The following is a 72,089-nucleotide window of genomic DNA, read 5'->3' on the forward strand; positions in this document are numbered from 1 at the left end:
CGCAGAGACACCCCACACAGACACCCCACACAGACACCCTACACAGACAGACACCCGCACAGACACCCTACACAGACACCCGCACAGACACCCTACACAGACACCCTACACAGACACCCCACACAGACACCCTACACAGACACCCCACACAGACACCCCACACAGACACCCACACAGACACCCCATACAGACACCCCACACAGACACCCCACACAGACACCCCACACAGACACCCACACAGACACCCCACACAGACACCCCACACAGACACCCCACACAGACACCCACACAGACACCCCACAAAGACACCCCACAAAGACACCCTACACAGACACCCCACACAGACACCCTACACAGACACCACACACAGACATCCCACACAGACACCCCACACAGACACCCCACACAGACACCCCACACAGACACCCTACACAGACACCCTACACAGACACCACACACACATACACCCCACACAGACACCCCACACAGACAGACACCTACACAGACAGACACCCTACACAAACAAACACCCTACACAGACAGACACCTACACAGACACCCTACACAGACACCCCACACAGACACCCCACACAGACACCCTACACAGACACCGCACACAGACACCCCACACAGACACCCCACACAGACACCCCACACAGACACCCCACACAGACACCACACACAGACACCCCACACAGACACCCTACACAGACACCCCACACAGACAGACACCTACACAGACAGACACCCTACACAGACAAACACCCTACACAGACAGACACCTACACAGACACCCTACACAGACACCCTACACAGACACCCTACACAGACACCACACACAGACACCCTACACAGACACCCTACACAGACACCCCACACAGACACCCCACACAGACACCCCACACAGACACCCTACACAGACACCCTACACAGACACCCCACACAGACACCCCACACAGACACCCCACACAGACACCCCCCTACATAGACACCCTACATAGACACCCCACACAGACACCCCACACAGACACCCAGACAGACACCCCATACAGACACCCTACACAGACAAACACCCGCACAGACACCCCACACAGCCACCCCACACAGACACCCAGACAGACACCCACACAGACACCCACACAGACACCCCCCCTACACAGACAGACACCCCGCACAGACACCCCCCCTACATAGACACCCCACATAGACACCCCGCACAGACACCCCCCCTACATAGACACCCCCCACTCACGCTTGCGAGCTTCGGACACCTTCTCCGCCGCTCGCTTCTCGGCCTGCAGCAGCTGCTGGATGCCGTGGGACTGACTCGCCATTGCTGCTTCTTCCTGCTGCTCTGCCTCCACCACCCCAGAGACATCACGTGACGGGGGGAGGGCGAGTGGGGGAGGGGCCCCCTCGGGGAAAGCGGTGACGTCACGCGAAGCGTCGGCGGCCATGTTGGTAAGGGCTAATTTGAAACGCGTTTCAATCGAAACGTGAGAATGTTATTGTTTTTATTATTTTATTATTATTTCCCTTCTACGTGACTTTACCGAAAGAACCAAGAATATGAATCCCTGCAGTCACGAAAGCTTTAAATCGAAATTTAATTTGAAACCATTTTAGGGTTTCTTAAATGACCGTTGAACACGTTTAGATCACTATTAACATTTCACCGCCTTTGTTTTTGCATTTCTTCAAATAATATTTAGGCATTTACATTCACTCCATTATCTTGATTTCCTGTTTCTTAAATGGATATTTAAGATACACAAATCACTATTTACATTTTACCGTCCTGATTTTTGCATTTCTTTAAATAACTATTCGAGTATTTACATCCACTGCATTATCTTGATTTCGCGTTTCTACTGGTAGGAACGATGTTGTAAACTGAGTGTACCAGCCTGCAATAGATTAATGTGTCCGTCCGTCCGTCCCCTTTCAATACTTTAACGAAGTGAAATCTCGTGCTGTTGGGTGTAAAATCAGCAATAGACAGCGCAGAGACTTGTCCTACCAGCCCACCCTGCAGGGACCTGTTTAAATGGCTGCTTAACATATAACAACATATAACATATACAAATCACTGTTTGAAGCTTTCGTGACTGCAAGGATCCACACTCTTTGGTTCTATTCGGTAAAGTCACATATAGGTGACTTTACCGAATAGAACTCCAACGCTGTCCTCTGGACAGTACGGTCCCTTCACCTGATGAAGGCCACTTGTGTTGTGGCCGAAACGTCGTGATTTTTGCTGTTTTATTTTTTTACCTACGTGACTTTACCGTATAGAACCAAAGAGTATAGCTTTGTCAGAAGCGACCTGGCCACAAATGATAGCTCAACGAAACGGCTTATCATCATCATCATCATCACGTGGACATTATAGCAAGAAAATGCTCTAAACGCATGTTTCTAAACCAAGGCCGTAGCCATGGAGTCAACATTAAAAGGGACCAAATCTTTCTGGGGGGACCAAATCTTTCTGGGGGTCCCCATCCAGAAAAAAAAAATCTACATTTTAAAACGAATTTCCTGCCTAAAATATTTTTAAAAAATCACTAATACATAGGTTGGACTTTTTATATTTATTTTTTTAACAATAATGTCTAATAGTGTTATTGTATTACATTGCCCTGTTTTTTTTCTTTTTTATTTTTCTTGTTTCATTGTATTTAATGGCAGAGATTAGGGCTTAATAAAGTACAACCATAACCACAACCATATGAACAAGATTTGGAGTTTTCGTGACTGCAACGATCTCTTTTGCTTCTTTCGGTGAAGTCACGTGGGTAGAAAGTATAAAATAAATTAAATCACGACGTCTCGGACGCAACACAAGCGTCCGTCATCAGGCGGGACAATCACAGCAGCAAACAAATTGCTGAAGTAGGCAAAAGATCTGCTGATAACAAGAGGCTGTGTAGATGAGTGAGGGGGGGGAGGGAGGAGGAGCCAATGATAGAGAGGGTGGGGGGGGTAGCAGCCTGCAACAAGCTCGACATGCACGGCAAAAACTCATTCTCCTGCGGAGGGAGGAGCTGGTAGGAACGTTGGGTTGCTCGGTCAATGGCCAGGGTCTACAACGGCGGCACCACCACGTGGTGTATTCCGCACAATATGCCCGACTGTGAGGGCGGGCACAAGCCGGCGTGAGTAGGTTAAACGTTGAGTTTTATAAGGGCACCACGGGGTGACCAGCCCCTCCCCACCCTCCCCACCCACCCCTCCCCACCCAGCCCCTCCCCACTCAGCCCCACCCCTCCCATTTTTGGATGCACGACGGACGGACACAATAATCCCGTGCGCTGCTGGTGTAACCAGGAGGTTACTACACAGTATAACCTAAAACAGAAATCTATTTTATAGCAATATATTGAGGGGGGGGGGGACATCTTGAGCATATTTGAATATTGGGGGGGATGTGGGGATGTGTGTCCCACCCCCCCCCCCAATATATATTATAATTACGTCCTTGTTCTAAACTAAACGATATTTTTTTTTATTTCACCAGGTTAAGGTCACATTGAGCTGCTGTGTCGCTCTTATTTTAGAAGCGATCCCCCCTTATAGCAGCTCAACGAACTGGCTTATCATCATCATCACGTGAACATTCATAGCAGCCAAAAACTCTAAACGCGTGTTTCTGAAGACTCATACTCACAGAAACCCAAAGAGACCCATACTAAAACTAAACTATATTTTACTTTTTTTTATCAGGTTAAGGTCCCTCTTAGCTGCTGTGGATATCTTTTTAGGAAGCCCTGACCCAAGGCTGTAATTATAATAAATATTGGGGGGCACACATCTCCCCCGATATTCAAATATGCTCAAAATGCCCCCCCCCCCCAATATATCGCTATAAAATAGATTTCTGTTTATATGATTGTGGTTATGGTTGTACTTTATTAATCCCTAATCTCTTCCATTTCATACAATGAAACAAGAAAAGAAAGAACAGAGCAATGTAATACAATAACACTGTTAGACATTATTGTAAAAAAATAAATAAAAAGTCCATCGCATGTGTTAGTGAATATTTTTTTATATTTTAGGCCGGAAATTCGTTTTCAAATTTTGATTTTTTTTTCGGGGGGGGGGGGGGGAGACACCCAGACCCCCTGAAAGATTTGGTTCCCCCCCAATGTTGACTCCATGGTTACGGCCTTGCCCTGACCTGGCCATCACAAATGCTAGCAGCTCAACCAAGTGGATTATCAGCATCACGTGGACATTTAATAGCGGGGAGGGAGGGGCTACACTCCTACCCAAGATGGCGCCTCCGGTTATCCAAGAGTTGGCGAGGCTCTTCGCCAGTTGCGCTTCCTGATTGGTCGCCAACTCCTCAACCACGTGAGGGGCGAGACCGTTGCCCAATCAAACGCGCGAGCTCGTGCCGGGCACGTGATCACTGCTCCTTCCACCAGCTCCACCCGCCCCCCCCCCGAGGTGACGTCAGCCGAAGCGCGTGACTTGTGACGTCACGGGCGCGTAACCGCGTCACGTGAGCGCCAGCAACGCCCACCTTACCTAATAAAAATTTAAGTTTAGATTTAGTATGGGTCTCGATGAGTCCGTGGGTCTCTGTGGTTCTCTGCGAGTCTCTATGGGTCTTTGTGGGTCTCTGAGTATGGGTCTCTGAGTATGGGTCTCTATGGAATGTGTTTCTATGGGTGTCTGTGGGTCTCGATGAGTCTGTGGGTCTCTGTGGTTCTCTGCGAGTCTCTATGGGTCTTTGTGGCTCTCTGAGTATGGGTCTCTCTTGAGTATGGGTCTCTATGGAATGTGTTTCTATGGGTGTCTGTGGGTCTCTTAGGAGTCCTGTAAGGATCTGTGTAGGTCTCTATGAGTATGAGTCTCTGCGGGTTTGTGGGTCTCCGAGTGTGGTTGTGTACGTGTCTCTTAGTATGGGTCTCGAGCAGCCTTGGTGAGCATGGGTCTCTGTGCGTCGAGGGGTCTGTAGAAACCTGCGTTTCGATTGGGCTATTATTAATGTCAACGTCACGATGACGATAAGCCGGCCTTCGTTGAGCCATCATTTGTGATGGCCAGCTCGCTTCTGAAAAAAGAGCGACGCAGTGCAGTTGGGGGCCCTGCCTGGTCAAATGAAAACATAAAAAACACCCCCTTATATATAATGTCTTACGCGTCTCTGACTCTGTGCGTCTATAAAATTAGTACGCGTATCACGATGTGGTACACAGTGCGTGTTGCATGGCCACTATCGCACACTTCTACCGTTTTCTTGAATTCCCCATTCGTGAAGGGGACGCGATGCCGCATCGGTCCCGGCGGCGATGTTCTGATGATGCAGGCAGGCGATGGGTGAGTGAATGGGCGAGCAGTGTGTGAATCCATACTCTTTGGTTCTATTCGGTAAAGTCACGTAGGTAAAAATAAAATAACAAAAAATCACGACGTTTCGGCCACAACACAAGTGGCCTTCATCAGGTGAAGGGACTGGACTGTCCAGAGGACAGCGTTGGAGTGAAGACAGCCAAGCCCAGGTCGTGTCCTTTGCTTCCTCCCACACAGCTTAAAGGACGCGACCTGGGCTTGGCTGTCTTCACTCCAACGCTGTCCTCTGGACAGTCCGGGTCCCTTCACCTGATGAAGGCCACTTGTGTTGTGGCCGAAACGTCGTAATTTTTTTATTTTTTTTATTTTTACCTACGTGACTTTACCAAATAGAACCAAAGAGTAGGGATCCTTGCAGTCACGAAAGCTTCAAATCTAGAAGTGTGTGAATCGGCGAGCGAGTCGATGGTTCCACCAGTGGTGGCGTGGGAAGGGTGAGTGGGTGGGCGAGTGAATCGGTGAGTTGATGGTTCCACCAGACTGGGTGGAGTGGTTGGGTGAGTGAATTGGCGAGTTGATGGATGACGGTTGCGAGATGTCAACTACTTTCGCATGGTATGCAGGAGGTCGTGGATTCGATCCCGACCCTGACGATGTCCTGCTGCTCTATATGTGGAGTTTGCGTCTCTCTCTGCCCGTGGTCACGTGGATTTTTCTCCGGGTCCTCCGGGTTTTTTCCCCCTCCACATTTAGACTCGGAGCACAGTTAAGAGATTTCGTGAGATGGCGAGAGATATCGTGAGATGGTGAGGGATCCAAAGAGAGATATGATGGTAGTGAGAGACAGTTAGTCTAGGGGGGGCCAGTGTTGGTCTCTGGGTCCAGTGTTATAGTCAGTCTAGAGCCAGGGGTGGCCAAATTTTTCGCCTCGCGGGCCACAATGGGTTCTAAAATTTGACAGAGGGGCCGGGCCACTCCCGGTCAAAGTGCGCCATCTAATGGGGAAATGGGGGCATTACAGGAGAAAGGTAAAATTCAATTTAATAATAATATTTGGACAAGTTCGGCGGGCCGGATTAAAAAGCCCAACGGGCCGTACTTTGCCCATGTCTAGACTCTAGACGGCTGCGCGCTAGGAACCCTGGCAGGGCGGCTAAGAGACACGTTGCCTTATTTAATCTTAACGGAATTTATATATTTCGTTAAGACGTATTAACAAAAAAAATAATGAACAAGGGTACTATAGCAGCAATGGCTGGAGAGTGCGGCACCCTTGCAGAGGTAAATAAGTTTCCACCCAGGTAAAGGTTCCAGCTGCTCTCGGATTGGGGTGGGTGGACGGTGAGGGGGGAGGGCGGACACTGGGCCTGTAGACTGATACTGACCCCGTAGACCAACACTGACCCCGTAGACTGACACTGACCCCGTAGACTGACACTGACCCCGTAGACCAACACTGACCCCATAGACCGACACTGACCCCGTAGACCGACACTGACCCCGTAGACCGACACTGACCCCGTAGACCAACACTGACCCCGTAGACTGACACTGACCCCGTAGACTAACACTGACCCTGTAGACTGACACTGACCCCGTAGACTGACACTGACCCCGTAGACCGAGACTGACCCCATAGACCAACACTGACCCCGTAGGCCGACACTGGAGCAGTAGACTGACACTGACCCCGTAGACTGAGACTGACCCCATAGACCGACACTCACCCCGTAGACCGACACTGACCCCGTAGACCGACACTGACCCCGTAGACCGACACTGACCCCGTAGACCGACACTCACCCCGTAGACCGACACTGACCCCATAGACCGACACTGACCCCGTAGGCCGACACTGACCCCATAGACCAACACTGACCCCATAGACCAACACTGACCCCGTAGGCTGACACTGGAGCAGTAGACTGTCACTGACCCCGTAGACTGACACTGACCCCGTAGACTGACACTGACCCCGTAGACCGACACTGGAGCAGTAGACTGACACTGACCCCGTAGACCAACACTGATCCCGAAGACCGACACTGATCCAAAGGCTAACAGCCTTAACAGAATGTTGGGGTAAGTGCTGTTAGCGAGCACCTATGAAGGCCAGCACTGTGGCACGTGAGCCGGTGGGTGGCCAGCACCATGCCCGGCCACCTTTGTCTCCCCAGTGTTGATGTTTGGTACGCACCGCACCAGGGTTACTCATTTGAGGCTGAATCGACTTAGGCGGAGTCCCGGGACCGGTTTAGATAATCGTCTCTGATGTTGTAGTTCGTTGCGAGTGGGGAAAACGTGGTGTGTGTGTGTGTGTGTGTTGAACTTCTTTCACACCATACGTGCGGGGGGGGGGGGGGGGCAACACACTAACACACAACAAGCCATTCTAAAGAAATTAGTTCTCAATTGAGTATAGTGCCGTAGTGTATAGTAGTGTAGTGTATCGCGTAGTGTTAAGTCGTCGATTATTGTAGTAGTGTATAGTCATGTAGTGTATAGTCTATGGTATAGTGGTGTATAGTAGTGTAGTGTATCGCGTAGTGTCACGTCATGGAGTGTTGAGTATTGTAGTAGTGTATAGTCATGTAGTGTATAGTCTATGGTATAGTAGTGTATAGTAGTGTAGTGTATCGCGTAGTGTTAAGTCGTGGATCATTGTAGTAGTGTATAGTCATGTAGTGTATAGTCTATGGTATAGTAGTGTATAGTAGTGTAGTGTATCGCGTAGTGTCAAGTCGTGGAGTATTGTAGTAGTGTATAGTCATGTAGTGTATAGTCTATGGTATAGTAGTGTATAGTAGTGTAGTGTATCGCGTTGTGTCAAGTCGTGGAGTGTTGAGTATGTAGTAGTGTATAGTCATGTAGTGTATAGTCTATGGTATGGTAGTGTATAGTAGTGTAGTGTATCGCGTAGTGTCAAGTCGTGGAGTATTGTAGTAGTGTATAGTTATGTAGTGTATAGTCTATGGTAGAGTAGTGTATAGTAGTGTAGTGTATCGCGTAGTGTCAAGTCGTGGAGTATTGTAGTAGTGTATAGTCATGTAGTGTATAGTCTATGGTATAGTAGTGTATAGTAGTGTAGTGTATCGCGTAGTGTTAAGTCGTGGATTATTGTAGTAGTGTATAGTCATGTAGTGTATAGTCTATGGTATAGTAGTGTATAGTAGTGTAGTGTATCGCGTAGTGTCAAGTCATGGAGTATTGTAGTAGTGTATAGTCATGTAGTGTATAGTCTATGGTACAGTAGTGTATAGTAGTGTAGTGTATCGCGTAGTGCCAAGTCGTGGAGTGTTAAGTATTGTAGTAGTGTATAGTCATGTAGTGTATAGTCTATGGGACAGTAGTGTATAGTAGTGTAGTGTATCGCGTAGTGTCAAGTCATGGAGTATTGTAGTAGTGTATAGTCATGTAGTGTATAGTCTATGGTATAGTAGTGTATAGTAGTGTAGTGTATCGCGTAGTGTCAAGTCGTGGAGTATTGTAGTAGTGTATAGTCATGTAGTGTATAGTCTATGGTATAGTAGTGTATAGTAGTGTAGTGTATCGCGTAGTGTTAAGTCGTGGATTATTGTAGTAGTGTATAGTCATGTAGTGTATAGTCTATGGTATAGTAGTGTATAGTAGTGTAGTGTATCGCGTAGTGTCAAGTCATGGAGTATTGTAGTAGTGTATAGTCATGTAGTGTATAGTCTATGGTACAGTAGTGTATAGTAGTGTAGTGTATCGCGTAGTGCCAAGTCGTGGAGTGTTAAGTATTGTAGTAGTGTATAGTCATGTAGTGTATAGTCTATGGTACAGTAGTGTATAGTAGTGTAGTGTATCGCGTAGTGTCAAGTCATGGAGTATTGTAGTAGTGTATAGTCATGTAGTGTATAGTCTATGGTATAGTAGTGTATAGCGTGGTGTATTTTTCGCGTATAATAATGTGTTTAGTGTAGTGTATAGTGTCATGTACGGCAGTGTAATGTGTGGTGTTATGTATAGTAGTGTTGTGCACAGTAGTGTATAGTGTAATGTATAGTCGTGTCTTTAGTGTAGTGTATAGTAGTGTATGCTGAAGAGCGTTCCAGACGGCCGCGGAAGCAGCAGCAGCAGCCCGAAAACGCCGCACGGTGACCCCCGTCCGTCTTTCGCTCGACGGCCAGCCAGGAAAGCCACCGCCTCCGCCACTGCCTCCGCCGCCACCGCCGCCACTGCCTCCGCCACCGCCTCCGCCACCGCCTCCGCCGCCACCGCCGCGAGGGTGATGAGTGCCGTTGGCCGTGGCGACGGCAGGTTTCGCTACTGCCCCATGACGACGAGAGGAGCGGCGGGCGAGGTACCTCGCTGTTCACATTCGTTGCCGCTCCCCGCTCCACCCCACGCGACACACGCGCACGCACGCACGGCGAGACGCTGACACACACATACAAAGACCTCCCCCCACCCCCTATAGTGTTCACAGACCGTAGGGGCAAGTGCTGTTAAGCGAGCACCTATGAAGGCCGGAACGGCACACGAGGGGGTGGGGTGGCCAGCACCACGCCCGGCCGCCTTTGTCTCCCCCAGTGGCGATGTTTACACAACGCACCCGGTACCCACTTGAGGCCGAGTCGACCTAGGGGAGGCCCGGGACCGGATCAACTGACCGGTGTTGGTGGCCGTGAGCGGGAATCGAACTCGGGCCGCCGGGTTCGTAGCGCGGCGTAGCGCTACCCGCTACGACACCACCGCTCCCCCCTCTCAGGCACGCAGTCACACACACACGACACACGACACAGGCGGTGAGACACGCGGTGAGACACGCGGTGAGACACGCGGTGAGACACGCGGTGAGACACAGCGGAGGCGAGAGTCTGAGAGAGAGCAGCCCACGTGGTACAGCAACCAAGTGGTACAGTATTAAAAACCGGCAAGGTGCCCACGTGGGCGGTATACAAACGCACGCACGCACGCCGGGGAGTGCGCGTGGGGGTGAGTGGGGGGTGAGTGGGGGGTGGAGTGGGGGTGAGTGGGGGGTGAGTGGGGGGTGAGTGGGAGGTGGAGTGGGGGTGAGTGGGGGGTGAGTGGGGGTGAGTGGGGGGTGACAAGGAGGGATGTGCGCTACACGGGAGCGTGGGTGGCGCGCAGCTGGGACACTGGGCTAGCGTGGGCAACACTGGGGGGCGGGGAGGGATAAGGGGAGGGGGGGTGGACACAGATAGGGGGGGAGCGTGGGAAGGGGGAGGAGTCGGGGTTGGAGGTCGCGGGGGGGGGGGCGCGATGGGGGGTGAGGGGGGGGGGGCAAGCGTCTTCCCGACCGTCCACACTTGAGCCGCGTGACCCGGACCGCCACCCCCTCCCCCCCCCCTCCCTGGGGGGGGGGGGTGACCCCTCTCCCCTGCACCCCCCCCCCCCACTGTGTAACCCCCACCGCCCCAAGTGAGAGTGGCCCCCCGTCACCGTGTCTAAAAAAAAAGGAAATAAACGTACAGCATCTTCGTCGATAACAAAACTCTTAGCATCTATTGCTTGCTTGATAAAGGCCGCTGTGTGCAAGTCCTCATGGATGAAGGTGCGGGGGTGAGGGGGGGCATCATGCCCCTCTTGCCCCCCCCTCCCCCCCCCCCGCTTGTGCCGAGGCCCCCTCCGATCTGCCACTTGACCGGCGCCGCCGCGGTCAGTCTCTCCCGGCGGGGCCGTAGGCTGGGACGGAGCCGGCAGTGTCTCGGAGCCACGCGGAGTCTCTTCTTCTTCCTCCTCCTCCTCCTCCTCGTCCTCCTCGTCGTCGTCGTCATCCCTCTTCCACCGCCGGCGCCGTCGCTACCTCGTCACGATGAGCGCAATGTCGTCGGCGCTGGCGAGGAGGGCGCCGGCGGAGCTGGCGGCCGCGCCGGGCCCCAGCGCCGACGCCGAGCCCGGGGAGACGCGCATCTCGCGCAGCGCCAGCTCCAGCTTGTCCACGGCTTCGCGCAGCGCGAACTTGGCGCGCATCTGCTTGATGGCGCTCACGTACGCCTGGCACGACGCCAGCAGCTGCTGCCCGGCCTCCAGCACCGCCACGTGGGACACGACGGCCGCCGGCGCCGCCGGCGCCGGCGCCGCCGCCGCCGCCGTCGCCGCGGGGAGGGGGGAGGCCGAGGAGCCGCCGGCGCCGCCGTTGACGGCGACCCGCAGGGCCTCGGCTCGCTCCAGCACCGTGTCGCGCGTCACGCTCTGCCCGCTGGGCCGCGCCGGCCCCGCCGTCTTGCGCAGGGAGGAGCGCGCCGATGCGTGGGGGCCCAGCAGGTGGTGCTGCTGGGCGCCGACGGCTCCGCGCTCCGGCCCGGGGTTGGACGCCGTCCCCTTGGCCCCGCCCCTCGGCGGCGCCGAGACGCCGACGCCGACGCCGCCGCCGCCGCCGCCGGCGGCTGCCCCCTTGCGGCCGCCGTCCCCGTTGGCGGCCGGCCTGGCCCTGCCGCCGCTGCCGCCGCCGGCGCTCTCCGAAGGCCGCCCGTCGGCTGGCGCCGTTGCCGCGCCCGGCCGCGCCGAGCGGAGTTGCGCGGCCGCGCCGAGGCCCCCGCCGGCCCCCTTCTCCTTCCCGCCGCCCGGCGTTGCCAGAGCGGCCGGGCCCGGCGAGCCGTGCCTGTTCGCCAGCTCCCCCCGCCGCTGGCTCAGAGAGCCCGTAGCCAGGGGGGCGGCGGCGCCGGCGGTGGCGACGGCGCTCGCGGCGGAGGCACCGGAGGTCGCGGCGGCGGAGGCGGCGGAGGCGGCGGTCTCCGTGCCGGCGGCCGCCGGCGGCGGCGGCGACGTCGCGGCGGCGCCGGCCGGCGCCGCCCTCCCGGACGCCCTGCTGACGGCGGCCGCTCGCTCCCGCACGCTGGACGCCAGCGTGGCGGCGCGCTGCGCCACCCTCTGCCGGGGCCGCGGCGTCACCCCGGGGCCGTCGGCGTCCCCCATGCCCGCCGACCTCTGGAACGTCCGAGCGACGCTCGCCGGCGCCGCCGCGGAAGCCCTGGGCGGCGGGGTGGCCCGGCCATTGACGCAGCCGGCGACGCCGCCGCCGCCGCCGCCGCCGCCGCCGCAGTCGTCCCCGCGCCTGCGCGTCGGCAGGCACGGGGGCAGCGCCGAGCGCTTCCCGCCGGCGGAGGCGGCGGAGGGCGGCGCCCCGGCGCCGTCGCCGCCCCTGCGCTGGGCGTCCCCCGCCGAGCCGGCCGGCACGGCGGGACGCTGGCCGGCGCCGCGTTGGGAGGTCGCCCCCCCCTCCTCGTCGCTGCCGGCGGCGGTGGCGCCGCCGGCCGTCCTGTCCCCGGCGCGCTCCGGCTTGTCGGAGCGCCGCAGGAACCCGGCGAGCGCCGCCAGCCCGCCGTTGGCCAGCGCCGCGGCGCCGCCCGTCCCGTTCGCCGTCGCTCCCTGCTGCTGCTGCTGCTGCTGGTGGTGGTGGGCGCCGCCGTTTGCACCGGCGGCGGCGGCGGCGACGCTGCCGCCCCCCGGAGAGCCGGGGACCCTCCGACGCCGCGGCTCGGCCTCCCGGAACGAGCTGCTCCGCTTGGGAGGCGGCGGTGCCGCCACCGCCGCCGCCGCCGCCGCCGTTGTCGCCGGCGTCGTCCCGGCGGCCGGCGCGGCCGGCGGCGCCGGCGCCGGCGCGGTCGCCGGCGATACCGGCGCCGCGGTCGCCGCCGCGGACGCCGCCTGCTTCTTCTTCTTCCACATGAGCGAGCTGAAGAGGGAGCCCGGCTTGCGCTCACGGAAGAAGCCCTGGGGCTGGCGCTCGTCCAGCTCGGCCTGCGGGTCTGGGCGCCGGCGCGGACACACGCGGCGGCAGCACCGGCACCGTCATCAGCAGCACCGCCACCGTCGTCGACATTGCCGCCACCGTCGCCGCCGCCACCACCACCACGAGCACGGCTAACAACCAGTCCCACCAGTGTTGTCATCGTTACCACCATAGGAGGGAGGGAGAAGGGGGACAGGAGGGAGGGAGGGGAAGGGGGATGGGAGGGAGGGGAAGGGGGATGGGAGGGAGGGAAAGGGAGGTGGGGATCGGGGATGGGAGAGGGAGGGGAGGGGAGGGAGGGAGGGAGGGGAGGGGGTTGGATGGGCGGGGAGGGAGGGAAAGGGAGGTGGGGATCGGGGAGGGAGGGAGGGGAGGGAGGGAGGGAGGGGAGGGGGTTGGATGGGCGGGGAGGGAGGGAGGGAGGGGAGGGAGGACGTGATGTGAGTGATGTGAGTGATGTGAGTGAGGGTACCAGAATCGTGGCTGTGCGCCGTGCGGGGCAGGGTGTTTGCGCTGCCGTGCTGCTGCTGCTGCTGCTGGCCCCCGGGCGCCGTCGCGGCCCCGTCGCAGCCTCCCGCCCACTCTCGCCCCTCCGCGCCGGGGGCCCCCTCGGACCCCTCCTTGCTTTTGGGGGTCTTGGGGGGCAGCTCCGGCGCCCGGACGCCAGCGCCGGCACCCGGCGCCGCGGGTCCCCCGGCGGCGTTGGCCGTGATGACGGCGCCGCTGCCGCCGCCGCCAACCGAGAGCGGAGACGGAGCCACGGCCTTCTTCTCCAGCTCTCGCTCCACCTCTGGGGGGGGGGGGGGAGGGGTGGAAGGTGAGGGGGTTCTCGGTGATCCACGCTAGAACGAGTGTGTGTGTAGCTGTGTGTGTAGCTGGGGACGGGTGCGAGGGGCTGGTGACCCCTCCACCTTCAAAAAATGACCACGAAACTACGATTTAAATATATAACTAATAAGCTTGTGCCGGAGGCCCCGGGGGGACAGGCGTCTATGACGTCTCCTGGCCAAACCCCAATTGGCGGAGCCAGGAGATTGAATCTCTACCCTCGGGGCTCCTCCAGAAACAACGAAAAGCCACTTCGTGTGGCCACGTGGAATGTTCGAACGCTCACTGCGGAGGAGAGGCTGCCACTCCTCTGTCGGGAGCTGGACCGGTACCGCCTGGATCTCTGTGGCATTCAGGAGGTCCGGTGGACCGGTTCTGGCTCCTGCCACCATGAGGGGTGGACAGTCCTCTACTCGGGGCAGCAGACTGCCAAACAACAGGGTGTGGCTCTTTTGAACAAAAGAATGAAGAGGGCGTGGGAGCGTGGCGGTGAGGTGTGGGAAGCTGTAAGTACCAGGCTACTTTGGGCTCGCCTTCCCATCAACCGGAGGCGAGGAGTGGTGGTCGTGGTTAGTTACGCCCCCACCGAAGACGAACATCCATGGAGGGATGCAGGCAAAGCCGATGAGTCAGATGCCTTCCATGACCTCCTGTCACAGGTGCTGGCTAAAGTGGCCCCTTGGGATAGAGTCATCTTGTTGGGTGACTTCAATGCCCGAGTTGGTCATGATGCTGGCACCTGGTCTGGAGTGATTGGAGGGCATCGGCCAGATCAGCTCAATAACAACGGTAGGAGGCTGCTAGATTTTTGTGCAGCCCATGGGCTTGTAATTACCAACACGCTGTTCTGGCATTGGCGCATCCACACAACATCATGGATGCATGCCGGGTCCAAGCAAGAACATCTGCTGGACTACATAGTGACGGACCAGCAGATGCGAGCCCATGTCCTTGACACCAGGACCTACCGTGGAGCTGATCTGCCCTCTGACCATCGACTAGTCATCTGTAAGATGCGCTTGCCATTCTTCCACTCCGGTGGTGGGTGTACACCCAGGACCCCATTCCAACCTAAAGTGGCCTGGTCTCAGTTATCTGATGAAAGTTGCAAGCGAGAATTTCATCATCGTTTGCGACTGGGGTTGGCATTGTCTCCCACTCCTCCTGATGTCGAGAGTAAATGGGCGAGGTTCAGGACTGTCACTCATGCAGCTGCATTGGCTGCTTTGGGTACGCGGTCCAGACCTCCCCAGAGACCCTGGCTGACAGAGGAGGTGTTCAGTATAGTTGAGAAAAAGCGACAGGCCCACTGTCATCGGCTACAGAATCCCAAGTCAGAGAATGAGGAGGCTTACTTCAGCCTTCGCTCGGAGGTTTGGAGAGCCATGAGGCGCTGCAAGGATGGGTGGTGGTCGCGGGTTGCTGAGGAGATGGCGTCTGCCTCAGTGGCCCGCGATTACAAATCTCTGGTTAACTCCATCAAAAAAGTAACCTGCAGTGCCACACCTATTACCATAATTAGGGGAAAAAACGGTGATCCAATCTCTGACCCCCAGGAACAGGTTTGCAGATTTGCTGAGCATTTCTGTGAGGTCCTGGGGGAGGGAAACTCCCTTAGCCAGGAAAACATCGTGGCACAAAGTGGGGATGACCCTGCTGAGGCTGCGGTGCCTCAAATATTGGAAGAAGTCACCCCCTGTGAGTGGCTGGCTGAGGTGCCATCTGTTGAGGAAGTACTGAAGGCGATCCGGAGTCTGAGACCAGGAAAGGCACCGGGGCAGAGATGATCTCCCAAGCGAAATGCTGAGGGAGGGTGGCGTTTGTGCACAGACTGCCCTATAGGACATCATAACAACAGTCTGGACCACTGGACGGGTTCCGCAGGATTGGAAGGATGCCCTAGTGGTCCCCCTCTTTAAGAAGGGGGACCGCACAGACTGTAACAACTACAGGGGCATCTCACTCCTCAGTGTGTCGGGAAAGGTCCTGGCAAGGATTATTCAACATTGCCTTGCCAGGCACGCTGAGGAGAGGCTTGCGGAGCCCCAATGCGGTTTCAGGAAAGGGCGGTCCTGCACAGATGCCATATTTTCTGTTCGTCTGCTACAGCAGAGGTGTAGGGAATTCCAGCAAGACCTACATCTCTGCTTTATTGACTTGGTCAAGGCCTATGATACCATCAGTAGGCCTGGCCTCTGCGTTGTTCTTCGTGCTTTCGGAGTCCCTGACCCTCTGCTCACGATCATTAAGGACCTTCATGATGGTGAGTGGGCCCGGGTAAAACTACGTGGCCGGGAGTGAGAGCCATTCCCTGTACACCTTGGGGTGCGACAGGGATGTCCTCTGGCTCCCACATTTTTAACATCTATTTTGACCACGCAGTTCGTGAAGCCTTCAATAGCTGTACCGGGGGAATCTCCATATGGTACAGATATAATGGGAGGCTGATCGATGCCCGGGTGCGGTCAAGGGATGGCTCAACCACGTTATGTATGCCGATGATTTGGTAATAGCTGCTCATTCAGAGGAGGAGTTGAAGACGCTGCTGCTGAGACTGGAGCGTGCCACTAAGAGATGGGGCCTTACCATCAGCCCCACCAAAACTAAGCACCTGCCTGGGTATTTTGTACCATCGGACACTCTACCCCCACAACTCCCAATCGGTGATGGGGCAGTTGTGGAGAGAGTGGAGAGTTTCCCATACCTGGGCAGTGTGCTTATGACCAGTTCCAGTTTAACAGCAGAGGTCTCACTCCGAATCAGTCGAGCGGCAATATCTTTTCATCGGTTGCGTAACGCTGTGTGGAAGCTACCTGGTCTGTCACTCCGCACTAAGCTTCAGGTCTTCTCGGCCACGGTCATTCCCTCCCTTCTCTACGCTTGCGAAACGTGGACCCCCCTAATGGAACATCTTCACCAGTTAGAAACATTTAGGCTAGCCTCCCTACGATCCATCTTGGGTTTAACCAGGCTGGATTGTGTGAGGAGCTCACAAATCCCTTGAAAGATCTGGGCAAGGTTCCATCGGTGAGCTCCTCCGGCAGGCAAGGCTGCGTTGGCTGGGTCATGTAGCCCGCATGCCCAGCCACCGCATGCCGAAACAGCTTTTGTTCGGCCGGATCGAGGTGGTTAAACGGGCGCGGCACGGGCTAGAGAAGAGATGGAGTGATGTGGTACAGGAGGACGTGGAGCGAGTGGACTTGCCGATGACTGGTACCAGCGGTGTCAAGATCGGCCTCTTTGGAGGAGGCTCATGAAGGATGCTACTGGGCAGTTGGAGGCAGTCGCCCTCCAACAACAACTGAGGGTGGAGGAGCGACGCTCACAACGAGCAGAGCGCCGGGTGGCTAAAGCACAGCAGGTTGGCACAGTAGGGGGCACAGGTGGTGCATCAGCCAGTCATCTCAGTCATCTCAGTCAGTCGACCCATGGCTGGGTCTGCCCCGTGACCTCCTGCCAGCGGGCGTTCGACACTTCACGTGGCCTCAAGGTGCACATGGCCTGGCACAAGCGTCGTGGTGACGTCACCCCCACTTAGTGGCGAATGGCGGTTGTTGTTGTTGTGTGTGGCTGTGTGTGTATGTGTGGTGCCGGTTGGTAACGCTGTGGTGGATGCGAGCATTGCCAAGAGGGGGAAAATCCAACTCCATTCGGCTTTTCCCCTCATGGCTCTTGTAGTTACCATGGCAGCCAATGAGGGGCTCTGGACGGGTGCGGGGGCTGGTTAACCCCTCCACCTTCAATCCAAGTACCACTAAGCCACGTGTTAAAAATCTAACTAAGCTCGTGCCGGAGGCCCCGGGGGGTACAGGCGTCTATGACGTCTCCTGGCCAAACCCCATTTGGTGGAGCCAGGAGATTGAATCTTTACCCTCGGGGCTCCTCCAGAAACAATAAAAAGCCACTACGGATGGCCACGTGGAATGTTCGAACGCTCACTACGGATGAGAGGCTGCCACTCCTCTGTCTGGAGCTGGACCGGTACTGCCTGGATCTCTGCAGTATTCAGGAGGTCCGGTGGACCGGCTCTAGCTCCTGCCACCATGAGGGGGTGGCTGGTCCTCTACTCGCACAGACTGTAACAACTACAGGGGCATCTCCCTCCTCAGTGTGCCGGGAAAAGTCCTGGCAAGGATTATTCAACATGGCCCTTACCAAGTTTTCGTGACTGCAGGGATCCATACTCTTTGAGGAGAGGCTTGCGGAACCACAATGTGGTTTCAGGAAAGGTTGGTCCTGCACAGATGCCATATTTTATGTTCGTCTGCTACAGCAGAGGTGTAGGGAATTCCAACAGGACCTACATCTTTGCTTTATTGACCTGGTCAAGGGCGATGATCCCATTAGCAGGCTCGGCCTCTTCGTGCTTTCGGAGTCTCTGACTCTCTGCTCACAATCATTAAGGACCTTCATGATGGTGAGCAGGCCCGGGTAAAATTACGTGGCCGGGAATCGAAGCCATCCCCTGTTCACCTTGGGGTGCGACAGGGATATCCTCTGGCTATTTCGACCATGAAGCCTTTGATGGCTGTACCGGAGGAATTTCCATCTTGCACAGATACAATGGGAGGCTGATTGATGCCCGGGTGTGGTCAAGGGATAGCTCCCTATTGGTCAACCATGTTATGTATGCTGATGGTCTGGTGATTGCTGTTCACAAAGAGGAGGAGTTGGAGGTGCTCCTGCTGAACCTGGAGCTTGCCACTAAGAGGTGGGGCCTAACCATCAGCCCCACCAAAACTAAGCACCTGCCTGGGTATTTTGTACCGTTAGACACTCCACCTCCATTACTCCCAATTGGTGATGGGGCAATTGTGGAGATAGTGGAGAGTTTCCCATACCTGGGCAGTGGGCTCATGACCGGCTCCGGTTTGACAGCAGAGGTCTCACTCCGAATCAGTCGAGCGGCATGTTTTTATCGTCTGCGTAACGCTGTGTAGAAGCTAGCTGGTCTGTCACTCCATACGAAGCTTCCGGTCTTCTCGGCCACAGTAATGCCGATCCCTTTTCTACGCTTGCAAAACGTTGACCTCCCTCATGGAACATCTTCGCCGGTTAGAAACATTTAGGCTGGCCTGCCTACGATCCATCCTGGGTTTAACCAGGCTGGATTGTGTGAGGAGCTCACAAATCTTTGAAAGATCTGGGCAAGGTCCCATCTGTGAGCTCCTCCGGCAGGCAAGGCTGCATTGGCTGGGTCATGTAGCCCGCATGCCCAGCCACCGCATGCCTAAACAGCTTTTGTTCGGCCGGATAGAGGGGGCTAAACGGGTGCGGCACCGGCTAGAGAAGAGATGGAGTGATGTGGTACAGGAGGACGTGGAGCTGAGTGGACTTGCCGATGACTGGTACCAGCGGTGTCAAGATCGGCCTCTGTGGAGGAGGCTCGTGAAGGACGCTATTGGGCAGTTGGAGGCAGTCGCCTGCCAGCAACAACGGAGGGCGGAGGAGCGACGCTCAGAACAACGACCGGAGCACCGGGTGGCTAAAGCACAGCAAGTTGGCACAGTAGGGGGCACAGGTGGTGCATCAGCCAGTCATCTCAGTCAGTCGACCCGTGGAACCTGGCTCTGCCCCGTGACCTCCTGCCGGCGGGCGTTCGACACTTCACGTGGCTTCAACGTGCACATAGCCTGGCACAAGCGTCGTGGTGACGTCACCGCCACTTAGTGGCGAATGGCGGTTGTTGTTGTACGTGTGTGTATACATGTGTACGTGTTTGCACGTTTGTGTGTATGTGTGTGTGCGTGTGTACGTGTGTGTGCGCGTGTGTGCGCGTGTGTACGTGTGTGTGTGCGTGCGTGTGTGCGTGCGCGTGTGTGTGCGTGTGTACGTGTGTGCGTGCGTGTGTGTGTGCGTGTGTACGTGTGTGTGTGCGCGTGCGTGTGTGTGTCTGTACGTGTGTACGTGTGTGTGTGTGTGTGCGTGTGTGTGTGTGCGTGTACGTGTGTGTACTTCTGTGCACGTGTGTGTATGTGTGTGTGCGTGTGTGTGCGTGTGTGTGCGTGTGTGTACGTGTGTGTACGTGTGTGTACGTGTGTGTGTGTGCGTGCATGCGTGCGTGTGTGTACGTGTGTGTACGTGTGTGTGTGTGCGTGCGTGTGTGTACGTGTGTGTACGTGTGTGTACGTGTGTGTACGTGTGTGTGTGTGCGTGCGTGTGTGTACGTGTGTGTACGTGTGTGTACGTGTGTACGTGTGTGTGCATGTACGTGTGTGTACTTGTGTGCACGTGTGTGTACTTGTGTGCACGTGTGTGTATGTGTGTGTATGTGTGTGTGCGTGTACGTGTGTGTACGTGTGTGTACGTGTCTGTACGTGTGTGTACGTGTGTGTACGTGCGGTCACCGTCAGAGATGCTGGAGTCATGGAACATGGTGTCGAAGGCGCGGTGAGTCTCGGCAAACGAAGGCCGGTCCAGCGGATTCCACTGCCAACCTGCACAGTCAACCACCCACACAGTCCACCACCCACACAGTCAACCATCACGCAGTCAACCAACCGCACAGTCCACCACACGGTCAACCACCCACACAGTCCACCACACAGTCAACCACCCACACAGTCAACCACCCACAAAATCAACCACCACACAGTCAACCACTACAAAATCAACCACGCAATCACCCACCCACACAGTCAACCACCCGCAAAGTCAACCATCACGCAGTCAACCAACCGCACAGTCCACCGCCACAATCACCAAGCAATCCACCACCGCACACCCAGTCAACCACCAACACCACTCCCCACTCTCTGGCGAGAGAACCAGAATCGGGATTGCTTATTTATTTATTCACACCAGGAGATCAATCTGATGAGCTACAAAGCTCCCTATTCACGAATCTCCAGGAGGAGCCGTGTGCTCAAGCCGTGCTGGCTCCAAGCCCGTTGCCCCCGTCCACGTGCTCAGGATTTTCCACAAAGCCCCGGGCCAGGCCATGCGTTGTGGTGTCTAGGAGATGTTGACTACCTCGCCTGGTATACAGGAGGTCTGTGTCTCTCTCTCATCATCATCATGGTGGCTATGAGATGTTGACTACCTCGCCTGATATACAGGAGGTCTGTGTCTCTCTCTCATCATCATCATCATCACGGTGGCTATGAGATGTTGACTACCTCGCCTGGTCTACAGGAGGTCTGTGTCTCTCTCTCATCATCATTACGGTGGCTATGAGATGTTGACTACCTCGCCTGGTACACAGGAGGTCTGTGTCTCTCTCTCATCATCACGGTGGCTATGAGATGTTGACTACCTCGCCTGGTATACAGGAGGTCTGTGTCGCTCTCTCATCATCATCACGGTGGCTATGAGATGTTGACTACCTCGCCTGGTCTACAGGAGGTCTGTGTCTCTCTCTCTCATCATCATCATGGTGGCTATGAGATGTTGACTACCTCGCCCGGTATACAGGAGGTCTGTGTCTCTCTCTCATCATCATCATCATCATCACGGTGGCTATGAGATGTTGACTACCTCGCCTGATCTACAGGAGGTCTGTGTCTCTTTCTCATCATCATCATCATCATCACTGTGGCTAGGAGATGTTAACTACCTCGCCTGGTCTGCAGGAGGTCGTGGGTTCGATCCCGACCCTGACGACGCCTGCTGCTACTGCTGCTGTAGATTTGGAGTCTGCGTCTCTCTCTCTCTCTCCGTGGCTTTTTCCTCCGGGTCCTCCTCCGGCTTTGCCCTCCACATTTAGAATCGGCGTCACCACGCGTTTCGGATTCCAGTATTTGGCTGCCACTATACAATTCCACGTGATCGTCGCGGCGATCATCGCGGCGATCGTCGCGGCGATCATCGCGGCCATCATCGCGGCGATCATTGCGACGATCATCGCGACGATCATCGCGGCGATCATCGCGGCGATCATCACGGCGATCATCGTGACGATCATCGCGGCGATCATCACGACGATCATCGCGACACTCAGCCACTTCGTTGTGCTGTTGCCATTTGCGATGGTCCAGGGCGTCGCTTCCACGAAAAAGCGACACAGCTCAGTGGAGCCCTTACCTGGCAAAATAAAAAGGTCTGTTTTAGTGTGGGTCTCTGTGAGTATGGGTGTCTGTGGGTCTCTGTGAGTATGGGTGTCTGTGGGTCTCTGTGAGTATCGGTGTCTGTGGGTTTCTATGAGTGTGGGTCTCTGTGAGTATGGGTGTCTGTGGGTCTCTGTGAGTGTGGGTCTCTGTGGGTCTCTATGAGTATGAGTGTCTGTGGGTCTCTATGAGTATGGGTCTCTGTGGGTCTCTATGAGTATGGGTCTCTGTGGGTCTCTGTGCGTCTCTATGGGTCTCTATGAGTATGGGTCTCTATGAGTATGAGTCTCTGTGGGTCTCTCTGAGTATGGGACTCTGTGAGTCTCCATGAGTATGGGTCTCTGTTGGTCTCTATGAGTATTGGACTCTGTGGGTCTCTATGAGTATGGGTCTCTGTGGGTCTCTATGAGTATGGGTCTCTGTGGGTCTCTATAAGTATGGGTCTCTGTGGGTCTCTATGGGTCTCTATGAGTATGGGACTCTGTGGGTCTCTATGAGTATGGGTCTCTGTGGGTCTCTGTGGGTCTCTATAAGTATGGGTCTCTGTGGGTCTCTGTGGGTCTCTATAAGTATGGGTATCTGTGGGTCTCTTTGGGTCTCCGAGTATGGGACTCTGTGGGTCTCTTTGGGTCTCTATGAGTATGGGACTCTGTGGGTCTCTTTGGGTCTATGGGTGTCTATGAGTCTGTAGAAACACACGTTTTAGAGTATTTTCCTGCTATAAATGTTGGCGTGATGATGATGGTGATGATGATGACAAGCCACTTCGTTGTGCTATCATTTGGCCAGACTTATTCTTCGTTTACCACCTCCAATCAGTACGTTCGGCTACGTACGGCGCGAAAGAAGTTGTACGTACTGTGCATAACAGACATACCAGACCAGAGCTAACCCACAGACACTTTTAAAACTACTCTATTGAGCAGCAGCAACAGCAGCAGCGTTTAGTTTTAGTTGCAGGCCCTGCCTATCTGGTGGCGGGAGTGAGTGCGAGCGTTGTGTGTGTGTTTGTGGTGTGTGTGTGTGGTGTATGTGGTGTGTGTGTGTGGGTGGAGTATGCGGTGTATGTGTGTGCGGTGTGTGTGTGTGTGGTGTGTGAAGTGTGTGTGGTGTGTGCGTGCCGTCTGTACGGTGTGTGTGTGCGGGGGTGTGAAGTGCGTGTGGGGTGTGTGCACGGTGTGTGTGTGGTGTATGCGGTGTGTGTGCGGTGCGTGTGTGGTGTGTGCGGTGTATGTGTGGTGTGTGTGTGTGTGCGTGGTGTGTGTGTGCGGTGTGTGTGTGTGGTGCATGTGTGTGTGTGCGGTGTATGTGTGTGCGGTGTATGTGTGTGCGGTGTGTGTGTGTGCGGTGTGTGTGCAGTGCATGTGTGTGTGTGTGCGTGGTGTGTGTGCGTGGTGTGTGTGTGTACGGTGTATGTGTGCGTGGTGTGTGTGTGTGTGCGGTGTGTGTGTGTGGTGTGTGTGTGGTGTATGCGGTGTGTGTGCGGTGCGTGTGCGGTGTGTGTGATGCGTGTATGTGTGTTGTGTGTGTGTGGTGTGTGTGTGCGGTGTGTGTGGTGCATGTGTGTGTGTGCGGTGTATGTGTGTGCGGTGTATGTGTGTGCGGTGTGTGTGTGTGTGGGGGTGTGTGCAGTGCATGTGTGTGTGTGTGCGTGGTGTGTGTGTGTACGGTGTATGTGTGCGTGGTGTGTGTGTGTGTGGTGTGTGTGTGGTGTATGCGGTGTGTGTGCGGTGCGTGTGCGGTGTGTGATGCGTGTATGTGTGTTGTGTGGTGTGTGTGGTGCGTGCGGTGCAAGCGGTGTGTCCGGTGTGTCCGTGCGGTGTGTCCGCGCGGTGCGTGTGCGGTGCGTGCGGTGCGGGCGTGCGGTGCGTGTACGTGGTGTGTGCGGTGCGTGTATGTGGTGTATGCGGTGCGTGTACGTGGTGCGTGTACGTGGTGCGTGTTTTGCGGTGCGTGTCAGCGTGGTCACCCACAGGAGCGCATGAGCTGGTAGACGGGGTGCGGGCAGCCCTTGGGGCGGTCCATGCGGTATCCCTTCTCCAGGCGCTCGTAGACCTGCGAGAGGTCGATGCCCGGGTAGGGCGACAGTCCGTACGTGGCGATCTCCCACAGCAGCACACCGAACGCTGCGCCCGGGACACGCACGCAACAGGGGTCAGCGCGGTTAAGCTACGTTCACCGGGGCGGTTATCGCGGTTAAGCTACGTACAGCAGGGCGGTTATCGGGGTTAAGCTACGTACGCAGGGGCGGTTATCGTGGTTAAGCTACGTACGCCGGGGTGGTTATCACGGTTAAGCTACGTACGGCGGGGCGGTTATCGCGGTTAAGCTACGTACGCCGGAGCGGTTATCGCGGTTAAGCTACGTACGCCGGGGCGGTTATCGCGGTTAAGCTACGTACGCCGGGGCGGTTATCGCGGTTAAGCTACGTATGCCAGGGCGGTTATCGGGGTTAAGCTACGTACACCAGGGCGGTTATCGCGGTTAAGCTACGTACAGCAGGGCGGTTATCGGGGTTAAGCTACGTACGCTGGAGCGGTTATCGCGGTTAAGCTACATTCACCGGGGCGGTTATCGCGGTTAAGCTACGTACGCAGGGGCGGTTATCGCGGTTAAGCTACGTACACCAGGGCGGTTATCGTGGTTAAGCTACGTTCACCGGGACGGTTATCGCGGTTAAGCTACGTATGCTGGGGCGGTTATCGCGGTTAAGCTACGTACACCAGGGGCGGTTATCACGGTTAAGCTACGTACACCAGGGCGGTTATCACGGTTAAGCTACGTACGCAGGGGCGGTTATCGCGGTTAAGCTACGTACGCCGGGGCGGTTATGAAGGGGGGTGAGTGTGAGTGAGAGTGGGGGGGTGAGTGAGAGAGCAGGATGAGTGTGAGCGAGTGAGTGGGGCGAGTGTGAGTGAGCGTGAGTGAGCGAGGGGGGGTGAGTGTGACAGCGAGCTAGAGTGAGAGTGAGTGAGCGAGCGTGAGTGAGAGTGAGTGTGAGTGAGTGAGAGCGAGCGAGAGAGCGAGTGTGTGAGTGAGTGAGAGCGAGCGTGAGTGAGAGCGAGCGTGAGTGAGTGAGAGTGAGCGTGAGAGCGAGTGAGCGAGTGTGAGTGAGAGCGAGCGTGAGTGAGTGAGAGCGAGCGAGAGAGCGAGTGTGTGAGTGAGTGAACGTAAGTGAGTGAGCGTGAGAGCGAGTGTGTGAGTGAGTGAGAGCGAGCGAGCGTGAGTGAGTGAGAGCGAGTGTGAGAGCGAGTGAGTGAGTGAGCAAGTGTGTGAGTGAGTGAGAGCGAGTATGTGTGAGTGAGAGCAAGCGTGAGAGTGTGAGTGTGTGTGTGAGTATGTGAGTGTGTGTGTGTGAGTGAGAGCGAGTGTGCAAGTGAGTGAGTGAGTGTGTGAGCGTGTGTGAGTTAGTGTGTGAGTGAGTGTGGGTGAGTGAGAGCGAGTGTGTGAGTGAGTGTGTGTGTGAGTGAGAGCGAGCGTGAGAGAGTGAGTGTGTGTGTGAGTGTGTGTGTGAGAGCGAGTGAGAGCGAGTGTGTGAGTGAGAGCGAGTGTGTGTGTGAGTGAGAGCGGGTGAGTGTGAGTGTGTGAGTGAGTGTGTGTGGGGAGCGATAGTGTAGCGGTTAGCGCGCTGCGCTATGAACCTGGCGACCCGGGTTCGATTCCCGCTCACGGCCAACACCAGTGACGATTATCTGAACCGGTCCCGGGCCTCCCCTAGGTCGACTCAGCCTCGAATGAGTACCTGGTGCGGTGTGTAAACATTGCCACTAGGGAGACAAAGGCGGTCGGGCGTGGTGCTGGCCACCCACCCCCTCGTGTACCGTTCCGGCCTTCATAGGTGCTCGCTAACAGCACTTGCCCCTACAGTCTGTTAAGGCTATACGGGGGATCTTTGTCTTTGTCTTTGTGTGTGTGAGTGAGAGCGAGTGTGTGAGTGAGTGTGTGTGTGAGTGTGTGTGTGAGTGTGTGAGTGAGAGTGAGTGTGTGAGTGAGTGTTTGTGTGAGTGTGTGTGTGAGTGAGAGTGAGTGTGCGAGTGAGTGTGTGTGTGAGTGAGAGCGAGTGAGAGCGAGTGTGTGAGTGTGTGTGAGAGCGAGTGTGTGTGAGTGAGTGCGAGTGTGTGAGTGTGTGTGAGAGCGAGTGTGTGTGAGTGAGTGAGTGTGAGTGTGTGAGTGAGAGCGTGTGTGTGTGAGAGCGTGCGAGCGAGCGAGCGTGTGAGTTAGTGTGTGAGTGAGTGTGTGTGTGAGTGAGTGTGTGAGTGAGAGTGTGAGTATGTGAGTGTGTGTGTGAGTGTGTGTGTGAGTGAGTGTGTGAGTGAGAGTGAGTGAGAGCGAGTGTGAGTGTGTGAGTGTGTGAGTGTGTGAGTGAGTGTGTGAGTGAGAGTGAGTGAGAGCGAGTGAGTGTGTGTGAGTGTGTGTGTGAGGGCGAGTGAGAGCGAGTGTTTGTGAGTGTGTGTGAGTGTGTGAGTTAGTGTGTGTGTGAGAGCGAGTGTGAGTGTGTGAGTGAGTGTGTGTGTGAGTGTGTGTGTGAGGGCGAGTGAGTGAGTGTGTGAGTGTGTGTGAGAGTGTGTGAGTGAGAGCGTGCGAGCATGCGAGCGAGCGCGGCTTTCCGTCCCACCCCACACGTCGGACTTGATGGAGAACTTGTTGTAGGCGAGTGTGTGAGTGTGTGTGAGTGAGTGTATGTGAGTATGTGAGTGTGTGAGTGAGAGCGAGTGAGTGAGTGTGTGAGTGAGTGTGTGAGTGAGTGTGAGAGTGAGTGAGAGCGTGCGAGCGTGCGAGCGAGCGCGGCTTTCCGTCCCACCCCACACGTCGGACTTGATGGAGAACTTGTTGTAGGCGAGTGTGTGAGTGTGTGTGAGTGAGTGTGTGTGAGTATGTGAGTGTGTGAGTGAGAGCGAGTGAGTGAGTGTGTGAGTGAGTGTGTGAGTGAGTGTGAGAGTGAGTGAGAGCGTGCGAGCGTGCGAGCGAGCGCGGCTTTCCGTCCCACCCCACACGTCGGACTTGATGGAGAACTTGTTGTAGGCGAGGCTCTCGGGCGCCGTCCACTTGATGGGGAACTTGGCTCCGGCACGTGCCGTGTACGTGTCGCCCGTCATCAGCCGGCTCAGCCCAAAATCCGCCACCTTCACCACGTGGTTCTCGCTCACCAGGCAGTTCCGTGCCGCCAGGTCCCTTGGGGATGGCGCGCGGCAGCGGTTAGTCCAGCCGCTGGTGGTGGCGGCGGCGGTGGTGGTGATCGTGGTGGTGGCGGTGGTGGTGGCGGCGGCGGTGGTGGTGGTGGTGGCGGTGGTGGTGGCGGCGGTGGTGGTGGTGGTGGTGATGGTGGTGGTGGTGCTTGTGGTGGCGGTGGTGGAGGCGGTGGTGGCGGTGGTGGAGGTGGTGGTGGTAGCGGTGGCGGTGATGACCAGGAGATGAACTCGCGACCGTCCCCGTTGCCGTGCAACCGGATTGGTCGGTTTATTGACCAATCCCAATAGAGCTAACCCCGCCTTCTGTGGATACTCAGGCGGTAGTCGGGGGGGGGGGGCGGTAGTCAGGGTGGGGGGGGGCGGTAGTCAGGGTGGGGGTGGGGCGGGGGTCGCGTCTGACCGGTGGATGAAGTTCTTGCGCTCCAGGTACTCCATGGCGGAGGAGATCTGCGTGGCCATGTAGAGGAGCACCACGGCCGTCACCTCCGCGCGGCTGCACTCGCGCAGGAAGTCCAGCAGGTTGCCGCGCGGCATGAACTCCGTGACGATGTAGAAGGGCGGCTCCCTCGTGCACACGCCTGTGACGTGATGCACGCACACACGCACACACACGCACACACACACGCACACACACACGCACACACACACGCACGCACACACACACACACACGCACACACACACGCACACACACACGCACGCACACACACACACGCACACACACACGCACACACACACGCACGCACACACACACACACGGACGCAACCCGCGTCACGGACACCGGCGGCGGACGCCCGGCACGCGCGACGGACACACGCGTGTGTGCGTGTGTGTGTGTCACGCGCAATGCACGCGCGTGGGTGGGTGGGGTGGATGGTGGGTGGGGGGGGTGAGGTGGTGGGTGGAGGGGGTGGGTGGGTGGGTGAGGGGCTGGGTGGGTGGGTGAGGGGCTAGGTGGGTGGGTGAGTGGGTGAGGGGCTGGGTGGGTGGTTGAGGTGGTGGGTGGGTGAGGTGGTGGGTGGGTGAGTGGGTGAGGGGCTAGGTGGGTGGGTGAGGTGGTGGGTGGGTGAGTGGGTGAGGGGCTAGGTGGGTGGGTGAGTGAGGTGGTGGGTGAGGGGCTGGGTGAGCGCTAACCCAGGAGCTGCACCAGGTTTGGGTGTTTGATCTCCTTCATGACGGCCGCCTCCTTCAGGAACTCCTCCACCTCCATCGTGTCCTCCTGGAGCACAGTGACACACGCGCAGTGACACACACACACACACCGAGAGAGTGAGCGTGCGGGTGAGCATGTGGACGAGTGTCCGGTTGAGTGAGTGAGCGTGCGGGTGAGCATGTGGACGAGTGTCCGGTCGAGTGAATGAGCGTGCGGGTGAGTATGTGGACGAGTGTCCGGTTGAGTGAGTGAGCATGCTGGCGAGCACGTGGACGCGTGTCCGGTCGAGTGAGTGAGCATGCTGGCGAGCACGTGGACGCGTGTCCGGTTGAGTGAGTGAGCGTGCGGGCAAGCACGTGGACGAGTGCCCGGTCGAGTGTGCGAGCGAGCAAGCGAGCGTGCGGCGCGGAGTGAGGCGGTGGAGTGTACGGATGAGCGAGTGGTCGAGTGTAAGCTCGAGCGGTCGAGCGAGCGTGTGTGGCCGAGCGTACGGTCGAGCGAGCGAGTGAGCGTACGGGCGAGCGCGTGGTTGAGTGTACAGTTGAGTGAGCAAGTGAGCATATGGGCGAGCGCGTGGTTGAGTGTACGGTCGAGCGAGCGAGTGAGCGTACGGGCGAGCGCGTGGCCGAGCGTACGGCCGAGCGAGCGAGCGGTTGAGCGAGCGAGCGAGCGGTGTGCCCGCTACACCATCCCCCCCCCCCACCCGCACCTTGAGCGTCTTGACGGCGACGGTGAGGCTGTACTTGCGCCACACGCCCTCGTACACCTCCCCGTACTGCCCGCCGCCCAGCTTGTGCTTCATGGTGATGTCGGTGCGCTCCATCTCCCACTTGTCGTAGATGGGCGACACGCCGTACACCGTCGGCTTGGTCAGCTTGGGCGCCGGGTAGTGCAGCGTCGTGATCAGGCCGTCCGCCACGCTCGAGTGGTGGTGCACCAGCTCGGCCAGCGTGCTGAAGCGGCTGTCCGAAGTCACGTACACCTGCGGGCGGGGGGGCGCACGTGGGGGGGGGGGGGGGGGTTGGGGGGGGGCACGTGGGCGGGAGAAGGTAAAGGCAGCGCCGCGAGGAAGCCTCCAGAAGCAAGAGGGAGCGGTGTGTGGCCCAGCGACCACCACCCCGAGTGGTGGGGGTAGGGGGGGGTGGTGGTAGTGGTGGTGGCCCCAGCGGCAACCTCACCTTGCCGTCGCTGGCCGTGGTGATGCGGTAGTGGTAATGGCGGTAGTGGTAATGGCGGTAGTGGTAACGTGGGTAGTGGTAACGGCAGTGATGGCGGTAGTGGTAATGGCGGTAGTGGTAATGGCGGTAGTGGTAATGGCGGTAGTGGTAATGGCGGTAGTGACGACGGTAGTGGTAATGGCGGTAGTGGTAATGGCGGTAGTGGTAATGGCGGTAGTGGTAATGGCGGTAGTGGTAATGGCGGTACTGGTAATGGCGGTAGTGGTAACGGCAGTGATGGCGGTAGTGGTAATGGCGGTAGTGGTAACGGCGCTAGCGGCGACCTCACACCTTGCCGTCGCTGGCCGTGTTGATGCGGTAGTGGTAATGGCGGTAGTGGTAACGGCGCTAGCGGCGACCTCACACCTTGCCGTCGCTGGCCGTGTTGATGCGGTAGTGGTAACGTGGGTAGTGGTAACGGCAGTGATGGCGGTAGTGGTAACGGCGCTAGCGGCGACCTCACACCTTGCCGTCGCTGGCCGTGTTGATGCGGTAGTGGTAATGGCGGTAGTGGTAACGGCGCTAGCGGCGACCTCACACCTTGCCGTCGCTCGCCGTGTTGATGCGGTAGTGGTAGACGCGCCCCTCGCAGCGCAGCGAGATGGACAGCTGCCCCGGGCTGCTCTCCGACTCGCGCACCAGGAAGGAGCCGTTGATGCCGCTGCTGAGCAGGTACTCGGCGGCGTTGCGCGACACGGGGCCGTGGTACCACGAGTGCTTCTCCAGGCTGTTCACCGGCGAGATGTAGTTGCTGGGCACCCATCCCTGGCCGTTGCGGGACTGCACCTCGCTCCACTCGCCGTTGTGGTTGTAGCCCAGCACTCGCAGCTTCTCGCCTGCGGTGGTGGTGGTGGTGGCGGGCGGGGGGTAGCGGAGGGGAGGGGACGAGAGAGTGAGTGAGAGAGTGAGAGAGTGTGAGAGAGTGAGAGAGTGAGAGTGAGTGAGAGAGTGAGAGTGAGTGAGAGAGTGTGAGAGTGTGAGAGTGAGTGAGAGTGTGTGAGTGAGAGTGTGTGAGTGAGAGAGTGTGAGAGTGAGAGAGTGTGAGAGTGAGAGAGATTGAGAGAGTGTGAGAGAGTGAGAGTGTGAGTGTGAGAGAGTGAGAGTGTGAGTGAGAGAGAGTGTGAGAGTGAGTGGGAGAGTGAGTGAGAGAGTGTGAGTGTGAGAGAGATTGAGAGAGTGTGAGAGAGTGAGTGTGAGAGTGAAAGAGTGAGAGTGTGAGAGTGAGAGAGTGAGAGTGTGAGAGAGTGAGAGAGCGAGAGAGTGAGTGTGAGAGTGAGAGAGTGAGAGAGTGAGAGTGTGAGAGAGTGAGAGAGTGAGTGTGTGAGTGAGAGAGTGAGAGTGAGAGAGTGAGAGGGTGAGAGAGTGAGTGTGAGTGGAGCATGAGAGAGAGAGCGTGACTGACTGAGTGAGCGTGACTGACTGAGTGAGTGAGTGAGCGTGACTGAGTGAGCGAGCATGACCGACTGAGTGAGCGTGACTGAGTGAGCGTGACTGACTGACTGAGTGAGCGTGACTGAGTGAGCGAGCATGACTGACCAACTGAGTGAGCGTGACTGACTGACTGAGTAAGCGTGACTGAGTGAGCGAGCGTGACCGACTGAGTGAGTGTGACTGAGTGAGCGTGACTGACTGACTGAGTGAGCGTGACTGAGTGAGCGTGACTGACTGAGTGAGCGTGACTGACTGAGTGAGCGAGCGTGACCGACTGAGTGACCAAGTGAGTGAGCGTGACTGAGCGAGAGAGCGTGACTGAGTGAGCGAGCAAGCGAGGGAGAGAGCGAGCGAGCGACCCTTGGTGATGCTCAGCGTGTTGTCTCCGCTCGCCACGAAGTCGTAGAGTGCCACGAAGAGGTTCGCCTCGTCGCTGCCGTCCTCGGCGCCCGACAGCAGCGACTCCTTCGAGTTCCAGCGCGCCACGTCGCGCAGGGCGCCGTCCGCCCCTCCTCCGACTCCGCCGCCGCCGCCGCCGGCGCCGCCGCCGCCGCAGCTCCCGGCCAGCATCGCCGTGCCCGACGCCACCCCCACCAGCGGCCGGTGAAGCGAGTCTGACGCACGCACGCACACACGCACGCACGCACACACACACACACACGCACGCACGCGCACACGCACGCACACACACGGACAGCGACGTTCACACAGGTGGCGCCGCCAGTGGCTAGGAGATGTTAACGACCTCGCCTGGTGTGCAGGAGGTCGTGGGTTCGATCCCGACCCTCACGACGCCTGCTGCTGCTGCTGTAGATTTGGAGTCTGTGGATCTCTCTCTCTCATCATCATCACGGTGGCTAGGAGATGTTGACTGCCTCGCCTGGTCTACAGAAGGTCGTGGGTTCGATCCCGACCCTGACGATGCCTGCTGCTGCTGCTGTATATTTGTGGAGTCTGTGCCTCTCTCTCTCTCTCCCCGTGGTCGCGTGGATTTCTCTCCGGGAGTTTACCCTCCACATTGAGAATCGACGTCGCCACGCAAGCTCAAAGTATTTGGGCTGCTTGACTTGAAGCTCTCGTGACTGCAGGGAATCCATCACTCCTTGGTTCTTTCGTGTCAAGTCACCACGTGGGTATTTTATTTCATTACTACCCACGTGACTTTACCCCAAATAACCAAAGAGCATTTGGCTGCTGCTATGGCGTTTCCGCATCACGGTGACGACGACGATGATGACGACGATGATGGCAATGATGATGATGATGACGACGATGACGACGATGACGATGAGCCCCTTGGTTGCGCTGTCATTTGTGGCCAGGTTGCTTCTGACGAAGAGCGGCCTTACCTGCACTGATCCCACCTCTGCATTGATCACCATCTCTGCATTGATCCCATCTCTGCATTGATCCCACCACTGATCCCACCTCTGCATTGATCCCATCTCTGCATTGATCTTCATATCTGCACTGATCCCCATATCTGCATTGATCCCCATATCAGCATTGATCCCATCACTGATCCCACCTCTGCATTGATCACAATCTCTGCATTGATCTTCGTACCTGCATTGATCCCACCACTGATCCCACCTCTGCATTGATCACCATCTCTGCATTGATCCCCATATCAGCATTGATCCCACCACTGATCCCACCTCTGCATTGATCCCATCTCTGCAATGATCTTCACCTCTGCACTGATCCCACCACTGATCCCATCTCTGCACTGATCCCACCTCTGCATTGATCCCATCTCTGCATTGATCCCCATATCAGCATTGATCCCACCACTGCTCCCATCTCTGCATTGATCTTCGTATCCTGCACTGATCCCACCACTGATCCCACCTCTGCACTGATCCCATCTCTGCAATGATCTTCACCTCTGCAATGATCCCACCACTGATCCCACCTCTGCATTGATCTTCGTACCTGCAATGATCCCACCACTGATCCCACCTCTGCACTGATCCCACCTCTGCATCGATCTTCACCTCTGCACTGATCCCACCACTGATCCCACGGGCACGACACATCTCGTCACACCAAAGTCAAAGATCCCCCGCGTAGCCTGTTACAGACTGCAGGGGCAAGTGCTGTTAGCGAGCACCTATGAAGGACCTGCACTGTGGCACACGAGGGGGGGGGGGGTCTCCAGCACCACGCCCTCCACCACCACCACGTGACCCCCCCCCCCCCCGCCACCCCCGCCATCATCCTCACCGGCCGGTCCACAATGGCCGTGGTGTCCGGTTCGGTGGCAGGGGGAGAGGGGGTGGAGGAAGATGAGTGGGGGGTGCTGGTAATCCATCGAAACAAAGACGGTGGTTACGGCATCGTCGCGCGCACTCGCTCGCACACTACGCTACTACACACTACTCTACTTCACACTACACTACACTATACACTACACGCTACACTACACTACTTCACACTACACTACACTACTACACACTACACTATACATTACACACTACACAATACACTACACTACTACACACTAGACTATACACTACACTACTACACACTACACTATACGCTATACACTACACTATACACTACACTACTACACACTACACTATACACTACACTACTACACACTACACTATACGCTATACACTACACTACTACACACTACTACACATTATACACTACACGCTACACTACACTACTTCACACTACACTACTACACACTACTACACACTACACTACTACACACTACTCTACTACAATCTACTACACACTACTACACTCTACTACACACTACTGCACACTAGACTACTACACACTACACTACACACTAGACTACTACACACTAGACTACTACACACTACTACACACTACACTACTACACACTACTACACACTAGACTACTACACACTAGACTACTACACACTACTCTACTACACACTACTACACACTACTACACACTACTACACACTAGACTACTACACACTACACTACTACTACACACTACTACACACTAGACTACTACACACTACTACAGACTACTACACACTAGACTACTACACACTACACTACTACACACTACTACACACTAGACTACTACACACTACTACACTCTACTACTACACACTAGACTACTACACACTACACTACTACTACACACTACTACACACTACACTACTACTACACACTACTACACACTAGACTACTACACACTACACTACTACACACTAGACTACACACTACACTACTACACACTACTACACACTACTCTACTACTACACTCTAATACACACCACTACACTACTACACACTCTAATACACACCACTACTACACTACTACACACTCTAATACACACCACTACTACACACTACTACACACTCTAATACACACCACTACACTACTACACACTACTACACTCTACTACACTACACTACACTCTACTACACACTACTACACACTACTACACACTACTACACACTACTCTACTACTACACACTACTACACACTAGACTACTACACACTACACTACTACTACACACTACTACACACTACACTACTACTACACACTACTACACACTACACTACTACTACACACTACACACTACTACACACTACTCTACTACTACACTCTAATACACACCACTACACACTCTAATACACACCACTACACTACTACACACTCTAATACACACCACTACACTACTACACACTCTAATACACACCACTACTACACACTACACTACACACTAGACTACTACACACTACTACACACCACTACACTACTACTACACACTACTACACACTCTAATACACACCACTACACACTACACTAGACTACTACACACCACACTACACACCACTACACTACTGCTGCTGTAGTAGTAGTAGGAGTGTAGAGCTGCTGGCCTGTCGTTCTTCCCCTCCGACTTGCCACGCTTTGGCCCACGCACGGCGGTGCCAAAAGCAGAAATTCAACCAATACCAATCCCCGCTACGTGCACACGCACGCACGTACGTACGTGCACACGCACGCACGTACGTACGTGCACACACACGCACGTACGTACGTGCACACTCACGCACGTACGTGCACACGCACGCACGTACGTGCACACGCACGCACGTACGTGCACACGCACGCACGTACACACGCACGCACGCACGTACGCACGCACGCACGTACACACGCACGCACGCACGTGTACACACACGTACGCACGCTGGGGGAAAAGGTCAGGGGTCAGCATCTCAGCTGCGGTGGGTGGGTGGGGGGAAGGAATCCTGGGTGGGGGGGATGATGTTGAGAGTCTCACCGCCACCACCACCACCACCACCACCGCCGCCGCCGCCGTCAGCTCCGCAGCTGCCGGAGGAGGAGCAGGAGGAGTGACGGTGGCCCCGCTGGGCCCTGGCAGAGGAGCAGGAGACGAGCTCGCGGCAGATCCGCAGCACCTTGCCGCGGCCACGCAGCGCCGACGGGAGGCACACGGCAGCGGCGGGGACGCGCACCCCGCGCTGCCTCGCGCGCTCGCACATCGCCGCGGGGGGGGGGGGGGCACGGGCCCCTCGAGACGGCCGGCCGGGGGGCGGGGGGGGGGGTGGTACCGGGGGTGGTACGGGGAGGTACCGGGGGTGGTACGGGGTGGTATAGGGGGGTACCGGGAGTGGTACGGGGTGGTACGGGGTGGTACCGGGGGTGGTACGGGGTGGTATAGGGGGGTACCGGGAGTGGTACGGGGAGGTATAGGGGGGTACCGGTGGTGGTACGGGGTGGTACGGGGTGGTATAGGGGGGTACCGGGGGTGGTACGGGGTGGTACGGGGTGGTATAGGGGGGTACCGGGAGTGGTACGGGGTGGTATAGGGGGGTACCGGGAGTGGTACGGGGTGGTACGGGGTGGTACCGGGGGTGGTACGGGGTGGTATAGGGGGGTACCGGGAGTGGTACGGGGTGGTATGGGGTGTATAGGGGGGTACCGGGGGTGGTACGGGGTGGTATAGGGGGTACCGGGAGTGGTACGGGGTGGTATAGGGGGTACCGGGGGTGTTACGGGGTGGTATAGGGGGTACCGGGAGTGGTACGGGGAGGTATAGGGGGTACCGGGAGTGGTACGGGGTGGTATAGGGGGTACCGGGGGTTGTACGGGGTGGTATGGGGGTGCTACGAACCCCCCCAAGTTGGAACCCCAAGGAGATGAGCCAACCGACGTGAGGAATGGGTCACCCCTCGACCGCACCGATCACAAAGAGGGCCCCCCCCCCCGCCTTTTAAGCCACGGGGGGCCGGCGCCCCCCCCACCGCCACCAACACCACAGCCCGACACACACCAAAGACAAAGATCCCCCGCGTAGCCTCTTAACAAGTAGCGGGCAGCAGCGCCTGTGACGTCCGGCTGGGGTGGGCCAGCGGCACGCCCGGCCGCCTTTGTCTCCCTCGCAGCGATGTTTACTGCACACCGCAAGCGGGTACTCGTTTGAGGCCGAGTCGACCTAGGGGACGCCTCGGGACCGGTACAGAGAATCGTCGCCGCTCGTCGGCGGTGTTGGTGGTGGCCCCGAGCCGGAATCGAACTCGGGCCGGCTCTCCCGTAGTGCGGCGGGGTGGTGCTAACCGCAGCGCCACCGCTCCCCCCCCCACACACACACACAGACCACCGCGCACCACCACCACCACCACCACCGCCGCCGCAGGAGGAAGGAGAGAGGAGGATGATGAGGAGGGATGGGGTGAGGAGGAGGGAGGGAGGTTGGGTGGGGGCAGTGAGAGAAGCAGAAGTCTCACCTCATAGACCCCCCCCCACCACCACCTCCGATTACCACGGATGGCTACGTACGGTGGCAAAGAAGTTCAGCACGCGGACACTGAAATACACACTACACTACTATACACTACACGACTATACACTACTATACACTACACTATACACTACTATACACTACACTATACACTACTATACACTATTATACACTACACTACTATACACTATACAACCATACACTACACTACTATATACTACACTACTATACACTACACTACTATACACACTATACACTACTATACACTTCTATACACTACACTACTATACAGTACACTATACACTACACTACTATACACTATACTACTATACACTACACTACTATACACTACTATACACTACACTACTATACACTACACTATTAACACTATACACTACACTACTATACACTACACCACTATACAGTACACTGTACACTACACTATACACTACACTACTATACACTACACTATACACTACACTATACTACTATACACTACACTATACACTACACCACTATACACTACACTACTATAAACTACACTATACACTGCACTATACACTGCACTACTATACACTACACTACACACTACTATACACTACACTACCATACACTACACCACCATATTAGTTGGTCGTCCTTCAACCCACACGCACCTCCGGTAAGCACGGTGAGCAAAATAATAAGTTCAACATACATACTATACACTACACATACTACTATACACTACACTATACACTACACTATACACTACTATACACTACACTATACACTACACATACTACTATACACTACACTATACACTACTATACACTACACTATACACTACACACACTACTATACACTACACTATACACTACACATACTACTATACACTACACTATACACTACACACACTACTATACACTACACACACTACTATATACTACACACACTACTATACACCACTATACACTACACTACATACTACACCATACACTACACTATATACTACACCATACACTACACTATACACTACACTATATACTACACTATACACTACTATGCACTGCACTATACACTACACACACTACACTATACACTACACACTACTATACACTACACTATACACACTACTGGTTACGTACGCACGGTGCGAAAGAAGAAGTTCAGTGGACGTTACGTTCTACACAATACAATACTTTCTACTACACTATACACTACACACCACTATACACGACTATACACTACACTATACACTACACTATACACTACTATACACTACACTACACACCACTATACACTACACTATACACTAAACTACTACACACTACACTATATACTACTGTATACTACACTATATACTACCCTACACTATATACTATACACTACACTATATACTACACTATACACGCCTATACACTACACTATATACTATACACTACACTATATACTATACACTACACTATACACTACACTATAATACACAACACTATAATAAACACTATATACTACAACTCACTAATATACACTACACTATACACACTACACTATAATACACTACACTGTATACTACAACACACTAATATACACTACACTATACACACTACTACGCTGCGATGGAAGAAGTTGAGTCTACGTTACGTTCGGTGCGTACGCCCAGAAGAGGCCGGCTCCCCACCACGCCGCAGCCCCACAATCACAATCTCACAATCAGAATCTCACAATCAGAATCAGAATATCACAATCACAATCCGAATGTCACAATCAGATCTCACAATCACAATCAGAATCTCAAAATCACCACCCGAATCTCACAATCACAATCCGAATCTCACAATCACAATCCGAATCTCACAATCACAATCAGAATCTCACAATCAGAATATCACAATCAGAATCTAACAATCACAATCCGAATCTCACAATCACAATCTCACAAATCACAATCAGAATCTCATAATCAGAATCTCACAGTCACAATCAGAATCTCACAATCACAATCTCACAATCACAGATTCTCACAATCACAATCTTACAATCACAGATTCTCACAATTAGAATCTCACAATCTCATAATCAGAATCTCACAATCAGAATTTCACAAGCACAAACAGATTATGACAATCTCATAATAAGAATCTCACAATTACAATCTCACAATCATAACCTCTAAACTGCCCACTCTCCCTTCGCTCTCCCTTCGCTCTCCCTTCGCTCTCCCTTCACTCTCCCTTGGCCCCTCTCCTTTGTGCCTCTCCTTTCGCTGACTCTTCCATCCCCGGCTGCCAGAAGAATGATAAAGTGACGCTGCTGCTGCTGCTGCGGGGAGACAGGGAGAGAAAGAGTCGGGGAGAGTGGGAGAGAGAGTGGGAGAGAGAGTGGGAGAGTGAGTGGGAGGGAGAGTGAGTGGGAGGGAGAGTGGGAGAGAGAGTGGGAGAGTGAGTGGGAGGGAGTGGGAGGGAGAGTGAGTGGGAGAGAGAGTGTGAGTGAGAGAGAGAGTGGGAGAGTGAGTGTGAGTGAGAGAGCGGGAGAGAAAGATGAGAGCGAGTGTGAGAGTGGGAGAGTGAGAGAGAGTGGGAGAGTGAGTGGGAGAGTGAGAGAGTGTGAGAGAGTGAGTGGGAGAGTGAGAGTGGGAGAGTGAGAGAGTGAGAGTGAGTGGGAGAGTGAGTGGGAGAGTGAGAGAGAGTGGGAGAGAGAGTGTGAGAGAGTGGGAGAGTGAGTGGGAGAGTGAGAGTGGGAGAGTGAGTGGGAGAGAGTGAGAGAGAGTGGGAGAGTGAGTGGGAGAGAGTGGGAGAGTGAGAGTGAGTGGGAGAGTGAGAGTGAGTGGGAGAGTGAGAGTGAATGGGAGAGTGAGTGGGAGAGTGAGAGTGAGTGGGAGAGTGAGAGTGAGTGGGAGAGTGAGTGGGAGAGTGAGAGTGAGTGGGATAGAGAGTGGGATAGAGAGTGGGATAGAGAGTGGGAGAGAGAGTGAGTGTGAGTGAGAGAGAGTGGGAGTGAGTGGGAGAGGGTGAGAGTGGGAGAGTGAGTGACGGCGAGTGAGAGTGGGAGAGAGAGTGAGTGTGAGAGAGTGGGAGTGAGTGTGAGTGGGAGAGAGTGAGGGTGGGAGAGTGAGTGACGGCGAGTGAGAATGGGAGAGTGAGTGGGAGGGTGGGAGAGTGAGTGGGAGAGTGGGAGAGAGTGTGAGTGGGAGAGAGTGAGAGTGGGAGAGTGAGTGGGAGAGTGGGAGAGAGTGAGAGTGGGAGAGAGTGGGAGAGTGAGTGGGAGAGTGGGAGTGAGTGTGAGTGGGAGAGAGTGAGAGTGGGAGAGTGAGTGACGGCGAGTGAGAGAGAGCGAGAGCTCAGAAACTTTCCACTCGCAGCCCTCCTCAAAACTTGAGAAAAATCTATCCTCTCTCTTCTCTCCTCTCTTTCTCGACAACAAAAACAACAACAGCCACACACACGACACACCACGCCGGCTGTCGGGGAAGCGAACAACAACAACAACAAACAAGAAGCAGCAGCAGAGGCCGACAGACACAAACTCCACGGCGTCAAATCGAAGAGGCACCGCCAACGCCGCCAGCACCACCAGAAAATGGAGTCCCCCCCCCACCACCACCAGCCGGAGCTCACAGATTCATTCTTTATTATCGGGAGGAGGAGCAGGAGGAGGAGAAGGAGGAAGGAGGAGGGAGGAGGAGGGAGGAGGAGGAGCAGGAGGAGGAGCAGGAGGAGTAGGAGAGAGGAGGAGCAGGAGGAGGGAGGAGGAGCAGGAGGAGGAGGGAGGAGGAGGGAGGAGCAGGAGTAGGGAGGAGGAGCAGGAGGAGGAGAAGGAGGAGAGGGAGGCGCAGGAGGAGCAGGAGAAGGAGCAGGAGGAGGTGGAAGAGGAGGAGGGAGGAGGAGGGAGGAGGAGGAGCAGGAGGAGGGAGGAGGAGCAGGAGGAGGAGAAGGAGGAGAGGGAGGAGCAGGAGGAGCAGGAGAAGGAGGAGGAGCAGGAGGAGGTGGAAGAGGAGGAGGGAGGAGGAGGGAGGAGGAGGAGCAGGAGGAGGGAGGAGGAGCAGGAGGAGGAGGGAGGAGGAGGGAGGAGCAGGAGTAGGAGGAGGGAGGAGGCGCAGGAGGAGGAGAAGGAGGAGAGGGAGGAGCAGGAGGAGCAGGAGAAGGAGGAGGAGCAGGAGGAGGTGGAAGAGGAGGAGGGAGGAGGAGGGAGCAGGGGAGGAGCAATGGGGAGTGTTGGGGAGGAGAGGGAGGGGGGAGCACAGGAAAGGAGGGAGGAAGCAAGGGGGGGGCACGGGGGACAGGGGGGCAGGGGGGAGCATGGGAAGGGGTGGGGGGCAGGGAGGAGCATAGGAAGGGGTGGGGGGCATGGGAAGGTGGGGGGGGGGGCAGAGGGAAGGATGCAGGAGCATGGGAGCAGGAGGGAGGGGGGGGGGCCTCGGTGGTTTTCCGCAGCCTCTCCACCCCCCCCCCCCCACCACCACCACCGTCACGACTCTGCTGCTGGGGTGTCAGGCCGTGTTACTTTCACACCAGGGGCGCCCTTCAGCACCATCCTCGCACAATCAAAACGCCTTTGAATAAAAAAACCTCACCGTGGGCACCGGGGCCACGGAGGCTGAGTGTCGCATAACGTCACCGGTCCTCCGCATTCACAGCGGCAGGAGCCCTTTACCGGGTGGATTGCAGAGATGATTTAAACACGGGGCTCAAACACCGACGAGATGTTACCATGCACCAATGCTCTTCGGGTTCCTTCGGTAAAGTCACCAACGTAGGTATAAAATGAAAATAAATCACGACGTTTCGGGGGCGCAGCGGCACAAGAAGCGTCCGTCAGCGGCACGCTTTATTTTATACCCGCGTTATTGCTAGCCTTTACCGAAAGAGCCACAGGGTATGGGTATTCCCGCAGTCTCGAAAGCTTCAGAATCAAGATTTAATACACCGTTTGCTTGCAGAGACGTGAAGACGTGGATGACCGAGACCATCAAGGATGTATCGCTATTACGCAGTGTGACAATGGATGCGACATCACAAATAGACTTCGCATAGCCCAAATCAATGTCATTGCCAAAGAAACGGGAACAAACTCAGGACAACCGGTCACATTAACCGCGTGCGACCACCAAAGCAAGCAAAAGTGCCGCGTGACTCCAATAACACGATCAGAATTCAACAGGCTTCCACGCTGAAAAGCGAAAATGCTCAAGCACTACATCGAAAAATCTAAACGTAAGCAGGGGTGGATTTGAAAAACTCGAATTTATATGAGCTGCGCTGGAAGACGTGCAACTGAGGGAGAGAGCAGCAATGAAATTGCTTTAAGTGACGGTGACATCACCACGGCGCTTGTGCCAGGATGTCCACACGTTACGGCGGCCACGTGAAGTGTCGAACGGCCTCCTGGCAGGAGGTCACGGGACAGACCGACCGAGCATGTGCCACGGGCCGACTGACTGAGATGACCTGGCCGATGCACCACCTGTGCCCCCCAACTGTGCCAACCTGCTGTGTTTTAGCCGCCCGGCGCTCCGCTCGTTGTTGTGAGCGTCGCTCCTCCGCCCTCCGTTGTTGCTGGAGGGCGACTGCCTCCAACTGCCCAGTAGCGTCCTTCACGAGCCTCCTCCACAGAGGCCGATCTTGACACCGCTGGTACCGGTCATCGGCAAGTCCACTCAGCTCCACGTTCTCCTGTACCACATCACTCCATCTCTTCTCTAGGCCGTGCCTCCTGTACCACATCACTCCATCTCTTCTCTAGCTCGTGCCGTGCCCGTTTAGTCCCCTCTATCCAGCTGTTTCGGCATGCGGTGGCTGGGCATGCGGGTTACATGACCCAGCCAACGCAGCCTCGCCTGCCGGAGGAGCTCACCGATGGGACTTATGTCCAGATATTTAGAGGATTTGTGAGCGCCTCACACAATCCACCCTGGATAAACCCAGGGTGGATCATAGGCAGGCCGGCCTGAATGTTTCTAACCAGCAAAGATGTTCCATTAGTATAATGTAGGTTTTTTGTGGGTTAGACCGTGTAAATATAAATGTGGCGTCAAACCTGCCACCACTCAACACAGCCAATTAGTAAGGTTTGTCACGTAAAAAGGAACATGCCAATTCGTTACTGGCACAGCACTAGTGGTGTAGTGTAGCGCATAGTGTAGCGTATAGTGTAGTGTTGTTAGTGTAGTATACCAGTACAGCATACCGATGTTTTCGAGAGTAAAGCCACGACGTTTACAATCCGAGTACGACGTTTCGCCAGTAATTACAACTGGCTTCATCAGGTCACAGCCAGATATGTGGAGAAATCCTCCTGTTGGCTGTGTCGGGTGGTGGCGAGTTTCACGACACATTTGGATTTACGCGATCTAACCCGAAAAACAAACACGTTATGGATGATATTGGTCGCGAAAGCCTACGTGTTAATGTTCCATTAGGGTGGTGTATAGTGTAGTGTATAGTGTGGTGTATGTATGTTGAACTTCTGAGTTCTCAATGTAGTATAGTGGAGTGTGGTGTATAGTAGTGTAGTATATACGTGTGTAGTGTATAGCGTAGTGTGTGTAGTGTATAGTAGTGTAGTATATACGTGTGTAGTGTATAGTGTAGTGTGTGTAGTGTATAGTAGTGTAGTATATACGTGTGTAGTATATAGTGTAGTGTATATTAGTGTAGTGTATAGTGTAGTGTATAATGTAGTGTATATTAGTGTAGTGTATAGTGTAGTGTATAGTGTAGTGTATATTAGTGTAGTGTATAGTAGTGTATAGTGTAGTGTATATTAGTGTAGTGTATAGTAGTGTAGTATATACGTGTGTAGTGTATAGTGTAGTGTGTGTAGTGTATAGTAGTGTAGTATATACGTGTGTAGTGTATAGTAGTGTAGTATATACGTGTGTAGTGTATAGTGTAGTGTATATTAGTGTAGTGTATAGTGTAGTGTATATTAGTGTAGTGTATAGTGTAGTGTATAGTGTAGTGTATATTAGTGTAGTGTATAGTGTAGTGTATATTAGTGTAGTGTATAGTAGTGCAGTGTATAGTAGTGCAGTTAAAATTAGTGTATTGTATAGTAGATTAGAAAATGTAGTGGATAATATAGTGGATAGTAGTGTAGTATGTATTGTAGTGTATAGTAGCATATAATGTATTGTAGAGTGTAGTTTAGGAGTGTATAGTGGTATTTAGGAGTGCGTAGTAGTGTATAGTAGTGTAGTGTATAGTAGTGTTATGTGTAGTGTAATATATAGTAGTGTAGTGTGCAGTGCATAGTAGTGTAGTGTGTATAGTCTATAGTCGTGTAATGTATAGTCGTGTAGTGTATAGTCGTGTAGTGTATAGTAGTATAGTGTAGTGTATGCTTTAGTGTATAGTGTAAAGTATAGTGTAGTGTACAGTGCAGTGTATAGAAGTGTAGTGTACAGTGTAGTGTATAGTCGTGTAGTGTATAGTAGTATAGTGTAGTATATGCTGTAGTGTATAGTGTAGTGTACAGTGCAGTGTATAGAAGTGTAGTGTATAGTGTAGTGTACAGTGTAGTGTATAGAAGTGTAGTGTACAGTGTAGTGTATAGAAGTGTAGTGTATAGAGTAGTGTATAGAGTAGTGTATAGTGTAGTGTACAGTGTATAGAAGTGTAGTGTATAGTGTAGTGTACAGGGTAGTGTATAGAAGTGTAGTGTATAGTGTAGTGTACAGGGTAGTGTATAGAAGTGTAGTGTATAGTGTAGTGTACAGTGTAGTGTATATAAGTGTAGTGAATAGTGTAGTGTACAGGGTAGTGTATAGAAGTGTAGTGTATAGTGTAGTGTATAGAAGTGTAGTGTATAGTGTAGTGTACAGTGTAGTGTATAGAAGTGTAGTGTATAGTGTAGTGTACAGTGTAGTGTATAGAAGTGTAGTGTATAGTGTAGTGTATAGAACTGTAGTGTATAGAAGTGTAGTGTATAGTGTAGTGTACAGTGTAGTGTATAGAAGTGTAGTGTATAGAAGTGTAGTATATAGAAGTGTAGTGTATAGTGTAGTGTACAGTGTAGTGTATAGAAGTGTAGTGGAAGTCAACCGAAGCGCTTGCGAGCAAAGATCTCGATTCAAATAAAATCCGCTCGTGGCGTTGATGAGAAGGGCGAGGGGGGGGGATAGAGGGGGGAGCAAGGAGCAACGCTCTATCCCCCACCCCCCGTACGGATGGTAACAGATGGCGATCACGTGTCCACTCACCGCGCCGCCTGCTGTCAGGGCGAGCGAGGGTCAAGGGCAAGAGGCGTCCCCCTTGGGGTCGTGGAGACCGCCCCGGGCCCCGCGATTTGGGGGGCCTCCAGCCCCCCCCCCACCAGACTACGGACGACCCTGGGTACGGCTCCTCTCAAGACGCTCACGGGGAAGGGAGTTTCACTTCTTTGCGTGATCCACAAACCCTGCACTGCCTCAACCGCCACCACCACCATTGCACCACCACCACCGCCACCACTGCCACCACCACCGGTACCACCACCACCACCCGGCCTACACAGTAGTGGAGTCGGACATGGAGCCACCACCACAGCTATCCACAGCAAAGACAAAGATCCCCCGTGTAGCCTTTACAGACTGTTGGGGCAAGTGCCTTTTTGCGAGCACCTATGAAGGTCAGCACGGCTTACGAGGGGGTGGGTGGCCAGCACCACGCCCGGCCGCCTTTGTCTCCCCAGTGGCGATGTTGACTACACTCCCCTAGGCCGAGTGGACATAGGGGAGGCACACGCCGGTTCAAATATTCGTCACCGGTGGTGTTGGCCGCGAGTGGGATTCGATCCCGGGTCGCCAGGTTCATAGCTCAGCATAGCGCTCACCGCTAAACTACCGCACACACGTACACACACACACACGTTCACGTACACACACGTTCACGTACACTTACACACACGTTCACGTACACACACGTTCACGTACACACACGTTCACGTACACCCACCCCCTCGTGTACCATTCCGGCCTTCATAGGTGCTCGCTAACAGCACTTGCCCCTACAGTCTGTTACAGGCTATTCGGGGGAACTTTGTGTACGTCTGTGTGTGTATACGTGAACGTGTGTGTACGTGAACGTGTGTGTACGTGTGTGTACGTGTGTGTGTACGTGCGTGTGTACGTGTGTGTACGTGTGTGTACGTGTGTGTGTGTACGTGAACGTGTGTGTACGTGAACGTGTGTGTACGTGTGTGTACGTCTACGTGTGTGTACGTCTACGTGTGTGTACGGGTTTCCATGAGTATGGGTCTCTATGAGTATGGGTCTCTATGAGTATGGGTCTCCATGAGTGTGGGTCTCTATGAGTGTGGGTCTCCATGAGTGTGGGTCTCTATGAGTATGGGTCTCCATGAGTATGGGTCTCTATGAGTATGGGTCTCCATGAGTATGGGTCTCCATTAGTATGGGTCTCTATGAGTATGGGTCTCTATGAGTATGGGTCTCTATGAGTATGGGTCTCTATGAGTATGGGTCTCCATGAGTATGGGTCTCCATGAGTATGGGTCTCTATGCGTATGAGTCTCCATGAGTATGGGTCTCCATGAGTATGGGTCTCATTGGGTCTATGAGTATGGGTTTCTCTGGGTTTCTGGCGGTCCCTTGGAGTATGGGTGTCGATGGGTCTCTCTGAGTCTGTAGAAATGTGTTTAGATTACACGATGTAACACAATTTTTGTTCCTGGGTAGTAAGGGTTATTTCGTAATTGCTTATGCCTAAAAAGTATAGAAAGTGGCTATTATTCCTCACGAACTTTGCTTTTGTGACAAGGACAGTGATATTTTGAAATTTACCTATTTTCAATGAGAAAACGGGCGAATTTTTGTCTTTTCGTTCACGTAATGTCAGAAAAAAAACAACATATGAATCAAAATTAGCATGTATTTATACTAAGGTAATACACACATGGCTACAAAAGATTTAGAAGTGAGCAGTTTTTCGAGATTTATGATTACACTGGTAATCACTTTCACGATTCAGCCCCCAAATGTAGTCTCCCATCGTGTTCTCGTTATTACCGTCCTTGGTAGCGGCGTTCAAAGTCCAGCATACTCTGGTGGAAGCGCTCGCCTTGCTCCTCCGAGTACGCTCCCATGTTCTCCTTGAATGTATCAAGATGAGCATCAAAGATATGGACTTTGAGGGACATCCTGCACCCAACTTTGCCGTAGTTCTTCACCAGAGCCTCAACCAGCTTCGCGTATAGGAATAGGTTTAACCCTTTTAACTGGCACAAAAACTGACACCTTCATTCAAGGCATCGTGTTTGCAATAACCACAACACAAGCAGTCAAAATGCAAACAAAAAAGACAACTCTGATAATAATATGCACTGTCCTTGAATTTGATTGGTCCACACCCGAGACGGCTTTTCTTAGAGCCTAGTCTCCATTGGTGTTGAACCAGAAGACGCCAAAAGGCGTACAACTCAAAAACAGCGCACTATCAGAGTATTGAGGGCTCGGGGTGAGCATTTATATTATGAGACCTCCTTTGCCAGTAACAAGATATAGAAATAGGTTTTACCTTGTGATTGCCCAGGAAGCCACGAACCACTGCGACAAAGCTGTCCCAAGCCGCTTTCTCCTTACCCAGTGAGCTTCTTGGGGAATTCATTGCACTCCGGGATCTTGATGATGATGCAGTACGTATACACGCTGTGTCTGCCGAGCGTCACGTGATCACAACTGACATACGAGTGCTTTGATATACGAGTGCTTTGAATAAAAAATACGTTTCCGCAACGAATTATGCTCGCAAATCCAAGGTTTTACTGTGTACAGTGAGGGAAAAAAGTATTTGATCCCCTGCTGATTTTGTACGTTTGCCCACTGACAAAGAAATGATCAGTTTATAATTATAATTGTAGGTTTAATTGAACAGTGAGAGACAGAATAGCAACAACAAAATCTAGAAAAACGCATGTCAAAAATGTTATAAATTGATTTGCATTTTAATGAGGGAAATAAGTATTTGACCCCCTTCTCAATCAGCAAGATTTCTGGCTCCCAGGTGTCTTTTATACAGGTAACGAGCTGAGATTAGGAGCACACTCTTAAAGGGAGTGCTCCTAATCTCAGCTTGTTACCTGTATAAAAGACACCTGTCCACAGAAGCAATCGATCAATCAGATTCCAAACTCTACACCATGGCCAAGACCAAAGAGCTCTCCAAGGATGTCAGGGACAAGATTGTAGACCTACACAAGGCTGGAATGGGCTACACGACCATTGCCAAGCAGCTTGGTGAGAAGGTGACAACAGTTGGTGCGATTATTCGCAAATGGAAGATACACAAAAGAACTGTCAATCTCCCTCAGCCTGGGTTCCATGCAAGATCTCACCTCGTGGAGTTGCAATGATCATGAGAACGGTGAGGAATCAGCCCAGAACTACACGGGAGGATCTTGTCAATGACATAAAAGGCAGCTGGGACCATAGTCACCAAGAAAACAATTGGTAACACACTACGCCGTGAAGAACTGCAATCCTGCAGCGCCCGCAAGGTCCCCCTGCTCAAGAAAGCGCATATACATGCCCGTCTGAAGTTTGCCAATGAATATCTGAATGATTCAGAGGACAACTGGGTGAAAGTGTTGTGGTCAGATGACACCAAAATGGAGCTCTTTGGCATTAACGCAACTCGCCATGTTTGGAGGAGGAGGAATGCTGCCTATGACCCCAAGAACACCATCCCCACCGTCAAACATGGAGGTGAAAACATTATGCTTTGGGAGTGTTTTTCTGCTAAGGGGACAGGACAACTTCAACGCATCAAAGGGACGATGGACGGGGCCATGTACCGTCAAATCTTGGGTGAGAACCTCCTTTCCTCAGCCAGGGCATTGAAAATGGGTCGTGGATGGGTATTCCAGAATGACAATGACCCAAAACACACGGCCTAGGCAACAAAGGAGTGGCTCAAGAAGAAGCACATTAAGGTCCTGGAGTGGCCTAGCCAGTCTCCAGACCTTAATCCCATAGAAATCTGTGGAGGGAGCTGAAGGTTCGAGTTGCCAAACGTCAGCCTCGAAACCTTAATGACTTGGAGAAGATCTGCAAAGAGGAGTGGGACAAAATCCCTTCTGAGATGTGTGCAAACCTGGTGGCCAACTACAAGAAACGTCGGACCTCTGTGATTGCCAACAAGGGTTTTGCCACCAAGTACTAAGTCATGTTTTGCAGAGGGGTCAAATACTTATTTCCCTCATTAAAATGCAAATCAATTCATAACATTTTTGACATGCGTTTTTCTGGATTTTTTTGTTAGTTATTCTGTCTCTCACTGTTCAAATAAACCTACCATTAAAATTATAGACTGATCATTTCATTGTCAGTGGGCAAACGTGCCAAAATCAGCAGGGGATCAAATAATTTTTTCCCCTCACTGTATATATTTGTGTGTAGGTCAAAAAAGCCTTATGCCCCTAAACTGTGGAATCGGCTCGCACAAAACGCAGGCGCCACTCACAAACTTCTCAAAGACCGCGAGTTAAACGAAGTTGTTAATAAAACCGTTATATTCTTGGTTCTTTCGGTAAAGTCACCACGTAGAAGGGAAACAATAAAATAATAAAAATATAAAACAATAAAATTCTCACGACGTTTCGACTGCACCACAAGCAATCATCATCATCATCAGGCGTGAAAACCACAGCAAGAAAATTTTCCCTTCTACGTGGTGACTTTACCGAAAGAACCAAGAATATGAATCCCTGCAGTCACGAAAGCTTTAAATATAAATGAAACCGTTGTTTTAAAATAAAACATTTTTTATTGGAGTTTATTATTAAAATTTTTACCTATCTATGTGACTTTAACGAAAGACCCAAAGAATATTAATTCCTGCAGTCACGAAAAGCTTTAAGTCAAGATTTGAACTGGTTGGCTTGAGACCCCTGTATTTATACGACTATTTATATTACTAGTAAGTTCTTGAATGTTCTAGAAGTTACTCCAAGTTTCCTCAGCACTGAATATACCTGTAATGTTCTGGAAAAAAGGTAAATTTCAAAATATCACTGCCCTGGTCACAAAAGCAGAGTTTGTGGGGAATAATAGCCATTTTCTGTACTTTTGAGGCGTAAGCAATTAGGAAATAGCACTTACTACCCAGGAACAATTTTTTTCATGTTACACTGTTATTTGGCTGCTGATATAAATGCCCACGTGATGATGATGATGATGCCGATAAGCCACTTCGTTGAGCTGTCATTTGTGACAGCCTAGTCGCTGCTGAACAATGAGATATACAGCTCAGTGGGGCATTAGCCTGGTCAACTAGTTTAGTTTTAGTATGGGTCTCTATGAGTATGGGTCTCTGTGAGTATGGGTCTATGTGAGTATGGGTCTCTGTGAGTATGGGTCTATGTGGGTCTCTATGAGTGTGGGTCTCTATGAGTATGGGTCTCTGCGAGTATGGGTCTCTGTGGGTCTCTATGAGTATGGGTCTCTGAGTGTATGGGTCTATGGGTCTCTGTGAGTATGGGTCTCTGTGGGTCTCTGTGAGTATGGGTCTCTGTGAGTATGGGTCTATGTGGGTCTCTATGAGTGTGGGTCTCTATGAGTGAGGGTCTCTATGAGTGAGGGTCTCTGTGGGTCTCCATGAGTATGGGTATCTGTGGGTCTCCATGAGTATGGGTCTCTGTGGGTCTCTATGAGTATGGGTCTCTGTGGGTCTCTATGAGTATGGGTCTCTGTGGGTCTCTATGAGTATGGGTCTCTGTGGGTCTCTATGAGTATGGGTCTCTGTGTGTCTCTATGAGTATGGGTCTCTGTGAGTATGGGTCTCTGTGGGTCTCTATGAGTATGGGTCTCTGAGTGTATCGGTCTATGGGTCTCTGTGAGTATGGGTCTCTGTGGGTCTCTGTGAGTGTGGGTCTCTGTGGGTCTCTGTGAGTGTGGGTCTCTGTGGGTCTCTGGGAGTCGGGGTCTCTGTGAGTCTCTATGAGTATGGGTCTCTGTGGGTCTCTGAGTGTATGGGTCTCTGTGGGTCTCTATGAGTGTGGGTCTATATGGGTCTCTATGAGTATGGGTCTCTGTGGGTCTCTATGAGCATGGGTCTCTGAGTGTATGGGTCTATGGGTCTCTTATGAGTGTGGGTCTGTATGGGTCTCTATGAGTATGGGTCTCTGTGGGTTTCTATGAGTATGGGTCTCTATGAGTATGGGTCTCTGTGGGTCTCTGAGTGTATGGGTCTCTGTGGGTCTCTATGAGTGTGGGTCTATATGGGTCTCTATGAGTATGGGTCTCTGTGGGTCTCTATGAGTATGGGTCTCTGAGTGTATGGGTCTATGGGTCTCTTATGAGTGTGGGTCTGTATGGGTCTCTATGAGTATGGGTCTCTGTGGATTTCTGAGTATGGGTCTCTATGAGTATGGGTCTCTGTGGGTCTCTATGAGTATGGGTCTCTGAGTGTATGGGTCTATGGGTCTCTTATGAGTGTGGGTCTGTATGGGTCTCTATGAGTATGGGTCTCTGTGGGTTTCTGAGTATGGGTCTCTATGAGTATGGGTCTCTGTGGGTCTCTATGAGTATGGGTCTCTGAGTGTATGGGTCTACGGGTCTCTTATGAGTGTGGGTCTGTATGGGTCTCTATGAGTATGGGTCTCTGTGGGTCTCTATGAGTATGGGTCTCTGTGGGTCTCTATGAGTATGGGTCTCTATGAGTATGGGTCTCTGTGGGTCTCTATGAGTATGGGTCTCTATGAGAATGGGTCTCTGTGGGTTTCTATGAGTATGGATCTCTATGAGTCTGTGTGGGTCTCTATAAGTATGGGTCTCTGTGGGTCTCTATGAGTGTGGGTCTCTATGAGTATGGGTCTCTGTGGGTCTCTATGAGTGTGGGTCTCTATGAGTATGGGTTTCTGTGGGTCTCTATGAGTATGGGTCTCTGTGGGTCTCTATGAGTATGGGTCTCTGTGGGTCTCTATGAGTATGGGTCTCTGAGTGTATGGGTCTCTGTGGGTCTCTATGAGTATGGGTCTCTATGAGTATGGGTCTCTGTGGGTCTGTATGGGTCTCTGTGGGTCTCTGTGGGTCTGTATGGGTCTCTGTGGGTCTGTATGCGTCTCTGTGGGTCTCTATGAGTATGGGTCTCTGTGGGTCTCTATGAGTGTGGGTCTCTGTGGGTCTCTATGAGTGTGGGTCTCTGTGGGTCTCTATGAGTATGGCTCTCTGTGGGTCTCTATGAGTATGGGTCTCTGAGTGTATGGGTCTCTGTGGGTCTCTATGAGTATGGGTCTCTATGAGTATGGGTCTCTGTGGGTCTGTATGGGTCTCTGTGGGTCTTTGTGGGTCTGTATGGGTCTCTGTGGGTCTGTATGGGTCTCTGTGGGTCTCTATGAGTATGGGTCTCTGTGGGTCTCTATGAGTATGGGTCTGTATGAGTGTGGGTCTGTATGAGTATGGGTCTCTGTGGGTCTATGAGTATGGGTGTCTGTGGGTATCTATGAGTGTGGGTCTCTGTGGGTCTCTGTGAGTGTGGGTCTCTGTGGGTCTCTATGAGTATGGGTCTCTGTGGGTCTCTATGAGTATGGGTCTCTATGAGTGTGGGTCTCTGTGGGTCTCTATGAGTATGGGTCTCTGTGGGTCTCTATGAGTATGGGTCTCTGTGGGTCTGTATGAGTGTGGGTCTCTGAGTGTGGGGGTTTGGAGTTGCTATCATTCGTGATGGCCAGGCCAAGGCTTCCCGTAGCAGCTCAATGGGGCCTTACACCCTGGTCAAATGAAAACATAAAATAAAATAGTTTCATTTTTAGTTGAAACGAGCGGATAACATCGGTGAAATTTACCACTGCGCATCTCTCTCTCTCTCTCTGGTGATATATATCTTAGGATGTTTATAATCACCATCTGTGTGTGTGTGTGTGCTGTGTATCTAACGATCTCACAAGATATATCTCATCTACAAACCTGGCGGGGCCCAAATTCGATTCCTGCTCACGGCCGACACCGGTGACGATTCTCTGAACCGGTCCTGGGCCTCCCCCTAGGTAGACTCAGCCTCAAATGAGTAAACCTGGTGTAGCGGTGTAGCGTAGTAAACATCGCCACTGGGGGAGACAAAGGCGGCCGGGCGTGGTGTTGGCCACCCACCCCCTCGTGTGCCACAGTGCCGGTACCGTTCATAGGTGCTGCACGCTAACAGCACTTGCCCCTACAGGCTGTTAAGGCTACAGGCTGTTAAGGCTACAGGCTGTTCAGGCTACACGTGTGTGTGTACGTGTGTGTGTGTGAACGTGTGTGTGTACGTATGTGTGTGTGTGTGAACGTGTGTACGTGTGTGTGTGTGTGCTTGTGTGTTGTGGGGAGCGATAGTGTAGCGGTTAGCGCGCTGCGCTATGAACCCGGTGACCCGGGTTCGATTCCCGCTCACGGCCAACACCAGTGACGATTATCTGAACCGGTCCCGGGCCTCCCCTAGGTCGACTAAGCCTCAAATGAGTACCTGGTGCGGTGTGTAGTATACATCGCCACGAGGGAGACAAAGGCGGTCGAGCGTGGTGCTGGCCACCCACCCCCTTGTGTACCGTTCTGGCCTTCATAGGTGCTCGCTAACAGCACTTGCCCCTACAGTCTGTTAATGCTATATGGGGGATCTTTGTCTTGTCGTCGCTACGAGCATTGATTCCGCAGGTTATCGATGACAGGATCAGAATCTTGTATTGCTGCAGGAGGAATCCGATGAGCTATAAAGCTCTTGTTCGCAGTCGTTCCGGTGCATCTCATTATCGGCGTGGCGTGTTCTCTGATATTCTCGAATCTTGTCCCCATCCCGTTACCTCTGCGTGTCTCTCACGCACCTCTCTGCATCTCATTCACAAATCTCTTTCTCCGTATCTCTTCATCTCATTCACAAATCTCTTTCTCTCCACATCTCATTCACAACTCTCTCTCTGTATCTCTTCATCTCATTCACAAATCTCTTTCTCCGTATCTCTTCATCTCATTCACAAATCTCTCTCTCCACATCTCATTCACAAATCTCTTTCTCCGTATCTCTTCATCTCATTCACAAATCTCTTTCTCTCCACATCTCATTCACAACTCTCTCTCTCTGTATCTCTCCATCTCATTCACAAATCCCTTTCTCCGTATCTCTTCATCTCATTTACAAATCTCTCTCTGTATCTCTTCATCTCATTCACAAATCTCTTTCTCTCCACATCTCATTCACAACTCTCTCTCTGTATCTCTTCATCTCATTCACAAATCTCTTTCTCCGTATCTCTTCATCTCATTCACAAATCTCTCTCTCCACATCTCATTCACAAATCTCTTTCTCCGTATCTCTTCATCTCATTCACAAATCTCTTTCTCTCCACATCTCATTCACAACTCTCTCTCTCTGTATCTCTCCATCTCATTCACAAATCCCTTTCTCCGTATCTCTTCATCTCATTTACAAATCTCTCTCTGTATCTCTTCATCTCATTCACAAATATATCTCTGTATCTCTTCATCTCATTCACAAATCTCTCTCTGTATCTCTTCATCTCATTCACAAATCTCTCTCTGTATCTCTTCATCTCATTCACAAATATCTCTCTGTATCTCTTCATCTCATTCACAAATCTCTCTCTCTCCACATCTCATTCACAACTCTCTCTCTGTCTCTCTCTCTGTCTCTCTCACTTGTTGCTGGCGACTTGGTGTTGTTTCGTGTCGATATCGCCTGCAGTGCTGTTGCTGCTGGCGGCAATGAAAGTGGTTTACAAGTCAAAAAGTCTCTCTCTCTGTATCTCTCTGTATCTCTCTCTGTATCTCTCTCTGTATCTCTCTCTATCTCTGTAATCTCTCTCTGTTATCTCTACAAATCTCTCTCTGTATCTCTCTCTGTATCTCTATCTGTATCTCTCTCTCTGTATCTTTCTCTCTGTATCTCTCTCTGTATCTCTCTCTGTATCTCTGTACATCTCTCTCTGTTATCTCTACAAATCTCTCTCTGTACATCTCTGCAACTCGTCACGAACGTTCCCTTACCTCGTCCTCGTCGCCCACCCATCCCTGCACCCTAACCCCAACCCCCATCACCAAACCCCAAACCCCATCACCAACCCCATCACCAAACCCCAACCCCCATCACCAACCCCCATCACCAAACCCCAAACCCCATCACCAACCCCATCACCAAACCCCAAACCCCAAACCCCATCACCAACCCCCAAACCCCATCACCAAACCCCATCACCAAACCCCAAACCCCATCACCAAACCCCATCACCAAACCCCATCACCAAACCCCAAACCCCATCACCAAACCCCATCACCAAACGCCAAACCCCATCACCAACCCCCATCACCAAACCCCAAACCCCATCACCAAACCCCATCACCAACCCCCATCACCACCCCCATCACCAAACCCCATCACCAAACCCCAAACCCCATCACCAAACCCCATCACCAAACCCCAAACCCCATCACCAACCCCCATCACCACCCCCATCACCAAACCCCATCACCAACCCCCATCACCAACCCCCATCACCAAACCCCAAACCCCATCACCAACCCCATCACCAACCCCATCACCAACCCCCATCACCAACCCCATCACCAAACCCCATCACCAACCCCCATCACCAACCCCCATCACCAACCCCCATCACAAAACCCCATCACCAACCCCCATCACAAAACCCCATCACCAACCCCCATCACCAAACCCCATCACCATCACCAACCCCCATCACCACCCCCATCACAAAACCCCATCACCAAACCCCATCACCAAACCCCATCACCAACCCCAAACCTCAGACCCCATCACCAAACCCCATCACCAAACCCCATCACCAAACCCCATCACCAACCCCATCACCAACCCCCATCACCATCCCCATCACCAACCCCCATCACCAACCCCATCACAAAACCCCCATCACAAAACCCCATCACCAACCCCCATCACCAAACCCCATCACCATCACCAACCCCCATCACCACCCCCATCACAAAACCCCATCACCATCCTTACCTCTCGCGGCGGCTCCGCTTGCCTGTAACTCCATCACCACGAACATCATCACTAACATCACAACATCACCACTGACATCACAACATCATCACTAAGATCACCACTGACATCACAACATCACCAGGAACATCATCACTAACATCACAACATCACCACTGACATCACAACATCATCACTAAGATCACCACTGACATCACAACATCACCACGAACAACATCACTAACATCACAACATCATCACTGACATCACAACATCACCACGAACATCACAACATCACCACGAACATCACAACATCACCACTGACATCACAACATCATCACGAACATCATCACTAACATCACAACATCACCACTGACATCACAACATCACCACTGACATCACAACATCATCACTAACATCACCACTGACATCACATCATCACTAACATCACCACTGACATCACAACATCATCACTAAGATCACCACTGACATCACATCACCACTGACATCACAACATCACCACTGACATCACCACTGACATCACAACATCACCACTGACATCACCACTGACATCACAACATCATCACTGACATCACCACTGACATCACAACATCACCACGAACATCACCACTGACATCACAACATCACCACTGACATCACCACTGACATCACAACATCATCACTGACATCACCACTGACATCACTAACATCACCACTGACATCACAACATCATCACTAACATCACCACTGACATCACAACATCATCACTAACATCACCACTGACATCACAACATCATCACTAACATCACCACTGACATCACAACATCATCACTAACATCACCACTGACATCACAACATCACCACTTACATCACCACTGACATCACCACTGACATCACAACATCACCACTTACATCACCACTGACATCACTAACATCACCACTGACATCACCACTGACATCACAACATCATCACTGACATCACCACTGACATCACTAACATCACCACTGACATCACAACATCATCACTAACATCACTACTGACATCACAACATCATCACTAACATCACCACTGACATCAAAACATCATCACTAACATCACCACTGACGTCACAACATCATCACTAACATCACCACTGACATCACAACATTATCACTAACATCACCACTGACATCACAACATCACCACTTACATCACCACTGACATCACTGACATCACCACTGACATCACAACATCACCACTTACATCACCACTGACATCACTAACATCACCACTGACATCACCACTGACATCACAACATCATCACTGACATCACCACTGACATCACTAACATCACCACTGACATCACAACATCATCACTAACATCACTACTAACATCACAACATCATCACTAACATCACCACTGACATCAAAACATCATCACTAACATCACCACTGACGTCACAACATCATCACTAACATCACCACTGACATCACAACATCATCACTAACATCACCACTGACATCACAACATCACCACGAACATCACCACTGACGTCACAACATCACCACTGACATCACAACATCATCACTGACATCACCACTGACATCACAACATCATCACTAACATCACCACTGACATCACAACATCATCACTAACATCACCACTGACATCACGACATCACCACGAACATCACCATTGACATCACTGACATCATCACTGACATCACAACATCATCACTAACATCACCACTGACATCACGACATCACCACGAACATCACCATTGACATCACTGACATCACCATTGACATCACAACATCATCACTAACATCACCACTGACATCACAACATCACCACTCACATCACCACTGACATCACAACATCACCACTTACATCACCACTGACATCACTGACTTCAGCACTGACATCACAACATCACCACTTACATCACCACTGACATCCCTAACATCACTACTGACATCACCACTGACATCACAACATCATCACTAACATCACCACTGACATCACAACATCATCACTAACATCACCAATGACATCACTAACATCACCACTGACATCACAACATCATCACTAACATCACCACTGACATCACATCACCACTGACATCACAACATCACCACGAACATCACCACTGACATCACAACATCACCACGAACATCACCACTGACATCACAACATCATCACTGACATCACCACTGACATCACAACATCACCACTGACATCACTGACATCACCACTGACATCACAACATCACAACGAACATCACCAATGACATCACAACATCATCACGAACATCACCACTGACATCACAACATCATCACTGACATCACCACTGACATCACAACATCACCACCAACATCACCACCACTACCATCACCACTATAACATCACCACCAACAACAATCACCATCACCACCACCACTACCATCACCAACAACAATCACCACCACCACCAACAACAATCACCACCATCACCACCACTACCATCACCACCAACAACAATCACCATCACCACCACCATCACCACCACTACCATCACCACCAACAACAATCACCATCACCAACAACAATCACCACCAACAACAATCACCACCAACAACAATCACCACCATCATCACCACCACCAACAACAATCACCACCATCACCACCACTACCATCACCACCAACAACAATCACCACCAACAACAATCACCACCATCACCACCACTACCATCACCACCAACAACAATCACCATCACCACCACCATCACCACCAACAACAATCACCACCATCACCACCAACAATCACCACCACTACCATCACCACCACTACCATCACCACCAACAACAATCACCATCACCACCACCACCAACAATCACCACTACCATCACCACCAACAACAATCACCACCACCATCACCACCAACAACAATCACCACCATCACCACCACTACCATCACCACCAACAACAATCACCACCACCACTACCATCACCACCAACAACAATCACCATCACCACCAACAACAATCACCACCATCACCACCACTACCATCACCACCAACAACAATCACCACCAACAACAATCACCACCACTACCATCACCACCAACAGCAATCACCACCATCACCACCACTACCATCACCACCAACAACAATCACCACCACCAACAATCACCACCACCACCAACAACAACAATCACCACCACTACCATCACCACCACCACCACCACCAAGAACAACAATCATCACCACCACCACCACTACCATCACCACTACCACCACCACCAAGAACAACAATCATCACCACCACCACCACCACCCTCTCTCACCGTGATGCCCCGAGGCGAGTCGAGGTCCGCTGCTCCGGCCGGCCGCGGCGGCTGCCTTCATGAAGGCCGGGAAGGCCGGCAAGGCCGGCAGGGCAGGCAGAGCAGGCAGGCTGGGACGTCGCAAATCGCCTCCCTTGCCCTGCTGCTGACCCATCTCACTCTCTCTCTCCTACTACTACTCACTCTCTCTCTCCTACTCGTGTCTCACTCTCCTACTACTACTCGTCTCTCTCTCTCCTACTCGTGTCTCTCTCTCCTACTACTACTCACTCTCTCTCTCCTACTCGTGTCTCTCTCCTACTCGTCTCTCTCCTACTACTACTCGTCTCTCTCTCTCTCCTACTACTACTCGTCTCTCTCTCCTACTACTCCTACTACTACTCGTCTCTCTCTCCTACTACTCCTACTACTACTCGTGTCTCACTCTCTCTCACTCCTACTACTACTCGTGTCTCTCTCTCCACTCACTTCACTTTGTCTCTCCCCCCCCTCTCTCTCACCTCTCTCTATCTTATTCCCCTCTCTCTCCCCTCTCTCTATCTTATTCCCCTCTCTCTCTCCCCTCTCTCTATCTTATTCCTCTCTCTCTCTCTCTCCCCTCTCTCTCTCCCCTCTCGACTCACTCAATTTTGTATCTCCTCCCACTCCTCCCCTCTCTCTTTCCTCTCCTCCTCTCTCTCTTCTTCTCTCTCTCTCTCCCTCTCCTCCCTCCCCACGGTCACCCCATGTGGTTGTGGGTGGTGGTGGTTTTGTGTGGTGGTGGTGGTTATGTGGTGATGGTTGTGTGGTGGTGGTTGTGTGGTGGTGGTTGTGTGGTGGTGGTGGTTATGTGGTGGTGGTTGTGTGGTGGTGATGGTTGTGTGTGGTGGTGGTGGTGGTGGTTGTGTGGTGGTTGTGTGTGGTGGTGGTGGTTGTGTGTGGTGGTGGTTGTGTGTGGTGGTGTGTGGTGGTGGTTGTGGTGGTGGTTGTGGTGGTGGTGGTTGTGGTGGTGGTTGTGATGGTTATGGTTGTGTGCGGTGGTGGTGTGTGGTGGTGGTTGTGTGTGGTTGTGGTTGTGTGTGGTGGTGGTGGTTGTGGTGGTGGTTGTGGTGGTTGTGGTGGTGGTGGTTGTGGTGGTGGTGGTAGTTGTGGTGGTGGTGGTTGTGGTGGTGGTGGTTGTGGTGGTGGTGGTTGTGGATGTGTGGTGGTGGTGGTTGTGGTGGTGGTGGTTGTGTGTGGTGGTGGTTGTAGTGGTGGTGGTTGTGGTGGTGGTTGTGGTGGTTGTGGTGATGGTGGTTGTGGTGGTGGTTGTGGTGGTTGTGGTGGTGGTGGTTGTGGTGGTGGTGATGGTGGTTGTGGTGGTGGTTGTGGTGGTGGTGGTTGTGGTTGTGTGGTTGTAGTGGTGGTGATGGTGGTTGCGGTGGTGGTTGTGGTGGTGGTGGTTGTGGTGGTTGTGGTTGTGTGGTGGTGGTGGTTGTGGTGGTGGTTGTGGTTGTGTGGTGGTTGTGGTGGTGGTGGTGGTGGTTGTGGTTGTGTGGTGGTGGTGGTTGTGGTTGTGTGGTGGTGGTGGTTGTGGTGGTGGTTGTGGTGGTTGTGGTGATGGTGGTTGTGGTGGTGGTTGTGGTGGTTGTGGTGGTGGTGGTGGTTGTGGTGGTGGTGATGGTGGTGGTGGTTGTGGTGGTTGTGGTTGTGTGGTGGTTGTGGTGGTGGTGGTGGTGGTGGTTGGTGTGGTGGTTGTGGTGGTTGTGGTTGTGTGGTGGAGATCTTCTCCCTGTCTGCGGGAATTCCCCCTAGTTGCTTCCTCGCCGCTACGGCTGGAGGCGGTGGTGGGGGGAGTGGTGGGGGGAGTGGGGGGGTGGGGGGAGGGGGGGGGGGTGGGGGGGAGGGGGGCTCTCCCCACATGGCGGAGTCGTGACGCGGCGCTTCCGCTCCCCGATCCTCCTCCTTCCACTCCCCACCCACTCTCCCCACCCACTCTCCCCACCCACTATCCCCACCCACTCTCCCCACCCACTCACCCCACCCACTATCCCCACCCACTCTCCACTCTCTCCACCCACACCCCACTCTCCCCACACACCCACACTCCACTCTCCCCACCCACTCTCCCCCCACCCAATCTCCCCCACCCACTCTCCACTCTCCCCCACCCACTCTCCCCCCACCCACTCCCCCCCCCCCACTCTCCCCACCCACTCTCCCCCACCCACTCTCCCCCCCCCCACTCTCCCCACCCACTCTCCCCACCCACTATCCACTCTCCCCCACCCACTCTCCCCACCCACTCTCCCCACCCACTCTCCACTCTCCCCCACCCACTCTTCCCCACCCACTCTCTCCAGCCACTCTCCCCACCCACTCTCAAATCTCCCCACCCACTCTTCACTCTCCCCACCCACTCTCCCCACCCACTCTCCCCACCCACTCTCAAATCTCCCCACCCACTCTTCACTCTCCCCCCACCCACTCTCCCCACCCACTCTCCCCACCCACTCTCCCCCACCCACTCTCTCCAGCCACTCTCCCCACCCACTCTCAAATCTCCCCACCCACTCTTCACTCTCCCCACCCACTCTCCCCACCCACTCTCCATTCTCCCCCACCCACTCTCCCCCAACCAGTCTCCACTCTCCCCACCCACTCTCCCCACCCACTCTCCCCCCCCCCACTCTCCCCACCCACTCTCCCCACCCACTCTCCCCCCCCCCCACTCTCCCCACCCACTCTCCCCCCCCCCACTCTCCCCACCCACTCTCCACTCTCCCCCACCCACTCTCCCCCCACCCACTCCCCCCCCCCCACTCTCCCCCACCCACACTCTCCAGCCACTCTCCCCACCCACTCTCAACTCTCCCCACCCACTCTCCCCACCCACTCTTCACTCACCCCACCCACTCTCCCCACCCACTCTCCCTCACCCACACTCTCCACTCTCCCCCACCCAATCTCCCCCACCCACTCGCCACTCTCCCCCACCCACTCTCCCCACCCACTCTCCCCCACCCACTCTCCCCACCCACTTCTCCCCCACCCACACTCTCCAGCCACTCTCCCCACCCACTCTCAACTCTCCCCACCCACTCTCCACTCTCCCCCACCCACTCTCCCCCACCCACTCTCCACTCTCCCCACCCACTCTCCACTCTCCCCACCCACTCACCCCACCCACTCACCCCCACCCACTCTTCACTCTCCCCCACCCACTCACCCCCACCCACTCTCCCCCACCCACTCTCCTCTCTCCCCACCCACTCTCCCCCACCCACTCTCCCACCCACTCTCCCCCACCCACTCTCCCCACCCACTCTCCCCCACCCACTCTCCCCACCCACTCTCCCCCACCCACTCTCCCCACCCACTCTCCCCCACCCACACTCTCCAGCCACTCTCCCCACCCACTCTCAACTCTCCCCACCCACTCTTCACTCACCCCACCCACTCTCCCCACCCACTCTCCCCACCCACTCTCCACTCTCCCCCACCCAATCTCCCCCACCCACTCTCCCCCACCCACTCTCCCCCCCCACTCTCCCCATCCACTCTCCACTCTCCCCCACCCACTCTCCCCCACCCAATCTCCCCCACCCACTCGCCACTCTCCCCCACCCACTCTCCCCACCCACTATCCACTCTCCCCACCCACTCTCCCCACCCACTCTCCACTCTCCCCCACCCACTCTCCCCACCCACTCTTCCCCACCCACTCTCTCCAGCCACTCTCCCCCACCCACTCTCAAATCTCCCCACCCACTCTTCACTCTCCCCACCCACTCTCCCCACCCACTCACCCCACCCACTCACCCCCACCCACTCTTCACTCTCCCCCACCCACTCACCCCCACCCACTCTCCCCCACCCACTCTCCTCTCTCCCCACCCACTCTCCCCCACCCACTCTCCCCACCCACTCTCCCCCACCCACTCTCCCCACCCACTCTCCCCACCCACTCTCCCCCCACCCACTCTCCCCACCCACTCTCCCCCACCCACTCTCCCCACCCACTCTCCCCCACCCACACTCTCCAGCCACTCTCCCCACCCACTCTCAACTCTCCCCACCCACTCTTCACTCACCCAACCCACTCTCCCCACCCACTCTCCCCACCCACTCTCCACTCTCCCCCACCCACTCTCCCCCCACCCACTCCCCCCCCCCCCACTCTCCCCACCCACTCTCCCCCACCCACTCTCCCCCCCCCACTCTCCCCATCCACTCTCCACTCTCCCTCACCCACTCTCCCCCACCCAATCTCCCCCACCCACTCTCCCCCACCCACTCTCCCCCCCACTCTCCCCATCCACTCTCCACTCTCCCCCACCCACTCTCCCCCACCCAATCTCCCCCACCCACTCGCCACTCTCCCCCACCCACTCTCCCCACCCACTATCCACTCTCCCCCACCCACTCTCCCCACCCACTCTCCACTCTCCCCCACCCACTCTTCCCCACCCACTCTCTCCAGCCACTCTCCCCACCCACTCTCAAATCTCCCCACCCACTCTTCACTTTCCCCACCCACTCTCCCCACCCACTCTCCATTCTCCCCCACCCACTCTCCCCCAACCAGTCTCCACTCTCCCCACCCACTCTCCCCACCCACTCTCCCCCCCCCCACTCTCCCCACCCACTCTCCCCACCCACTCTCCCCCCCCACTCTCCCCCCCCCACTCTCCCCCACCCACTCTCCTCTCTCCCCCACCCACTCTCCCCCACCCACTCTCCCCCACCCACTCTTCACTCTCCCCCCACCCACTCTCGCCCACACAGTCTCCACTCTCCCCACCCACTCTCCCCCCCACACTCCCCACTCACTCTCCCCCCCCCACTCTCCCCCACCCACTCTCCACTCTCCCCCACCCACTCCTCCCACCCACTCTCCCCCCCCCCCCACTCTCCCCACCCACTCTCCACTCTCCCCCACCCACTCTCCACTCTCCCCCACTCTCCCCCACCCACTCTTCCCCACCCACTTTCCACTCTTCCCCATCATGGAGACCTGTCTCTCCACTCTGCTACTCTCCCCTATTCGTCTATCCACTCTCCCCTCTGCTCCACTCCCCTGGTCTCCCCTCCACCCTCCCCTCCACCCTCCCCTTCACTCTCCCCAACTCCTCTCTCCACTCTTCCCTCCACTCTCCAGAGGACATCCCTGTCGCACCCCAAGGTGTACAGGGAATGGCTCCGACTCCCGGCCACGTAGTTTTACCTGGGGCCGCTCACCATCATGAAGGTCCTTAATGAGCGTGAGCAGAGGGCCAGGGACTCCGAAAGCACGAAGAACAACCCAGAGCCAAGGCCTACTGATGGTATCATATGCCCTGACCAGGTCAATAAAGCAGGGATGTAGGTCTTGTTTGAATTCCTTCCACTTCTGCTGTAGCAAACGGACAGAAAATATGGCATCTGTGCAGGACCGCCCTGGTCTGAAACCACATTGGGGCTCCGCAAGCCTCTCCTCAGCGTGCTTAGCAAGGCGATGTTGAATAATCCTTGCCAGGACCTTTCCCGGCACACTGAGGAGTGAGATGCCCCTGTAGTTGTTACAGTCTGTGCGGTCCCTCTTCTTAAAGATGGGGACCACCAGGACATCCTTCCAATCCTGCAGAACCCGTCCAGTGGTCCAGACTTGTTATGATGTCATATAGGGCAGTCTGCGCACAAACGCCACCCTCCCTCAGCATTTCGCTTGGGAGATCATCTCTGCCCGGTGCTTTTCCTGGTCTCAGACTCTGGATCGCCTTCAGTACTTCCTCAACAGATGGCACCTCAGCCAGCCACTCACAGGGGGTGACTACTTCTTCCAATACTTGAGGCAGGGTCATCTTCACTTTGCCCCATGATGTTTTCCAGACTGAGGGATTTCCCTTCCCCCAAGACCTCACAGACATGCACAGAAAATCTGCAAACCTGCTCCTGGGGGTCGGAGATTGGATCACCGTTTTTTCCCCTAATGATGGTAATAGGTGTGGCGCTGCAAGTTACTTTTTTGATGGAGTTAAATAGGGATTTGTGGTCGTGGGCCATTGAGGCAGACTCCATCTCCTCAGCAACCCGCGACCACCACCCATCCTTGCAGTGCCTCACGGCTCTCCGAACCTCTGAGCGAAGGCTGCGGCAAGCCTCTTCATTCTCCGACGTGGGATGCTGTAGACGATTAGAGTGGGCCTGTCGCTTTTCTCAAACAGCCTGAACACCTCCTTTGTCAGCCAGGATCTCTGGGGAGGTTTGGACCGTGTACCCAAAGCAGCCATTGCAGCTGCATGAGCCACAGTCCTAAACCTCACTCATTTCTCCTCGGCATCAGGAGGAGTGGGGGACGATGCCAACCCCAGCCGCAAGCGATGATTAAATTCTCGCTTGCAACTTTCATCAGCTAGCTGAGACCAGGCCACTTTGGGTTTGAATGGGGTCCTGGGTGTATACCCACCACGGGAGTGGAAGAATGGCAGGCGCATCTTACAGATGACAAGTCGATGGTCAGAGGGCAGATCAGCTCCACGGTAGGTCCTGGTGTCAAGGACATGGGCCCGCATCTGCTGTTCCGTCACTATGTAGTCCAGCAGATGTTTCTGCTTGGACCCGGCATGCATCCATGATGTTGTGTGGATGCGCCGATGCCGGAACAGCGTGTTGCTAATTACAAGCCCATGGGCTGCACAAAAATCTAGCAGCCTCCTACCGTTGTTATTGAGCTGATCTGGCCCATGCCTTTCAATTACTCCAGACCAGGTGCCAGCATCATCACCCAACAGGATGACTCTATCCCGAGGGGCCACTTTAGCTAGCACCTATGACAGGAGGTTATAGAAGGCATCTCACTCATCGGCCTTGTCTGCATCCCTCCACTGATGTTCATCTTCGGTGAGGGCAAAAGTAACCACGACCACCACTCCTCGCCTCTAGTTGATGGGAGGGCGAGCCCAAGTAGCCTGGGGCTTACATCTTCCCACACCTCACCGCCACGCTCCTACACCCCCTTCATTATATTGCTCAGAAGAAGAGCCACACCCTGTTGTTTGGCAGACTCCTGCCCTGAGTAGAGGACCGTCCACCCCTCATGGTGGCAGGAGCCAGAGCCGGTCCACCGGACCTCCTGAATACATCAGAGATCCAGGCGGCACCGATCCAGCTCCCGACAGAGGAATGGCAGCCTCTCTCCTTAGTGAGCATTTGAACATTCCACGTGGCCACCCGAAATGGCTTTTGTTGTTTCTGGGGGAGCCCCGAAAGTAAGGATTCAATCTCCTGGCTCCGCCAAATGGGGTTTGGCTAGGAGACGTCATAGACGCCTGTTCCCTCGGGGCTTCCGACACAAGCTTTGTTGAATATTTTTCACGTGGTTTTGTGGTAATTAATTGAAGGTGGAGCGGGTTACCAGCCACTTGCACCCATCCAGAGCCCCCATTTGCCCACTGTGGTGGCTATAAACGCCATGAGGGTAATGACCAATCTAAATAGGCCCTCCCCTCATGGCACTGCTCACCACAGCGTTACCGTCTGGCACCAACAAACACACACAGACAAACGCAGACACAAAACAACAACCGCCATTCGCCACTAAGTGGCGGTGACGTCACCACGACGCTTGTGCCAGGCTTTGTGCACTTTGAGGCCACAAACACAGACAACAACAACCGCCATTCGCCACTAAGTGGCAGTGACGTCACCACGACGCTTGTGCCAGGCCATGTGCACCTTGAGGCCACGTGAAGTGTCGAACGCCCGCTGACCTGGTCACGGGGCAGACCCAGGTGCCACGGGTCGACTGACTGAGATGACTGAGATGACTGGCTGATGCACCACCTGTGCCCCCTGCTGTGCCTTAGCCACCCGGCGCTCCGCTCGTTGTTGTGAGCGTCGCTCCTCCGCCCTCCGTTGTTGTTGGGGGGCGACTACCTCCAACTGCCCAGTAGCGTCCTTCACGAGCCTCCTCCACAGAGGCCGATCTTGACACCGCTGGTACCAGTCGTCGGCAAGTCCACTCAGCTCCACGTCCTCCTGTACCACATCACTCCATCTCTTCTCTAGCCCGTGCTGCGCCTTTTTAGCCCCCTCGATCCGGCCAAACAAAAGCTGTTTCGGCATGCGGTGGCTGGGCATACGGGCTACATGACCCAGCCATCGCAGCCTTGCCCGCCGGAGGAGCTCACCGATGGGACCTTGCCCAGATCTTTCAAGGATTTGTGAGCTCGTCACACAATCCAGTCTGGTTAAACCCAGGATGGATCGTAGGCAGGCCAGCCTAAATGTTTCTGTAGAGGTGTTAACTACGCGCTGTTGCGTAACCTGCATTGCCACCAGGGCAGTGCAGCATTACCCCTGGGTACAACGGTTGGGGTCAGTCGAGGTGAAACGGATCGTGGCCAGGGTTTGGTGCGAACCAATCAGACGGTTCCACGTGGGAATGTATGATTGGTTCTACCTGGCCACGAAGGGGTATAAGACGGGTGACTCAACGGACCTCGGAGAGTTCTCTCTCTGCACGAAGATAGAAGACTGGGCTGAAGCCTAGCTAGGACCCTGGACCAGCCTTTCAGCCCTTCTAAGGGCTAAGGCTCGGCATACCCAGTGGTCAGGACTCACCAGGCCAGCGGTGGGTCAGATAGCCTCCCCTAGGTCCTAGCCGGAGGACTAGGATAGTGGTAGACGTGTGAGTCCCGCCAAGTCCGGAGGTTGTACCTCCTTAGGTATCAAGGAGGTTAGCGGTAGACGTGTGAGTCCCGCCAGGTCCGGAGGCTGTACCTCCCTAGGGTATCGGGTGAGGGGACCGAATATCCCTCTGTGTGTGTTAAGCGTTGTATAAGGAAATAATACAATAAACAGAGTGTGCCTCCTAAAGAAGTCTGTTCGTCCTTACAACACTAAATTTCTAACCGGCGAAGATGTTCCATTAGGGGGGTGAATGACCGTGGCCGAGAAGACCTGAAGCTTAGTGCGGAGCGACAGACCAAGTAGCTTCCACACAGCGTTACGCAACCGATGAAAAGATATTGCCGCTCGACTGTTTTGGAGCGAGACCTCTGCTGTTAAACTGGAGCCGGTCATAAGCACACTTCCCAGGTATGGGAAACTCTCCACTTTCTCCACAACTGCCCCATCACCGATTGAGAGTTGTGGGGGTGGATTGTCCGATGGTACAAAATACCCAGGCAGGTGCTTAGTTTTGGTGGGGCTGATGGTAAGGCCCCACCTCTTAGTGGCACGCTCCAGTCTCAGCAGCAGCGGAGCGGCGTGGTCTCGTCACAACCTAACACACGAACACCACCACCACAACCAACCACCACCAACAACACCGCCAACACTGCCACCACCACCAACATCGCCAACACCGCCAACCACCACCACCAACCACCACTGCCAACCACCACAACAACAACTACCACCAACCACCACCAACCATCAATCACCACCATCCACCAACCAACACCATCCACCACCAACCAACACCAAAGACCACCACCAACCACCACCACCCACCACCGAAGCTCCCAGGTGAGTCTGGGTGTGTTACAGTGACTACCAGGTGAGTCTGGGTGTGTTACAGTGACTACCAGGTGAGTCTGGGTATATTACAGTGACTACCAGGTGAGTCTGGGTGTGTTACAGTGACTGCCAGGTGAGTCTGGGTGTGTTACAGTGACTCGCAGGTGAGTCTGGGTGTGTTACAGTGACTCCCAGGTGAGTCTGGGCGTGTTACAGTGAGTTCGATCCCGACCCTGATACCTGCTGCTGCTGTATATTTGAGGTCTGCGTGTCTCTCATCATCATCACGGTGGCTATGAGATGTTAACTACCTCGCTTGATGTACAGGTCGTGGGCTCAATGCCAACCCTGACGCCTGCTGCTGTATATATGGAGTCTGCGTCTCTCTCTCTCTCTCATCATCACGGTGGCTAAGAGATGTTACCTACCTCGCCTGGTATGCAGGAAAACGCGGGTTCAACCCCGACCCTGATGCCTGCTGCTGCTGTATATTTGGGGTTTGCGTCTCTCTCTCTCTTCCTGTGGTCGCGTGGATAATTTTTTTGCCCGACATAATTTTCCACGTGATAATAAGCCGATTGGTTAACCTGGTGAAATTAAAAGGTTCGTTTTAGTATGGGTCTCCGAGTATGGGTCTCTGTGGGTTTAAGTCTCTGGGAGTATGGGTCTCTGGGTCTTTGAGCGTGGGTCTCTTTGAGCATGAGTCTCTATGGGTCTAGGAGTGTGGGTCTTTATGAGCACGAGTCTCGCTGGGTCTATGAGTATAGGTCCGAGTCTAGGAGTATGGGTCTTTATGAGTGTGGGTTTCTTTGAGCATGAGTCTCTATGGGTCTATGAGTATAGGTCCGAGTCTAGGAGTACGGGTCTTTATGAGCGTGGGTATCTACGAGTGTGGGTCTCTGTGGGTCTCGAGCACTCTGGGTGTCTGTAGGTCTCTGTGGGTCCCCTATGGCAGCTCAGCGGGTACGCCACCCCCACTTCCCCAACACACAAGGGGAGCGGAGGAGTCAGAACGGGTCGTCTTTATTGTACCAAAAAACAGACAGACGCTCACGATGTTCGTTTTAAAATACGTAACTCATCATCTGCAACGAAATAAAAACGGAACGGGGGGGGGGGGGCTGGGGGCGGCGGGGGGGTACGTGGAGAACAACGAAAATGGATTTCCAAGGGGAGAGAGAGCCACCACACCGATGTGTTTATACCGTACACCGCTCGCTGGGGGGGGCCACGTGGGGAGTAGTGGGGGGCAGGCCACTCACATTTAATAATAACAGCGAAACCCCCCCCCCCACACACACACCCCCCCCCCCCCGGCTCGCCCCCCACACAAAGAAAGCGAAAGCGGCGAGACACGAACTCTACGACCAGGCGAGGAAGCTACGGGGGGCAGGGGGGGATTAAAGGTAGCTACGCTAAATAAACTGCCCCCCCCCCAGTGGCGACAGTGATGACATCGGTGACGATGACAGCGATCGTAGTGACGGCGGCGACAGCCTGCGGGTTGGTGCGGGGCAGGAGGCCGCACCCCCCCCCCCCCCCCCGAACCACCACCACCCCCCACACTCTACCCAGGCCAGAGCGTGGGCGGTAGCACCCAGAGGCTGCGAAACTTTTAAAGTTTTATCGTTCAGATTTAATTATTTACAGGGCCGATACCGAGGGGGGGGGGGGGCCCTAATATCTCCCCCCCCCCCCCACCAACGCCCCCCCACCACCACCGCCACCCGTGCCGGACGCTGGTGCCCGGCGTTCAGCCTTCCACCGCCGCCATCGACACCACCACCACCACCACCACCGCCGCCGCAGGCCTTGGCACTCGTCGCTTTGGTGGCAGGTGGGGGAGTGGGGGGCAGCCTCCAGCCGGCACCGGAGGCTGCGTGGACTTTTAAAATCGATTGAAAATGTATTTAATTAGAACTCCGTTATCGGCGGTGCGAGAGGCGACTGCTGGGGACGCACGCCGTGCCGCGGTTCCCGGATGGATTTCTTTTTTCGTGGGGGGCGTCGAGGGGGTGTGGGGGGCGCAATGGCGGCTGGGGAGGGGTGGGGCCCCGCACGCACGCGCGCACAGACACGCAAGCGCTAAGCTACGCGTACACACTCGGCTGCTTTGTACACGTGCGCCGTGTCCGCGTCGCGGCACACAACCGTTGGAAGGGGGGGGGGGGGGGACACGTGGGCGAGCGGAAGGACACGTGAGCGGGTGGACGAGAGAGCGAGCGGGCGGACGAGAGAGCGAGTGGGCGGGTGGACGAGAGAGCGAGCGGGCGGGCGAGAGAGCGAGCGGGTGGACGAGAGAGTGAGCGTGCGGACGAGAGAGCGAGTGGGCGGGTGGACGAGAGAGCGAGCGGGCGGGCGAGAGAGCGAGCGGGTGGACGAGAGAGTGAGCGTGCGGACGAGAGAGCGAGTGGGCGGGTGGACGAGAGAGCGAGCGGGCGGGCAGAACCGGTGGGGCAAGGGGGGGGGATGGGGAGGGTGGAGACTCCTCCTGCGGCCTCTAGCGAGTGAGCGCCGGAGAAAACAGCTCAGCGAGGGAACCTCAAAAATAAACGGCGCGTTTGGTGGGGTCGGGGAGTGGGCAGAGTTTCGGGGGGGGGGGGGAGTGGGGGAGTGGTGGGCGGGGTGGGGGGAGGAGTTGGGGTGGGGGGGGCTTTAGGGAAGCAAAAATGACTTCAAAATGAAGCTACGACCAACGGGAAACCTCGTCTCTCTCTCTCGGCAAACGGAGCGAGGGAGCGGAATGGGCCTAAGGGGGGCCGGGGGCGAGCGAGCGACCGGGCGAGCGGACGAGTGACCAGGCCACTGGTCGAGCGAGCGAGCGATTGAGCGAGCGACCGGCTGATCGACCGAGCGGAACGAGGGGATCCCCTCCCCAGACTCCTCCAACTCGCAGGGTCATCGCCAAGCACGGGGAGGGGGGGGGGTGTTGTGGCGGCGCCGAGGGAAATAATAATAATATAACGATGAGGATGATCACCAAGGGAGGAGGAAACACCCCGTGTCCGCTTTGTTTAATTTGCCGAGAGGAGGTGGGGGGTGGGCCGGGGGGGGGGGGGGGAGGGCCGTGGGCGAGGGGGGGCAGGGAGCGGGGCCGGACAAACAGAAACCACGATGACGGAAAAAATGAATTTGTTTTTTGTGTGTTTTTTTTGTCGTTTATCTTGGGATAGTGAAAATTCAGAGGGGGACCGCGGGGGGTTCCCGTTTTAGTCGTCCCCATCCTCTTCGCCCTGCAGCCACACACACGAAGTGGGGGGGGGGGGGGGGGGTGGGCAGCGATTAGTCACCACGGCCACCGTCATGATCCTGACGACGATTATAACACGATGGTGACGATGATGTCGATCGGTGACGTCGATGATGACGTCGATGACGATGTAGATGTTGTCGATGGCGAGTCGTGGTGGGCGGTGGTGGTAGTGGCGGTGAGCGGCGGTGCTAGTGGTGGAGGTGGTAGCGAGCGGCAGTGGTGGTGGTGGAGATGGCAGTGGTGGTGGTGAGCGGCGGTGGTAGCGGTGGCGAGCGGCGGCGGTGAGCTCACCTCTCCCTCCTCCTCCTCTTCCTCATCCTCCCCCTCGTCGTCCTCCTCGTCAATGTCCTCCAGGCCGTCTCCGTCGCCATCCTCGTCGTCTTCGTCATCTTCGTCGCCCTCCTCGCCCTCCATGTCGGGGGCCTGCAGAGGCAGGCGCATTGGTGCGGGCACAACAACCGCCACAAGCACAACGACCGCCACAAACACAA

The 72,089-nt window shown here is 54.4% G+C and overlaps 3 protein-coding genes across 7 annotated transcripts in view; all 3 read right to left on the minus strand.

Annotated features, from left to right (window-relative positions):
- LOC116938390 (V-type proton ATPase subunit G 1-like) overlaps positions 1 to 1,408 on the minus strand; it is a 5,511-nt gene extending 4,103 nt beyond the window's left edge. Inside the window, exon 1 of the mRNA XM_032945509.2 lies at positions 1,253 to 1,408. Coding sequence (XP_032801400.1) covers positions 1,253 to 1,334 — 82 coding nt within the window. The 5' untranslated portion in view covers positions 1,335 to 1,408. The remainder of the gene's footprint in view (positions 1 to 1,252) is intronic.
- An 8,739-nt stretch (positions 1,409 to 10,147) lies between these two features.
- On the minus strand, positions 10,148 to 59,362 carry LOC116938389 (uncharacterized). Of its 5 annotated transcripts, XM_076056038.1 has the most exons (12): positions 59,253 to 59,349; positions 58,884 to 59,180; positions 31,243 to 31,497; positions 29,993 to 30,288; positions 28,945 to 29,217; positions 28,217 to 28,301; positions 27,484 to 27,661; positions 26,882 to 27,066; positions 23,868 to 24,020; positions 20,197 to 20,286; positions 13,494 to 13,811; positions 10,148 to 13,037 (listed from the first exon to the last, which is right to left on the minus strand). In XM_076056038.1, the coding sequence occupies exons 2-12, from the start codon at positions 59,035 to 59,037 to the stop codon at positions 11,089 to 11,091; spliced, it is 3,936 nt and encodes a 1,311-aa protein (XP_075912153.1). In that variant the 5' UTR covers positions 59,038 to 59,180; positions 59,253 to 59,349; the 3' UTR covers positions 10,148 to 11,088. The 5 variants fall into 5 exon arrangements, with proteins under 5 accessions (XP_075912153.1, XP_075912152.1, XP_075912151.1 ...); XM_076056037.1 differs by having other exon boundaries at positions 58,884 to 59,362; XM_076056036.1 differs by lacking the exons at positions 58,884 to 59,180; positions 59,253 to 59,349 and adding an exon at positions 35,186 to 35,416.
- A 9,990-nt stretch (positions 59,363 to 69,352) lies between these two features.
- The window catches only part of LOC116937191 (protein SET-like), a gene marked incomplete at its 5' end in the record, with an annotated part of 10,641 nt that continues 7,904 nt past the window's right edge, over positions 69,353 to 72,089 (minus strand). Inside the window, 2 exons of the mRNA XM_076056182.1 lie at positions 69,353 to 71,578; positions 71,890 to 72,021. Of these exons, the coding sequence (XP_075912297.1) occupies positions 71,555 to 71,578; positions 71,890 to 72,021 (156 nt within the window). The remainder of the gene's footprint in view (positions 71,579 to 71,889; positions 72,022 to 72,089) is intronic.

The sequence above is a fragment of the Petromyzon marinus genome, chromosome 74 (assembly GCF_048934315.1).
Source record: "Petromyzon marinus isolate PM22_M1 ecotype Great Lakes invasive population chromosome 74, UKy_Petmar_22M1.pri1.0, whole genome shotgun sequence".
NCBI classification, from domain to species: domain Eukaryota; kingdom Metazoa; phylum Chordata; class Hyperoartia; order Petromyzontiformes; family Petromyzontidae; genus Petromyzon; species Petromyzon marinus.

What these genes read in the sequence shown, in the direction of transcription:
- LOC116938389 (XM_076056034.1), bottom strand. Translation starts at nt 35,393, where the DNA reads ATGTGCGAGCGCGCGAGGCAGCGCGGGGTGCGCGTCCCCGCCGCTGCC. An exon ending in ACACGGCGAGCGACGGCAAG is followed by an intron (nt 29,218 to 29,992) that starts GTGTGAGGTCGC and finishes CCCCGCCCGCAG; the next exon opens with GTGTACGTGACTTCGGACAG. An exon ending in TCGCCGTCAAGACGCTCAAG is followed by an intron (nt 28,302 to 28,944) that starts GTGCGGGTGGGG and finishes ACTGTGCTCCAG; the next exon opens with GAGGACACGATGGAGGTGGA.